At 44.6% G+C, this 60,948-nt stretch overlaps 1 protein-coding gene across 2 annotated transcripts; it reads right to left on the bottom strand.

Annotated features, from left to right (window-relative positions):
- Positions 1-44,517: 44,517 nt before the first annotated feature.
- On the bottom strand, positions 44,518-60,298 carry LOC115089761 (serine-aspartate repeat-containing protein F-like). 2 transcript variants are annotated; one of them, XM_029598039.1, is made up of 3 exons: positions 60,198-60,298; positions 54,261-54,326; positions 44,518-47,556 (listed from the first exon to the last, which is right to left on the bottom strand). In XM_029598039.1, exons 1-3 carry the CDS (start codon positions 60,210-60,212, stop codon positions 46,258-46,260), a joined length of 1,380 nt encoding a protein of 459 aa, XP_029453899.1. In that variant the 5' UTR covers positions 60,213-60,298; the 3' UTR covers positions 44,518-46,257. The 2 variants fall into 2 exon arrangements, with proteins under 2 accessions (XP_029453899.1, XP_029453908.1); XM_029598048.1 differs by lacking the exon at positions 60,198-60,298 and adding an exon at positions 59,777-59,923.
- Positions 60,299-60,948: the final 650 nt, after the last annotated feature.

Here is a 60,948-nt window from a genome sequence, read left to right on the forward strand (position 1 = left end):
ACAAATTAATACATCAAGACCAAACGGGGCTTATCCCCGGCTGAATGGTGGAGGATAATGTGCGCCATATTGTAGATTTCACTTGTTTGGTGAGGAACGATCACATTCCAGTGGTATTCCTGTCTGTCGATGGCAAAAAAGCATTTGACATGGTACACTTGCCATTTTTGTTTCACACACTAGAAAAATGAATTTTGGAATACCATTCCTCTCATGGCTACAGCAGCTCTATTCCAACCCAGCTGCGTGAGTAAAAGTAAATGGTATTTACTTGGACCCTTTGCAAATCCAGTGAGGAACACAGCAAGGGTGTTCACTGTTCCCCCTGCTATTTGCCTTATTTTTGGAGCCCCTAGCTATAAATATTAGGAACACTATGAAGATACAAGGTGTCCGAGTAGGAGCAAAGGAGCACAAGATATCTCTTTTTGCAGATGATATTTTGTTTACGTTAACAACCCCTGAGGTGTCCTTGAAGGCAGCTATAAGAGCATTGGAGAGATTTAGCCAGGTATCCGGCTTCAGATTGACTCTTGACAAGTCAAGTACAATTGCCATTACTGAAAAGAGCTTTTCCTTTCAGATGGACTAAGGGAAAAATAAAATATCTAGGAATATGGATTAGCCCTTGCTTAGAGGATTTACTTTCTCTTAATTATACACCGTTGTGGCAAGCTATAAGCAAGGATCTTGACGGTTGGGCTCCCTATACTTTATCATGGCTAGGGCATATAGACTCAATTAAAACGAATGTGCTCCCTAGACTGAATTATTTATTTCAATCCCTTCCTATATGGATACCAGATTCTATGCTTAAATGTTGGCAGCGTCGTATTTTTGAATTTCTATGGAAATGTAAATCTCTAAGGATACCACGGTCAGTGATATACCAACATAAACTCCAGGGGGGGTTTAGGTGTACCAAATATTAAATGGTATCTTGCTGCAGCACAGTTGAGAGCTATTATGGAGTGGCATAGGAGGCATGACACAAAATATTGGGTTAGAGTGGAGCAAACTTTAGTGGGTGATATGCCACTTTGGGCTATGGTTTGGCAACCACCTGATACCTGGAGAAGAATAACGACACTTCCCCCAACCACCCAGTATACATTAAAACTATGGAAGAAATGGAGAGTACATTTTGTCGGCAGCCGTAGATATTTTTTTAAAACAGCACTTCATCATAATATTAAATTCCCACCTGAGCTGCTTCAGCATCCTTCTGAAGGCTGGATTGTTGGGGGAATTGCAAGCTTTGAAAAGGTATGGGGGCAACAGAAACCTTTATCTTTTGGTGAATTACAAGAGAAAAACAAGCTTGTGAGACAAAGATCTATTTTTTTATTTGCAAATGCGCAATTTTATGATGGCAGAAAAAGTAGATGAGGATCTACGAAAGGGGAAAACACAATTCAAACATTGGTGCGAATCTGGAGGAAATCTTGGTGGTATGATCTCTAATCCTTATGGGTTCCTTTGCAACTCCCAGACATCCCCAGCAACTTATGTAAGAGATTGGGAAAAAGATTTAAGGAAATCTTTGACCAGTGAGGAGTGGGATTTGATTTACATAAGCACCAAACAGAGATCCATTTCTATGAGCTTGACTGAAAATACCTATAAGATATTAATGAGATGGTATCTTACCCCAGTTCGAATATATCGATTATATCCTAATATGTTGGAAGCAATGTGGTGAGAAGGGCCCTTACTGGCACCTATGGTGGGAGTGCACTAGGATAGCCCAATTTTGGTCAGTGATACATAAGATTACGGAGCAGGTGCTCGAGCAGAGCTTACTCCTTTACAGGCATTGTTGAATTTGCCTGTGATATGCCAGAATATAAATGGATGTTAGTACATCAAATCATCATTGCTGCCCGCTGTGAGCTGGCATGTTTTTGGAAATCTAATGAGATACCCACCATACAAAATGTGCTGACTAGGCTTGACAAAATGTGCTTGATGCATAAATTGACAGCAATCAGAAACGCTTGTTTACCTAAATTTCATAAGATATGAGACCCATTTTATAAATGGAAAAGAGTCTGTTCACTGTTTGTAAACTTTAGGGGTATGCATTTGTTTGCAGCGTATTGGCAATCTGCAACGATTATGCCATAGTCATTGTATTCGTGGGGGTCACAAAATGTATGGTGAACTCCCACGAATACAATGTATCACTAACGAATAAACCCCCACCCTCCTGACCCCCCCAAGATTTGCCAAAAGTCCCTGGTGGTCCAGTGGGGGTCCTGGAGCCATATCCTGCACTTGGGCTGTCGGCTGCTGGTATTCAAAATGGCGCCGATAGCCTTTGCCTTTACTATGTCACAGGGGCTACCAGTGCCATTGGTTGGCCCCTGTCACATGGTAGGAGTAATGGACGGCCGGCACCATCTGCTTTCTAGAAGGGACTCTTTGCCACTGCGACAAAGCTTGCTTAGTAGATAATCCGTTTGCTTTCGTAGCCTCCACATGCATCAACTGGATATATCTAGACCCGGCCTATTGCATTGCTTTTTGAACCTCCACCATTTTGACCCTGTGGCTAGTGCTACTCATGGCAAACAGCATACCAAAGGGAAAGAGCCATCGATAACACACTCATTCCAGAGTTGTATTGTAATTGCTCTCATCTCTGCTCTTCTTCACAAGGTAGCTGGTGCCAAATCACTAAACAGGGTCAATTTATGCCCCTCACAGACAATGCTACCATGCATTCTGGAGTGTGCCATAGCTTTCTCTTTAATGGTGAAATAATGCAAGCAGATGACTACAATGTCCCTAGGAAGGATACCTCTTTGTGGGCCAAGAGCTTGATGAGCCAGATCTATGAGAATATTGGTTCCGGCCACATCACAGCTCTAACATCATCATATTGCTCAATTTTCTGGCAGGCCCTGTATTTGGGCTTTACTACACTGGGACCTGTGAGATCTTCAAGTTTGTCAAGAATCTGTTTCCTAATTAGTGAGAAAGGAAGTGGAATTTTGCCCTTCAGAGAGGTTAGTCTCGTGCTCTTTAATCTGTTGTTCGATTTTGTCGACCTAGCTTCCTATTTCTGTTACTTCGGTGCTCAGTTCAGTTATGCGTTCCAAGATTCCTTTTTTGACCACCATGATGTCTCGGAGGTCCCAAAATCAAGTCTTCAATTCCATTCAGGTGATAATCTGTTCCTCAGACCCATCCTTGCTACCTGCCACACTGCCGACCTCCAACTCAGATGAGATTAGGTCCCTTATGGCCTGAACTTTACATGTGCATTTCCTCTGCAAGCCACTCTGGTCCAGGGCTTGCTTCGATTCTGAAGCTTTACAGCGTGTTCTCATGTTTAAACACCTTCCTGTTGCCATTTCTGCCCTCCGCCAAGATTCTAGAGACCTGGAATTGCTGGCAAATATTGCTTTTAAATTGCATCTATTGGGAGCTCAATTGCTATGTGGCCATCTGGAAAGATGACATCACTTCCTCCAGTTTAAAAATTTTAAATCATTGGGACATTATCAATTCCATACTGTGGCTAGATTCAGTGAACAAAGCTTCCAGTTCACCACAACTAGAGCCAGTAAGCAACCCTTTTCAAGAGTAAAGCAGCTACTTTGTCCTCCCTTCAGCTTCCCATGCTGCTGTTCAGGATGTGATTCCAGAGAATATATAAATCGAAGAGGAACACTTTCTAAACTTGTGGTGGATGGTCAACTGAAATATCCACATATGTGAACCTAAACTATGCACAAATGTTACTGTTGCAGGGGAGTAGTATGGTGCTTGGCTTGGATGAAGTGGCAAAAGAAGGGCACAATGGGGCATACAACATTTGGCAGACAGCTCAGAAGAGGAGGCAGAGAGACCCACAGGGAAGAAGCAGCAACCAATCTGCTTTCTGGTCCTGGTGAGATTGTGGACAGCATGAAAGTAGCTTGCCTGTAGAGGAACAAGTCACTCCTGAAGAGGAGCACAAGCCAGCCAGACAGAGTGCTTAACAGAGCTTAGAAGGAGCACTCCAGCTTGAGATCCATGGCCTCCAGGTTGCTGTCAGGGTGGAACATGAGGCTCTGAGGTTGGAGATGGAAGGAGTGCAACACGAAATACAGGGCCTTCACCAGGCTCCACCTGATCATCATGCAACCAGGTCTGATCAAACCACCACCACAACCACCCATACAACCTGCTATAATCACCTCCTATGGCCCAACATGATGTGCTACAACCCCTCTGAGGGCAGTATCAATAGCATAAGGACTACGCTGCAGAGAAGTTCATTCTTTGGCCAGGCTAAGACTTCAGCACTTCCTCCACCCCTGAAACTAAAGAGGCCCAAAGAACTTTTAACTTTTTCTTGCTAGCTATTCACATACTTTAAATAAATTCACCTTCACTATCTAAAATGTCTTTCTATCAGAGTATTCCTTTCCTGTATAGCCTGCCTTTGATTCAAGTAATGTATCTCTTGCAACTGCTTCTGACTCAGCTCATGTTCCTCCTCCTCTTCATCTGGATTCTCTTCCAGTCCCTGTGGAGGAGGCATGCTTCTGATTTTGGCCAGGTTATATAGAATACAGAAGGTTAGAAAGATCTCACAGACTTTAGTTGGGATGTAGAGGACGCATCACCCAAATCTATCCAGACAAGGGAAGTGTGTTTTGAGTAGGCCTGTGTTTATCCCATGCCCCTTTGAATTCCTTGACTGTTTTTGTCTTTACCACCTCTTCTGGAAGGGCATTTCAGGCATTCACCATCCTCTCTGGGAAGAAATATTTCCTGACATTGGTTCTGAGTTGTCTTCCCTGGAGTTTCATTTCATGACTCCCTTTCCAATGGAACAGGTTTGATGATTGTGCATCATTAAAACCTTTCAGATACCTGAAGGTCTGAATCATATTTCCCCTGCACCTCCTCTCTTCCAGGGTGTACATATTCAGATCATTTAGCCTCTCCTCTTAAGTCTTCCAATGCTGACTCCTCACCATTTTGGTCACTCTGGACCACCTCTATCCTGACTTTATCCTTTTTGAGATATGGGCACCAGTATTGAAATCAGTACTCCAGGTGAGGCCTCACCAAGACCCTGTATAAGGGCATTATCACCTCTTTTTTACTTACTGGTAATTTCTCTCTCTATGTAGCTTAGCATTCTTCTGACTTTAGCTATCACCTTGTCTCATTGCTTTGCCATCTTCAGATCAGACACCCTCTCCCAGTTCATCACATTAGTCTTTCACCACCCATCACATAAAGCTCTTTTGGATTGCCGCACCCCAGATGTATAACTGCACTTCTTAGTATTGAATCCCAGCTACCAAATCTTTGACCAAGTTTTGTTAAATCACTTTATTCTATGTACTCCTTCAGACATGTCCATACTGTGGCAGATCTTAGTATCATCCGCACATAGACAAACTTTACCTTCTATCCCTTCCGCCAGATGTGTGTGTGGAGGGGATATGTTGGGGAGAGGGAGAGATGGAGAATGAGGAGGGGTAGAGATGCAGATATATTGGGTAGATGGGGAGAGAGATGTGAGGGTGAGAGATGGGAGAGATGTTGTGAGGGGGAAGACGTGGGGGAAAGATTGAAATGATATTGGGGAGGGGAAGATATGTGGAGGAGAGATGGGGAGAGGAGGAGGAGGGGAGAGATAGGGAGATGAGAAAGAGGAGAGATTTTGGAGGATATGGGGAGAGCAGATAGGGGAGATGAGAGACACGAGGCAGGACATAGAGGTGATATGGAGCTATGGGGACATGAGGAGGGAGGACATAATGGAAATGAGAAGTGGAGGAGGGAGGACATTTGGGAGATATAGGGACATGAGAAGGGAGGACATAATGGAAATGGGAAGTGGAGGAGGGAGACGAGGTGGAGGAAGGAGGACATTTGGGAGATATGGGGACATGAGGAGGGAGGACATAATGGAAATGGTAAGTGGAGGAGGGAGAAGAGGTGGAGGAGGGAGGACATTTGGGAGATATGGGAGAGGGGTGAAGGGGAGATATGGGAACATGAGGAGGGAGGACAAAATGGAAATGGAAAGTGGAGGAGGGAGAAGAGGTGGAGGAGGGAGGACATTTGGGAGATATGGGGACATGAGAAGGGAGGATATAATGGAAATGGGAAGTGGAGGAGGGAGGACATTTGGGAGATATGGGGACATGAGAAGAGAGGACATAATGGAAATGGGAAGCGGAGAAGGGAGAAGAGGTGGAGAAGGGAGGACATAATGGAAATGGGAAGTGGAGAAGGGAGAAGAGGTGGAGGAGGGAGGACATTCGGGAGATATGGGGACATGAGGAGGGAGGACATAATGGAAATGGGAAGTGGAGGAGGGAGGACATTCGGGAGATATGGGGACATGAGGAGGGAGGACATAATGGAAAATGGGAAGTGGAGGAGGGAGGACATTTGGGAGATATGAGGAGGGAGGGCATAATGGAAGTGGGAAGTGGAGGAGGGAGAAGAGGTGGAGGAGGGAGGACATCTGGAAGATATGGGGAGAGGGTGTGATGGGGAGATATGGGGACATGAGGAGGGAGGACATAATGGAAATGGGAAGTGGAGGAGGGAGAAGAGGTGGAGGAGGGAGGACATTTGGGAGATATGAGGACATGAGGAGGGAGGGCATAATGGAAGTGGGAAGTGGAGGAGGGAGGACATAATGGAAATGGGAAGTGGACGGAGGACATTTGGGAGATATGGGGACATGAGGAGGGAGGATATAATGGAAATGGGAAGTGGAGGAGGGAAAAGAGGTGGAGGAGGGAGGACATAATGGAAATGTGAAGTGGAGGAGGGAGAAGATAATGGAAATGGGAAGTGGAGGAGGGAGAAGAGGTGGAGGAAGGGGGACATTTGGGAGATATGGGGACATGGGGACGGAGGGAGGACATGAGGATGGAGGGTATAATGGAAATGGGAAGTGGAGGAGGGAGAAGAGGTGGAGGAAGGAGGACATTTGGGAGATATGGGACATGGGGAGGGAGGGAAGACATAAGGAGGGAGGGTATAATGGAAGTGGAGGAGGGAGAAGAGGTGGAGGAAGGAGGACATTTGGGAGATATGGGACATGGGGAGGGAGGGAGGACATTTGGGAGATATGGGGACATGAGGAGGGAGGGTATAATGGAAATGGGAAGTGGAGGAGGGAGAACAGGTGGAGGAGCGAGGACATGAGGGAGGGTATAATGGAAATGGGAAGTGGAGGAGGGAGAAGAAATGGAGGAAGGAGGACATTCGGGAGATATGGGGACATGAGGAGGGAGGGTATAATGGAAATGGGAAGTGGAGGAGGGAGAACAGGTGGAGGAGCGAGGACATGAGGGAGGGTATAATGGAAATGGGAAGTGGAGGAGGGAGAAGAAATGGAGGAAGGAGGACATTTGGGAGATATGGGGACATGAGGGAGGGAGGGTATAATGGAAATGGGAAGTGGAGGAGGGAGAAGAGGTGGAGGAAGGAGGACATTTGGGAGATATGGGGACATGAGGAGGGAGGGAGGACATGAGGAGGGGAGGGTATAATGGAAATGGGATTGAGGAGGGAGAAGAGTGGAGGGTGGAGGAAGGAGGAAATTTGGGAGATATGGGGACATGGGGAGGGAGGACATAATGGAAATGGGAAGTGGAGGAGGGAGGACATTTGGGAGATATGGGGACATGAGGAGGGATGGTATAATGGAAATGGGAAGTGGAGGAGGGAGGTCATGAGGAGGGAGGACATAATGAAATGGGAAGCGGAGGAGGGGGAAGAGGTGGAGGAGGGGGGACATGAGGAGGGAGGACATAATGGAAATGGGAAGCGGAGGAGGAGGGAAAGAGGTGGAGGAGGGAGGACATTTGGGAGATATGGGGACACGAGGAGGGAGGACATAATAATGGAAGTGGGAAGTGGAGGAGGGAGAAGAGGTTGAGGAGGGAGGAAATTTGGGAGATTGGGGACATGAGGAGGGAGGACATAATGGAAATGGGAAGTGGAGGAGGGAGAAGAGGTGGAGGAGGGAGGACATAATGGAAATGGGAAGTGGAGGAGGGAGAAGAGGTGGAGGAGGGAGGATATGAGGAGGGAGGACATAAAGGAAATGGGAAGTGGAGGAGGGAGAAGAGGTGGAGGAGGGAGGATATGAGGAGGGAGGACATAATGGAAATGGGAAGTGGAGGAGGGAGAAGAGGTGGAAGAGGGAGGACGGACATTTGAGAGATATGGGGAGAGGGGTGATGGGGAGATATGGGAACATGAGGAGGGAGGACATAATGGAAATGGGAAGTTGAAGAGGGAGAAGAGGTGGAGGAGGGAGGACATTTGGGAGATATGGGGACATGAGGAGGGAGGACATAATGGAAATGGGAAGTGGAGGAGGGAGAAGAGGTGGAGGAGGGAGGACATAATGGAAATGGGAAGTGGAGGAGGGAGAAGAGGAAGGACATTTGGGAGATATGGGACCAGGAAAGTGGAGGAGGGAGAAGAGGTGGAGAAGGGAGGATATGAGGAGGGAGGACATAATGGAAATGGGAAGTGGAGGAGGGAGAAGAGGTGGAGGAGGGAGGATATGAGGAGGGAGGACATAATGGAAATGGGAAGCGGAGGAGGGGGAAGAGGTGGAGGAGGGGGGACATGAGGAGGGAGGACATAATATAAATGGGAAGCGGAGGAGGGAGAAGAGGTGGAGGAGGGAGGACATTTGGGAGATATGGGGACACGAGGAGGGAGGACATAATGGAAGTGGGAAGTGGAGGAGGGAGAAGAGGTGGAGGAGGGAGGAAATTTGGGAGATATGGGGACATGAGGAGGGAGGACATAATGGAAATGGAAGTGGAGGAGGGAGAAGAGGTGGAGGAGGGAGGACATAATGGAAATGGGAAGTGGAGGAGGGAGAAGAGGTGGAGAAGGGAGGATATGAGGAGGGAGGACATAATGGAAATGGGAAGTGGAGGAGGGAGAAGAGGTGGAGGAGGGAGGAGATGAGGAGGGAGGACATAAAGGAAATGGGAAGTGGAGGAGTGAGAAGAGGTGGAGGAGGAGGATATGAGGAGGGAGGACATAATGGAAATGGGAAGTGGAGGAGGGAGAAGAGGTGGAAGAGGGAGGACGGACATTTGAGAGATATGGGGAGAGGGGTGATGGGGAGATATGGGAACATGAGGAGGGAGGACATAATGGAAATGGGAAGTTGAAGAGGGAGAAGAGGTGGAGGAGGGAGGATATAATGGAAATGGGAAGTGGAGGAGGGAGGACATAATGGAAATGTGAAGAGGAGGAGGGAGAAGAGGTGGAGGAGGGAGGACATAATGGAAATGGGAAGTGAAGGGGAGAAGAGGAGGAGGGAGGACATTTGGGAGATATGGGGAACATGAGGAGGGAGGACATAATGGAAATGGGAAGTGGAGGAGGGAGAAGAGGTGGAGGAGGGAAGGAGGACATTTGAGAGATATGGGGAGAGGGGTGTTGGGGAGATTTGGGGACATGAGGAGGGAGGATATAATGGAAATGGGAATTGGAGGATGGAGAAGAGGTGTAGGAGGGATGACATTTTGGAGATATGGGGAGAGGGGAGATTTGGGAACATGAGGAGGGACATAATGGAAATGGGAAGTGGAGGATGGAGAAGAGGTGGAGGAGGGAGGACATGAGGAGGGAGGACACAATGGAAATGGGAAGTGAAGGAGGGAGAAGAGGTGGAAGACGACAATGAAAATGGGGAGGGAGAAGAGGTGGAGGAGGGAGGACATTTGGGGGATATGGGGACATGAGGAGGGAGGACACAATGGAAATGGGAAGTGAAGGAGGGAGAAGAGGTGGAAGACGACAATGAAAATGGGGAGGGAGAAGAGGTGGAGGAGGGAGGGCCTTTGGGAGATATGGGGACATGAGGAGGGAGGACACAATGGAAATGGGAAGTGAAGAAGGGAGAAGAGGTGGAGGGAGGATATTTGAAAGATATGGGGAGAGGGGTGACAGGGAGATATGGGAACATGAGGAGGGTGGACATAGTGGAAATGGGGACTGAAGGAGAGAGAAGAGGAAAGATATGGGGAGAGGTAGAGGAGGGAGGACATAATGGAAATGGGGAGCAGAGGATGGAAAAGATGGATGAGGGAGATGGGGCACGGTGGGGGGAGAGTGAGAGGAGAGATGGGGAGAGAGGGGAATGTGTGTAGGGGAAGAGGGGGTGAGGAGATGAGGGGAAGAGGGGATAGAAATGGGTAAGAGATGAAGAGGGGAGGGGTAATGGGGAGAGGATAAGAGTAGAGAGGTTGAAAGGAGGGGGTGATGAGGGGAGAGAGGGTTAGGGGGATGAGGGTGAGAGGGATGAGGAGAAAGTGAGAGAGGGGAGAGGGTTACGGGGTGAGGGTGAGAGTGAGAGGGGAGATTGCTAGTGAGGTCTGTGGAAGAGAGGAGGAGGAAGAAGGCAAGAGTGGCAGGGGTAGAGGAAAAAAGGGGAGAACAGAAGATAGAAGAGGAGGGGAAGAGGACAGGGGAGAGATGGGGAAGTGGAGGATAGGGGAGGAGTGGGAGAGAGGGGAGGGAGGTGGATAGGGAGGGGCAGGGGTGAGAGATGGATAGGGAGAAGGGAGAGGGCAAGGGAGAGAGGTGGATGGGATTAGAGGAGTGAGAGTGTAGAAGAGAAGGAGCAGAGATGGAAAGGAGGATAGAGGGTGAGAGGAGAGAGGGGGCCAAGAGGAGAGAGGAAAGTGGGGGGATAGGGAAGGGAGAGAGGGGAGGGAGTGGGGGGCCGAGTTGGAAAGAGAATAAGTGAAGAAAGAGGAGGGGATAGGGTTAGAGGGTAGGAGCGCGGAGTGAGAAGATGGATAGGAGAGAGAAGGGGAGGGAGAGGTGGCAGAGAGGGGGAAGAAGGGAGGGGAAATGGAGTGGGAGTTTCAGAGAGGAAGGGGAGGGAGAGGTGTGTGGAGAGGGAGTTGGAGGAGATGGGGAAGATAGGAAAAAGGGCAAGGTGGGAATTGAAGAGGGAGATGGAGGTGGAGGGAATGAACGAAGGAGTGCAAAGGAAAGGAGTAGGGGAGGGAGAGTGGAAAAGGGCAAAGGGGGAGGAGTGAAGGAAAGCTGTATTTAAAGAGGGAGGGAAGGGGAGTGGTGAACGAAGGTTTGTGAGGGAGAAGGAAGGGTGAGTGAGAGTGTAAAAGGACAGGGAAGAAGGAAGGGTGAGAGTGTAAAAGGACAGGGAAGAAGGAAGGTAGGCGGATAGAAGGAAGATGTGAGGAGAAAGGGTGGGGGGAGGAGGGATGAAGAAGGGGAGAAGGAAAGGCTGGGGGGGAGGGGGGATTGGGGAGGATAGTATGGTGGAAGATAAATGGGAGATAGCAGAAAAGGAAGGTGAGGCATGCAGGTAAGAGGTTTATGTTGCAATAATCTTACCGTGGTTCTGTTGCTTGAGTTCCATTCCTGAATCTTCAGGTCCTTCAGTCTCCTGAAGGACCTGGGGAAGGGGGCAGGGGGCCGAAGGCCGCCTCGCCCCCTTAACTAAAAAGGGAAAAGAAAGGGGGAACTTCTCTTCTCCGGCCCCTCTAGTGAGGGCACCGGAGACCAACAGTAAATAAAAGGAAGGGGAGGGAGGCCTCAAAACAAAAACCAGAGATCATTTTGTGGCCTAATACCCACTCACCTGCGGTCAACTTACCTGTGGAGGCACGGGTTGTGAACTACTGCACCCGGTTGCCCCCCTAATCTTGGTCTCTGTCTCTTCCACATGCCAGGGAAGGGGGGGTGTGCATTCCTGCCAAACCTGATGCCGCTCTCCAGTCTGGAGCCTCTGTCGTTCCCCACGATGGTGAGGGTGGGGGAAGAAAAAGGGGGAGGGGGGCTGACAAACCTCAAGGTAGGGGGCCCCTAATCCGCCTTCTGAGCGGGGAAGGGGCAGGGGGATTGGGGAGGATAGTATGGTGGAAGATAGCAGAAAAGGTAAGGTGAGGCATGCAGGTAGGAGTTCTATGTTGCAATAATCATCCCTTGGTTCTGTTGCTTGAGTTCAGTTCCAGAATTGTCAGGTCCTTCAGTCTTCTGAGAGCCAAAGCCAGGAGAGATGCTCACTGCTTGCTGCCCTCCTGTGAAATGCCACTGAGCCCAGGCAGCTCTGCCTTTTATAAGCCTCCTGCTGTCATCATGACCTCATTAGCAGGTGGGATTCCATTTGAGACTGATGGAGGGAGGAGGGGAGGAGCCTATTTTAAGGTTGGGGGAAGGTGGGGGGGGGGGGGGGGGGGCAGCCAAAGGCCACCCTGCCTCCTTAAAGAAAAAGGGGGAGAAATATAACAAAGAGGGGAATTCTGTCCTCTGGCACCCTCTAGTGAGGGCACCAAAGACCAAATAATAATAAAGGCAAGGGAAAAGGGGGGGGGGGGGGGCCTCTTAAAAAGAATGAGGCCACAGGTCTCCCCATCACCTAAATCCACTCACTTACCTCATAGCTCTCGCACTTCACCTTGGTTCTGTTGCTTGAGTTCCATTCCAGAATCTTCAGGTCCTTCAGTCTCCTGAGAGCCAGAGCCAACAGAGATGCTCACTGCTTGCTGCCCTCCTGTGAAATGCCACTGAGCCCAGGCAGCTCTGCCTTTTATAAGCCTCCTGCTGTCATTATGACCTCATTAGCAGGTGGGAGAGACCATTTGAGACTGATGGAGGGAGGAGGGGGAGGAGAGTTGGCAGAGGAGGAAGAACTGAGTTCATTTCAGTACCAATTACTTCAAATAATGAAATAAATAATCCCTGAAATATCCCATCTCTGGTTCCCTGATCCTCTCAGTACAGGGTTTTCTCTTTCTTTCTTTCTCTCTCTCTCTCTCTCTGACCTCAGCTTCTCCCTGACTTGTAACTCCAGGTTTGCACAGCCCAGGCTCACTGCCCCCATTCCAATGCAGTGATGGTGTTACTGATGACAAACCAGAAATCTGATCTTGTTAGCAGGACCTGAAGTTTCTGATTAATAGGACATTGATCTAAGGGGGAACTAGTTCACAGGTTTTTGAACCAATAACCACACAGCTGCTGCTGCTGCTGCTTGCTGCTACTGCTACTGCTACTGCTACTACTTTGTATATATCACTGCTTGATAGCCACAGCTTCCATCCCATCTGAGCTCCTGTAATTTGCTCTTAGACTAAAGAAAAAACACACCATTGGTCCTGCTCCTCAATCCAAACCTTGACTCCAGCAACAATCCTCACAGCGTGGGTGATCATGGTGACCAAGTCTGCGCTCATGGACTGTGATCCTGCAGGAGTTTGTGCAGGAGATGGGGACTATGAGTAAAACCTTGGTCCCTGCCCTCACTGCACTGTGGAGAATGGCTGCTGGAGCCATAGATTTGCCAGGGTGGAGGATTGGAAGGGCTCTGGCACTGAATCAGTTCCTTGGGTGGTGGTGGTGGACAAAATCCATCCTTGATTCTCTCTGACAGGAGCAAGGAGCAGGTGCCTTTACAGCAGGATTATCCAACATGTGGACTGGCCGGCGGTTTCCATCTAGCCCGTGGGTTGTCCTGTCTTGTGCAACACCACAATATTTTCAAAATTCATGGGACATTGCTTCCTGGCTGCCGCTGTCCTGGGCTGTGAAATCAGCAGGAAGAGGCCCACAAGTTTTATTTTGAACTGCTGGTGCTGCCTCCCCCTCCCTTAAAAATGAGAGGATGCTGGTGCAGGCTCAACAGCAGCTGATCCGGAGCCAGAAATGAAGAAGGTGGCAGACGCGTGCCAGAGCATCACTGCCAGAAATGGAGCCCAGAGTGCTATCACCATTGCTAGAAGAGGGAAGCCCAGCCTGCTGCTGTTAGCAGAAGAGGGAAGCCCAGCCTGATGCTGTTAGCAGAAGAGGGAAGCCCAGAGCATCTGGGTGAAGAGAAAGCAAGGAGCTGCTGGAGGTGAGAGAAAGTGAGGGGAGATCCTGCTGTTGGTGGGGGGAGATACTGAAGGTGCCGTAGAAGACAGTGAGAGGAGATGCAGGAGCGGGAAGGAGATAGAGAGAGGTTGAGGTGAGATAGTGAAGAGAAGAGCATGAACTGAGAAGTAAGTAACTTGTATTAATGTAGGGAAAGGTATCTAATATGGGACTCTATGGGGTGTCATATTAACTAAGTTACATCTGCCTGCATCTTGAAATTTGGGAGGGAGCTTCTAAACTACACTTACAATTGGCAAGGAGCAGGAATTGACTAAAAGATGCCTTGAGAGTTACAAAGTCACAGATTTATCTAAGAGCTAAACATGTAAATGGATCAGATTGCAAGAAGAGTTGTAAACAGTCATTTTCACAATTTCACCACCAATTGTCAGTAAAGTTAAGTTGGAAACCACAATCAGCTTCCAGTGGGGTTATTACTATGGTATTACTGAAGCACCACAACAACTATTGAGAGACCCTCAGCACTATGTAAATAATTGCTCATCCTACTGTTAAGTTACTCTAGCTTTGTCTTCTTCTTCTTCCTCCAGTTCTAGCAGCCTTGTTTTATTGTAACTTTTTTTTTTTGCTCCTCTTCACTTGTTATTTATTATTTATTTATTTATTTATTTATTTAGCATTTTTATATACCGACGTTCTCGATACAAATATCAAATCAGGTCGGTTTAACATAAAACAAAACAATCGCGGTGAGGCGTTACAATAAACGGAGTTTCAGAACATGAGAATAAATATTAAATAAACAACAGTGACTCATCAAATGACGAGAATCTATATAGTAAATAACATGTAATAAAATAGATAATGGTGTAAATAACTAACTTGAAATAAAATAAATAATAAATAGAATAGTATAAAATATATATGTAAAGACAACAGTAACTCGTTATGATATGTGAAACATGTAGAGAATACTAAGAATAAATGATGTGTTAATTTGGGATATACAGGTATCAGGGACCAAAGTTTATGTGCCTGGTTATGAGTAATGCATGGGCTAAAGAATTAATGCATCCACAAGTGGAACAATCAAACAGGTGGTTAAATGTTCAGGCCGTTTTACACCCCTTGTTAACTGTAAACCAGCATGATGGATTGTATCATGAATGCCGGTATAGAAGAAAGCTCTAGATAAATAAATAAATACATTGCTGCTGTTGCACGAATACAGTTTTCTGCTGCCTCGATTCTATTTACCTCCTTTACCAAGTACGGCCTAACTGCCACAAGATCAGATAGATTGTATTTTCTGTAATTAGCCATTTAGTACAGCATTTGATGCTCTAATTTCATCAAGAGTAATAGGAAAATCAAGTTCCTGCACAAATTCTGGTGAGGGAGACCTACTAGGAGATGAACCGAGTGAGAGGGGAGCCGAAGCGGAGCCGGGGCCCTCTTGCTGCACTTCAGAGCTTGCCATAAGACTGATGGCGGGTCAAGTAAGGGCCCCTTTGATCATTACTGGGCGTATTGCAGTTGGTGAGAGCAGTTAAGTAGCCTGAGCTAAGTATATCCCCTACGCTAAGCCTCACCCATGGGAGGTGCCACAGTGGCCCAGTCTGGGCTTTCCTACACTGACCCCCTGAGACGAGCGGCTAAAGGCTGTAACCGGAGGCAGAGGAGAAAGCACAGCACAGGCAGCAAGGGGGCTCTTGTGTTTTAGGGTAGAAAGGAAGTGACTCCGTAGGGCTTCTCCCTGTGCTTGGAGACCAAGGAGGAAGGGAGCACGTCTGAAGCTTTCCATTTGCTGATTCTCCCCTTTCTGCCTGCTGGTTTGGTCGGTGTTGGAAAGGGTTCAGTGACCTTTAGTGATATTTCAAGGGAGGAAGGAGTTCTAGGCTTATTGGACTTGGTGCCAACTATTGTGGAAAGAACAGTGGAGATTGAAAAGAGAGGGCAAAGCAGCTGCAAAGGGGTGGATTTGCAGGTAATGAGGATTGTCCCAGGAGTAGGGAAACCCTCAGGCTATCCATTAGGAGAACCAGCATTTATGCCAACTAGAGGGGGGCGTTTGTGGACTGAAACATTTGTAACCTTATCAATGAAGCTCCTGAGAAATGTTAAACTACTGTTAGATTATCAAATTGATTTAGTAAAGTGTCATTTTCGTTGGCACCACCATTCTCTGTGTCCAGGGTGCTTCTTGGGAGAGCCAGTTTAAAGCCTAAGGGACCAGACGTCCAGCTCCCTCCTTGTTTGGAATGGACCTGGGTTTGACACTGCAGTCCACAGGTAAAGTGAGTTTGTCTGGACTCAGCAGCCCCCCACAGGGTTACACCAGGTCACGGCAGCTCCTGTGGCGGCTTCCCTGTCATGTGCAAGGTGCAGGGAGGGGAGCCACAATCGGCTTTACCAGTCAAAAACAGGAAGGGGAGTGGTAGTGTGTGCCTTCTCTGTTCGGGGCACCATTCAGATTGCCACTGCAGGTGCGTCCTTACTAAAGTGATCGGATCCTGTTTGCTTTGAAACAAGATCTATTATTGCCAGAGTAGATGGCAGCTTGGGAAGGCATATCCAGTCCCTAAGCCAGCCTCACCCCATGCCCGTGCCGCCCCTCCACAGACACATTTCTAACAAAAATTGTTTTATTCCAGGGCATAGCCTAATCAGAGGCCCCAAACTTTTCAAGAGAAGGACCGCAAAGGACAATTCAAGTCAGCGAGAGGGGAGGGGAGGGAGTTTGCTGCTGGGTGGGGTGGGGGAGGGGGGCCATCTGGCCGGACCTTCAATGATTTGAATTCTGGGAAAGGGGGAAGGCAGAGGGCCAGGGTTCCCAGGGGTGGGACGAGCTTGTCAGCTTCTGAGAAATCTAAAACTATTCTTATGGACACTCTGACCATCTGGCCACACCCTGGGAACCCTTGTCCCCCTGCCTTCCCTTTTCCCTGCATCTTTCCTCTGGGGTTTGGTGCGCTCCCTGTTTCTCATTCCCTCCCTTCCCTTCACTTTTATTCACTTCCCTCCCCTCCTTTCCCTTCTCTTCACTCTCTCACCCTTCCCCGTCACATTGTATATCTTCTTGATTGGTCACTGTTGAGGCCTGGCTCTCCATTGGCGCAGGGTCCACTGACTCCTTTTTATTGCTGGCAGGACCTGCCCTCCTCATCGGTGGCTCTCCATTTGCATGGGTCTGCCAGCTCCTCTTCCACTGGCAGAGTCTGGGAAACCCCCGCCAGTCTTTCCGTCACTGTAGTCGCCACCACCACACACCTTCTTCCGTTTTTGCTGGCAGGGTCTTTCTGTCGCCACCGCTGCATCACATTACAAAACCCATCCTTACAAGGGGGCCAGATCCAGTCCCAGGCTGGGAAAAGAAGCTCCGCAGGCCAGATCCCAAGCCAAGGGCCATAGTGTGGGGACCCCTCTCCTAAATATTTGGTGGCCTGAAGGATCAAATTATTTTCCTCAGCATATGAACCGCCTGCCGTGGTTTCCTCACTGAGGTGGCAGTATCTCCAAATGGGTTTATTTTGGGCACATCAATACAGGAATGAGCCTCACTCGTAAGCCAGTGCACGCTGAGTATGATTTTCAATCTGTCAAATTTACTGCTAGTGCTGGTCTCAATGATTGCGTTGTGCTAAAAGGAGCTTCCTTCTGGAGTTCATAAGGTGTAATGTTCGGGCAACATATCAAGGTGTCCCTGAAAGTTCCTTTTAATCCGGCTGCTGGCGCCCACCAATGAGGACTTTTTCTGCATCTTTTCTGCCACATTTTCCTGGTCCCTGATGGCGTCTTTTGATACCTGAGGAACTTCTCTCTGTCAATACATTGTACAGAAAAGTCACTTGGTGCTGACATTAATGCTGTTCTTGCATTTCCCTCCAGTGTCTGGTTATCTTCCATCGAGCTTTTTTATTGCTTGGATAAGGAATGTCTCAGATGATCACAACTTCTATATATTATTCTCTATAGTTCTCTCAGGGCTGTGATCCCGGTGCTTTTCTGATACAGCGCTGAGATAGTGTTTGCATAATTTCTAGTGGCAGCCCTGGATTAACCATTAAGCAAAATAAGCATGTACATAGGTCACCAAACCGAGGGGAGACACCACAGAGGGTTGGAAATGTGCATTTGTTTTTCTGTTGCTTCCTAGTTATAGGTAAATAATTTGCTTATATTGCTTTCTGCAATTTAGTGTTAAATAACATTTTTTTAAAGTTTATATTTCATATAGTTGTGGGGTCTGGCCTGGAAGAAAATAGAAATTTAAATTGATTTCACCTTCAGCACTTAATGTGCCAGTTAAGCAATGGAAGGGCCGAAGAGGCACCTTTGTTGGGCTTGTTTAGGGCATCAGTTGGCCTTAGTCCGACCCCATCTAGTGGATGAGCCATGCTAGCTTGTTGTACCTTTGTGTATGTAGGTCTTCTGAAATCTTTACACCACTCCCAGCAATGAGATGTGAAACCATTTCCAGTTCTGATTTACAGAGTCTGCATTTATCTGTTTTGCCTTTTTTTTTTTTAATGCTGGCTGTGAACCATCTTGTCCATAGTCCACTCTCCTGTGCTGCAATTATCAATCTTTCATCTTTAGGTTTAACTTCACCTCTCCTTAACCATTCCTGTATCTGGTCCTGATCTATTTGTGCTTGCACGAGTAATTGTGTTTCCCCCGCTGTATTTGTGCTTTAGCCAATTGATTTTCCTTGTTTCCTGGTCTGACTCCAGACTCTCCAGCCCTTCATCCTGAACCCCCACTAGTTCACCCAGACCTCCTACCCAAAATCTGCAGCCAACAGAAAAGACCAATTTCAGTTGCGTGAGTCAATTAGCAGGTGTAAAAGGGTTCAGACAAGTCTGGGATTGCAAGTGTATATTACGCTAACAAACGAGCAACTTGCAAGCTTACTTCCAAATCCCACCCTTGAACACCCCTTTTTTCCCTGTTCACATTTACATACAACATTGCAAGTTTGTGTGCACTCTTGAGGTTTTCTAAAATAACATAAATTATTATGTGTGTTCCTATGCATGGGTATGCTAATTTTACACATACAACTCCTATGTAACTCTTTGAAAACTATCTCCTTATTTAATAGCATCCTAGAGGTTGTGTCAGCTTTTGTTCACTTAGAGATTTCTTGAAATATACAGTTTGACCAGGATGCCTAAACTTTTGCATAGAATTGTATGTATCTGTTGTGAATAGGTGTTTTAGTGGACCCTTGAGCCGGCCTGCGGGAGACTGGAGAAAGATGGACTCTAGTCTCTTCTAGGGACAGGCCGGGAAGCGGATACCAGGCAGGCGGTGGACGACGAGGTTCACCCTGGAAGCCGGTACTCCCCCGGGAGGGGCCCGTAGGAGCCCGGCCGCTGGGACTTAGGCGATCGGAGTCTGGATCCAAAGCAGGGCAGGTACTGGAACTGGACTGGAACGGAAGCGAGACACGTACTGGAACCTGACTGGAACTGAAGCAAGACAGGTTACTGGGACCGGACTGGAGCTGAAGCAAGACAGGTACTGGAACCGGACTGGAACGGAAGCAAGACAGGTTACTGGGACCGGACTGGAGCTGAAGCAAGACAGGTACTGGAACCGGACTGGAACTGAAGCAAGACAGGTTACTGGGACCGGACTGGAGCTGAAGCAAGACAGGTTACTGGAACCGGACTGGAACGGAAGCAAGACTCGTGTACAGGAGAGCAGCGAGTCTCAGGCAAGAACGGAGCTGCTTGGGCAAGCACACTCCGGGGCTCGGGGCAACTGGGAACCGCAAGGAACCCTGTTGCAAGGCAATGTTCTGGGATCTGCGGCAGCCTTACATAGGCCGCCGCGTCTGACGTCAGGCGTAAGGCGGAGTCTTCTGTGGTGGGAAAAGGCCTTCATAAGTGCGGCTCTTGCATGCGCCTAGGAAGGAGGCATCCCAGAAGGGCTTCTCGGTGGCGTCCCTTCCGCGGGAACGCCGCGAAACAGGCCATAGACTCCCCAAGACGGAATGAGACCATGGAGGTGAGGGCCGGGTTGTGACACCCGCGACCGGGACCGTAACAGTATGTGTGTAGATAGATAGATAGATAGATGAATGAAATTGAGCCTGCCTATTCCAGGAAGTAGAGGATGAATCCAGTCTGTGCTTATGTGGAAACAAACGTTTGCTGGCCAGAGGGTGCTCTTAACAAAATGGAAGATATTGCATTCTCCTTCTACGGAAGATAGGTTGAAAGTAGTTTAGTTGAATATGGAAATGGATATATTGGAGTCAATTTTATGATCCGCTTGCGTGCGTCCATGCTCGTGTCCATGTGCGCGAGGTTCCCGGCATGCGCACATGGATGTGCCAATTTTATAACATGAGCGCGCTAGCGCATGCATGTTATAAAATATGATGGCTGCACACACGTGCACGCCAGATTTTAAAATCCGCGGGCGCATCCGCGGGCGGCCCACAACTCGCGCGCGCGGGGGGGGGGGGGGGGAGATTTTAGCAAAATATGTGCAGCAATGCAATCGGGCCTTCCCTAGTTCCCTCCCAGTCCGCTCAATCAAAGAGCCGACTGGGAGGGAACTTTCCTATCCCTAACCCTACCCTTCCTACCTCTTCCCCTCTCCTCGCCGACCCCTAACCTAACCCTACCTATCCCTAATTTTTTCATTTTAATACTACTGCTTCCTGGGAGCAGAAGTAATCTAGCCGGCTGGTGCGCACTTCCCTGGGATACTGGCCCTCCCCTCGCCCCATCCAGACCACGCCCCTGGCCCGCCCCTTTTGCAGGGCCCGGCCCTCCGGTGCACGACCAGGCGCATTCTAAAATGCGCGCAGCACATGCAAGGCCCGGCCATGTGCGTAACTCCCGTTTTTTACACGCGAGGCCCTTTAAAAATTGGGCCGACATTCTGTGTGATACTATTAGAGCCAACTCAAGGGCTGTCCGGAAGGTTCATGTAGAGGATCCCTGGTTCAGTTTTCTGTGCAGGTCTTCCACACCCCTGGTTGACTGGGACTAGGCTGCTTAAAAATGCAGCATTCACTGCTCCTGGCTGGGGGAAGGGGGAGGGGGGGGTGGAGAATCTTGGTTATCACCAGGGCAACCCTGGAGGTTGCATTTAGAGCTCAGGTACATGGCTCCTACTCTCAGCAATGTTGCGGGAATGACCAGACTAGGAATGGGGGTCTGGTTCTGTTAAAATAGGGGAGGGGGGGGGGGAAATCCCTGGGTAGTTCATGGCACAGGATCCCAGCACTGGACCTGATTAAGGAGAAAAGAGGAACTATAAGATCAAAATATCTAAAAATTTGTAGCAGACATGGGCTTCCACTGTGTTGAGGACTGTAATTTATTTTTGCAACAGGGTAACACGATTGTGGTTGTCTAGCTCTCCATTATGGGTGGGTGAACAGAGAGGTATGGTTTGAGCAATTTTTTGATGTTGATGTGGTACTTGAGGCTGCGTGAATATCATGTTTTCTTTATTTTATTTGACTGAGTTTATTATCCTGTTTTAAATGCCTGTTCAGGATATATGAACAGCATCAGACTGTAGTTTGTTGTTAAGAACATAAGAACATAAGAAAATGCCATACTGGGTCAGACCAAGGGTCCATCAAGCCCAGCATCCTGTTTCCAACAGTGGCCAATCCAGGCCATAAGAACCTGGCAAGTACCCAAAAACTAAGTCTATTCCATGTAACCATTGCTAATGGCAGTGGCTATTCTCTAAGTGAACTTAATAGCAGGTAATGGACTTCTCCTCTAAGAACTTATCCAATCCTTTTTTAAACACAGCTATACTAACTGCACGAACCACATTCTCTGGCAACAAATTCCAGAGTTTAATTGTGCGTTGAGTAAAAAATAACTTTCTCCGATTAGTTTTAAATGTGCCCCATGCTAACTTCATGGAGTGTCCCCTAGTCTTTCTACCATCTGAAAGAGTAAATAACCGATTCACATCTACCCGTTCTAGACCTCTCATGATTTTAAACACCTCTATCATATCCCCCCTCAGTCGTCTCTTCTCCAAGCTGAAAAGTCCTAACCTCCTTAGTCTTTCCTCATAGGGGAGTTGTTCCATTCCCCTTATCATTTTGGTAGCCCTTCTCTGTACCTTCTCCATCGCAATTATATATTTTTTGAGATGCGGCGACCAGAATTGTACACAGTATTCGAGGTGCGGTCTCACATTGGAGCGATACAGACATTGTGCTTTATTAAAAACCATTAAGAATTCAAATTTAAAAATGTGGTCCCGTTTTTTTTTTGTTTTTTTTTTTTTTTAAGAGAAGTGAACTTTTGAAAGTCAGTTACATTCACTCTGTTAATGTTAAATATTCTTTTAAAGCAACCTCCCCCCATACCTGGGCTGAACCACCATTTTAAGGACGTATTGACCCTACAGTGTGACATACTGAAGGGGAACACAAATGCAAAATATATCAAGCAGTGCTAGCCAGGGATGGATTTATCTGGGTTCTATGGGATAAAAGCTGTACAAAATGTGTTCTGATGTGATTTTTACATAGAATTAAAAGTAATGGAGTCTCCTGCTGTACTAATGAAGGAAGCACAACTCTTGATAGCCAGTCATAAATAGATTAAGTTGGTCTGATAAAAAGGTATCATCTACAAGTTGTTTCTCAGTCCTAATTTCTATGAGATAAAATAGAAAAGTCGATGAAGTTCTCAGCTGCAGATCTGCCGTTTTACCACTAGAAGCTGCTGAAGTCCCTCATTTCACGCACAGGAGACGGCTGACAGAATGCTTTGCCTTTTATGCCAGGACTGTACTCCTATCCTCAGCCCTAAGGCCAGATTTAACCCTGCCACTTATAGGTGCATGTCGCTGTTGTCACAGCACAGATATTCAGATTGGATAATTTTAGAAGAAACACTGGGATTTAAGGGAGATCTTTCATGTTTTATTTCAGACTGCTTAACCCCTTCATGCAGTTGTAAAATCTTAGTTTACATTACTTTTAATAACAGTAAAACTGTAATGCCAAATTCTCATCCCTCCAAACTGGCATAAACTGTAGTGTTTACAGAACCATTCTAAACATGGCATGGACAGGAGAGCGTCACTAACAGTTTGTCCCATTATGTTCACTTGATTGTCAGGCTTTAAGGATCCTTCATTGTATGGAATTAGCAGTCACCCTGGCCCACATCGGCCAGCTTCATAATGAAAATAATATAGATTTATATAATAGCGTCATCTCTCTGATTGACTTTGAATGCTGATAGTCTAAACTTTTGCAACAGGCAAAAAGTAACATGTATTTGTTACACAAACATTTGGGCCGATACAGAAAACTTCGCGGGAGAGTGGGCGAGCGCCCGCTCTCCTGGGCGTGCGATCCAGTAAATAAATTTATGTAAATGAGGGCCCGCGGTAAAAGGAGGCGCTAAGGACACAAGCGCGTCACTAGCGCCTCCTTTTGGACTGGATCGGCGGCTGTCAGCGGGTTTGACAGCCGATGCTCAATTTTGCCGGCATCGGTTCTCGAGTCCACTGACAGCCACGGGCTCGGAAACCGGATGCCGGCAAAATTGAGCGTCTGGTTTTCGACCCAACAGCCGCTGGCCAACTTCCAATTTTTTTTTATTTTTTTTTTACTTTTGGAAAGTTTCGGGACCTCCGACTTAATATCGCCATGATATTAAGTCGGAGGGTGCACAGAAAAGCAGTTTTTACTGCTTTTCAGTGCACTTTCCCAGTGCCCAAAGAAATTAGCGCCGACCTTTGGGTAGGCGTTAATTTCTGAAAGTAAAATGTGCGACTTGGCTGTACATTTTACTTTCTGTATCGTGCAGGAATACCTAATAGGACCATCAATATGCATTTGCATGTTGCGGGCGCTATTAGGTTCAGCGGATTGGATGCGCATTTTAGACCCCTTACTGAATAAGGGGTAAGGGAAAACGTGCGTCCAGTGGTGGGTTAACAGTGCGCTCCATCGGAGTGCACTGTACTGTATCGGCCTGTAAGAGAGGGCAGAACTAGAAGGGACTTGTCCATGGACTGTAAATTGCAAGCTGGAACATATTTTGTTAAGGAGGTCCTTCTTCCTGAAGGGCTTTGAAGACCAACAACAACAATTTGAATTGCTCGAGCTGGACATGCTATGATCAACCGAGCAGCAGCATTTTGTAATAGCTGCAAGGCTTGCAACTTGAATTGTAGTATACCGATATATAAGGAACTGCAGTAATCAGTGGTGGATAGAATGAATGCTTGCACTACTGAGCTAAAATTCTCAGTCAGAGGTGTATGTTTTAATGACCGTACCATTCTAAGGGGGTCATTTATCAAAGTGCTATATGGCGTTTTCACATGCAAAAAATGCCTTTAACGCATGCGAAAGCACCATTAGTTTGGTGCAATGCAAATGAGAAAAAGGGGAGGATGTTGGGGCAGTCCTTAGAGAGAGAGAGAGAGGCAGCAAATTATGGTTTAAGTGAAAAAGAGGAATCAATGATAACACCTAAGACTCTTATAGTATCAACAAATGTGAGAGTGGCTCCGTTCATTGTAAGGTTAAGCAATTGAGATGGACAAAGGGAATTACTTATCCATAATGTTTCTGTCTTAGAAAAATTCAGCTTCAAGCAATTTTCTTTTTAGCCAACTTGAAACCAGTTAGGCTGAGAAAGAGAAGAGATAATTCATATAATTGAAACACTGGCTAACTAAAGTAGGAAATTCCAAGTTAGGGAGAACCCTCAACAGGGGGAATTTTAGTTCCGCAGAGTTCTTTGCCTTTAAGCAAGGTATGGACATGCATGAAAAGTGGTGAGCCTGGAGAAGGACTTTCCAAACCTGTCCTGGTGCCTCTACAGTCAGTTCGGTTTTCAGAATATCCACAATGAATATGCGTGAGAGAAAGCTGCACATGCTGGCTCTCCAATGTGTGCACATTTGTCTCATGCATATTCATTATGAAAATCCAAGTGGCTGTGGGGTCAGTAGGACAGGGTTTGGGATGCGTTTCCCTGGAGCAGTACATCAGAGAATGTATGCATGATCACATGATGCTTTTCAACCAATAAGAATACTCTGTTTCCCTGCATCACATGGATTCTTCACTAATTTAGATGTGAGGCTTTCAAAATGAAATTCCCAGCTGTGCTTGTCTTCCCCATCCTAAACCCATCCCTTCCTCTTATTCCAGTGCTGAGCAGTTCTCTTGCTGGGAAACAGCATGGATGCTTTCAGCCTCTGAGGGAGGGCAGTTTCTAGCCCAGCACTTGTACCTGGGTAACTGCTGAGCTACCTGCCTGGGCGAAGTCCCTTGAAATTTTTTCTATAAAGACAGAAGTGATTTTTTTTTCATATAATTTAAATATTGAATAAGTTTGTAAAAAAATCTAATAAACATTTTCATTTTTTCCTTGTTAATTTGCAACAATGTTCCAATTTTTTCTGTATTTACAGTATTTTTAGAAAGAACACAATTAGATTCACTGTCTTAGATATATATAGATATATATATATGTGTGTGTGTGTGTGTGTGTGTGTGTGTGCGCGCACAAGAGAACAATTGCATCACAAATACGTAATCCCTTTGTGCAATCCTATAATCTCTGTTGCAGTGTGGCAATATGCTGTAGTGTACTGGTAATTTTAGTATTGGGCAATGGTATGCAGTTTACGAGCCTATAATAACGGCTAATAGCAATTTTTGGGAGTCCTCTATGCTACATTAGTCAGAAGGGGGGTACAGCCTATGCAGAGAGGCTGAGATTACCAACATGCTGTGTACATTGTTGTACACTCACTGTACTTTAATTATGTTCAGTTTCATTACCACATAGTTTACTCATCTTGGCAGGTTTATATTTGACCTAGGGTGATAAAGAGATGTTTTTAATAGCTCTGGGCAAAGTGACAGGTCAGAGTGATAAGTGGCACGCTGGGAGCAACCGGGGTAAAATAGCGTACGCCTACTAATTGGACTACAGTAGCTGCTCCTGAACCTCGCTGGTTTAATGACTGGTTCTGGGCCAGAAGTTGTCAGTTTCTCAACCTGAGACCTCCAAGATTGTGAGCAGTGGGGTATGCATGCTGAGAGCAGCTCCTACAGGGCCCTCTCCATCCAATTCACTGCAATTGTTGCAGGAACAATTGTTAAGAAAGGAAAACTTATTTACCCAGAGATTTGTACTTGCTTTCCCTAGGGTGAGTACATTTTCTGTGGAAACAACACATGGAGTTTTGTATAAGCATGAGTTGTCCCAATTTCCTCCTCTCCAACCCCTGACCACCTTTGTAGTCCACAGGTAAAGTACATGCTTTGCTGAACAATATTCAGATTTTAACCTGCAGACCAGTAGGACAATAATCAGAGGCATTGGTAAACACTTAAACGACCCAGGGCTTGGGACCATAAACCCCCAACTACAAAATTTGGATAATTAGCTCAATCATGATCAGCTTCTCCTCCCCCCTTCAGCCTCCGACAATATTCTGAAATTAAAAGTGTTATGTCCATTTATGTGTATAACACATAAATGGACATAACACTTTTAATTATTAAACTTATTACTCACCATACAAAAAGAATATTCAAATTCTGATGTTACTTCAGTATCAGTAACACAGCCTTCCCCCTTTATAAAGCATATTGTGAGGCAAATCACAATCGTGAGAAAAACGCACTCAACTCAGAGCAAACCTACCATACCATAACAGTACTAATAGCCAGATTCGAACACCAACAATCCTAAGCATGAAAAGACAGCACTGGAAATACTACACCAGGTAGTATTTCCTGAATACAGCAATTTCTAGAATACAGTATTTCTAGAATACAGCAAAATTGCTTACCTTGTAATAGGTGTTATCCCAGGTAAGGGCAGGTAAAGGCAGGACTTGTCTGAAAACAGACAAGACCACCAGCAGGAACAGGAATCAGGATCAGGATCAGGAGCAAAGTTAACACCTAGACAGAGGTATCTAGAATTACTTGTTGCTGAGGTACAGGCTCACTGTACTAAATTCACTTATATTCAAGGGGAGTGGTGATGTCATCAACCGGCACCCACAGGAAGTCTTGAATACAGGGCCTCTAAAGGCTCAGGAGCTGCAATCTACTTCCTATTAATCTTATTTTTATATACTTACTTTACAAATTGGAGCAGATTTTAAAAGTGCACCTTGCGCGAGCCGAGCTCTCGGGGAGACCAGCTGGCTTTCCCCTTTCCCTCCCCCCACCATCCCATCCCTTCCCCTACCTGTCCCGCCCCCCCAGCACGAAACCCCCCCCCCCCCGGTACCTTTATCTCACAAGTTACGCCTGCCAGCCGACTGTCGGCACACAATCCCCCGGCATAGCGGCCTTGTGGAGGCCTCCGGCCATACCCCCCGGATCGTCCCACCCTGCCCATTTTTGCAAGCCCTGGGACTTACACGCGTCCCAGGGCTTTACGCACATCGCTGGGACTTTTGAAAATAGGCCTGGCATGCGTAACCTCCCCTAAGTGTGTAAATCTTTTAAAATCTGCCCCATTGTTATTGTTATTTTCACTTATTTTTAATCATTTTACTTTGGATTGTATTTATGTTTTTAATCGCTGTAATTCTGTGTTTACTGTTGTAAACCGTTATGATGGCTTTCACCGAACGACTGTATATAAAATCAGTAAGTAAATAAATAAATAAATAAAACATGCAGACCCTGAGAAGCCAGACTCATGCTATGCAACACCAGAGAAAGAAAACCAGAAATGAATTTCTTGCTATACTGATCAAAATGAATTTCTTGCTATACTGATCAAAATGCAGAAATATACATCCAATGAATACTACAATGAATACTACAATATATAAATCCTGCAGGCAATATATAAATCCTGCAGGCTGCCGATAGATGATCTATCGGCGCCCGATAGATCATCTATTGGCAGCCTGCCGATAGATGACTCACAGCCAAGCGATCAACATCACGACAAGGATCGCGGAAAGCTATTTCAAGACGCTATACGCGCAGCCTCAAAACAGTGACTCCTGTGCAACAGTGACAGAGTGATCTCCGTACAACGTCTGAGCCGGCAATATTGGTATCCGACCCCCTGAAGAAGGAGGTTTTCTCCGAAACACTCAGTGTCGGCATAACGTTGGATTCATCCATTCAGCCAGCATCTCCCCAATGCTCACCAACGGACGTCATCTGCAAGATAAGTACTCTTTGTGGGCATAGCTTCAGACATCGGAGCGCCCTCACTCCAAGTGCTTACAGACTTTAAGTGCATACAGACAGCTTCTGATAAGGAAGCGTCTCCTCAAAAAAATATAGCCCACCGAGACCAATGATTAAAAGAAGGCTTTGTGCCATTGAAAGCTTACATTAGCTTGGCCTCCGGACATTAATATATGAGGTCTCACAGGGTTTTTCACCCACTTATATGTCACAGGATTTATATATTGTAGTATTCACTGTTTACTTCCTGTGGTTTGTGGATCCTTCATTTTTTGTATTGATACGAAATATACATCCTGCACATTCCCAAGGCTGATGTATGCCAATCACTAAAAACTAGGGATGTGAATCGTTTTAGGACGATTAAAATTATCGTCCGATAATTTTAATATCGTCTTAAACCGTTATGGAACACAATACAATACAGATTCTAACGATTTATCGTTATAAATCGTTAGAATCGTGAGCCGGCACACTAAAACCCCCTAAAACCCACCCCCGACCCTTTAAATTAAATCCCCCACCCTCCCGAACCCCCCCCAAATAACTTAAATAACCTGCGGGTCCAGCGGCGGTCCGGAACGGCAGCGGTCCGGAACGGGCTCCTGCTCCTGCATCTTGTCGTCTTCGGCCGGCGCCATTTTCCAAAATGGCGCCGAAAAATGGCGGCGGCCATAGACGAAAAAGATTGGACGGCAGGAGGTCCTTCCGGACCCCCGCTGGACTTTTGGCAAGTCTCGTGGGGGTCAGGAGGCCCCCCACAAGCTGGCCAAAAGTTCCTGGAGGTCCAGCGGGGGTCAGGGAGCGATTTCCCGCCGCGAATCGTTTTCGTACGGAAAATGGCGCCGGCAGGAGATCGACTGCAGGAGGTCGTTCAGCGAGGCGCCGGAACCCTCGCTGAACGACCTCCTGCAGTCGATCTCCTGCCGGCGCCATTTTCCGTACGAAAACGATTCGCGGCGGGAAATCGCTCCCTGACCCCCGCTGGACCTCCAGGAACTTTTGGCCAGCTTGTGGGGGGCCTCCTGACCCCCACGAGACTTGCCAAAAGTCCAGCGGGGGTCCGGAAGGACCTCCTGCCGTCCAATCTTTTTCGTCTATGGCCGCCGCCATTTTTCGGCGCCATTTTGGAAAATGGCGCCGGCCGAAGACGACAAGATGCAGGAGCAGGAGCCCGTTCCGGACCGCTGCCGTTCCGGACCGCCGCTGGACCTGCAGGTTATTTAAGTTATTTGGGGGTGGGGGATTTAATTTAAAGGGTCGGGGGTGGGTTTTAGGGGGTTTTAATGTGCCGGTTTTTCGATTTTTCGATTTTTTAACGATTTTCACGATTTTTCACGATATTTTACCCCCCCAAACGGCAACAATACGATTCCCTCCCCCTCCCAGCCGAAATCGATCGTTAAGACGATCGAGGACACGATTCACATCCCTACTAAAAACTGAAAGTTAGAACATTTTTTTCAACCTTTTTTGAACTTTTTATTTTTGTAATCAGAATGATCCTGGTCTCTCTTTTTCACTTTCCTCTTGTTGATCTTCAAAGTCCTTTTTGTCTTTCATTTCTTCTCTTCTATCTTCTTCCCTTCTTTTTCTAAATCTGTCTGACATTGATTTTTCTTTTTCATCTATTTTCACCATTGCTTTCTTCCATGCTTCTCTATCCTTTCATAACTAGATTTCACTTCTCCTCCTCTAGTCCTCAATCTGCCTCTTTTTTACTTTTTACTTACCTATCATTCTTACCCCACTTCCTAGTCCTCCTAGTACGCCTTCTCTCCCTCCCCAGCCTTCTATTCCCTCTCTCGCTTATTCCCTAGTCCCCTATTTCCTCTGTCTGTACTCACCCCTTCCCAGTGCTACCTTTCTCTGACTCTCATTTTCTCACCAGTTCCAGCTTCTTCTGTCATTCATCCTCTTTCTTCTGCCTCTTAAGCTCTAGCAAGCCTCTTATTCCCCCTTTCACATCTTCCCTGGCAGCCCTGTTTCCACTATCTCTGACTCGCTTCACTGACCTGTCCCTCTCAACATGAGTGCTGTATTGGGTCAGACCAGTGATTCGTTTAGTCCAATATCCTGTCTCTGACAGTGGACAATCTGGATTATTTGAAAATATTAAAAAGATCACGTCCACTTCCTCATTCACAGATTCCTTATGTCTCTCATTCTGATCCATTGCTTTCTGATCCTTTCTATTGCTTTTCAAACCCTATCTTTCTAGCCCTTCCCACCTTTCTGCACCCTGTCTCATACCCCTACTCATACTGCCCACCAGATTGTCAAGTCTTGGCATCCCCAAACATCCCATCCAATTCCCAAATCTCTATATTTATTTCCATCCAGTCCCTGAATCCCCACTTTCCTCCTAATTAGGGTCCAATCCTCTCTCATCTCCCTCTTCCACCTTCCTGCCCTCCTCTCGCCTTCCCCCTTTCCATTTTTATCCTCCTCACATCTTGCCCTCTCATCTTTGGTCTCTCTCCTGCCTTCACCCTTCTCCCTTACTACAACCCCTCCTTTGCATCTCACTCTTACCCCTCCCATCTGTCTCTAGCACCTGCCTGTTGCTGTCATCCCTGTTTCTCCTCCCTCCTCTCCCTTATCTCATTCTTTCATATATTTCTCTTCCCCAACATTTCTTTCCAGAGCTGTAGAGTGCCTATAGCCCTGGTGCCACTACCAAAAGGTGCTATAGTGCTGCCGTGTGCTAACAAAAGCAGTGCGGCTGGCGGGTCCTCAGCAAGAGAAAAAGCACACAGCCCTGTCGAAACTGACAGCATGGTCGGCGTGGCCTTAATAGGTGGAAATGTAGCACAGCCCCGCTGGCAATGCTGCTGATTCTGTTATGTTCGTGGACCCTTGGGCTGGTTGGAACAGAAGATGGAGTGCTGTAGAGGTCCACAGCGAATGTCCCAACCAGGAGGCAGTTCGGAAGCTCAGTGCTGGCCGACACACTGGTCTACAGTGAAGTTCTTTGCGACCAAGGACTAGATCCTCACTGGACGGATGGACGGTGTTGGACCGGAGAGGTAGAAGACTCTTCGCCCTGGAGACTGGCACTCCTCCGGGAGGAGCCCTTAGGAGTCTAGCCGCTGGGACTTTAGGAGATTCACCCTGGAAGCCGAAGTCCCCCCAGGAGGAGCCGTAGGGACACGGCCGCTGGGACTTAGGCGACTTCCTGGCGATGTGGGTGGTCTGGATGCAGGCACCTCCTGCAGGTCATGGTTCCGGACGGCTGGCGCCTCCAGCAGGTCGTAGGAAATCCAGAAGTCGGTCCAGGAGTCAGAGTCCAAGGATGGTCCGCAGCCAGTCCAGGGGTCGGTATCCGGAGAGCGGTCCAAAGCCAGTCAAGGGTCGGGGCCAGAGAGCGATCCAAAGCCAATCCAGGGGTCAGAGCCAGAGAGAGATCCAAAAGCCAGTCCACGGGTCAAGTCCAGAAGAATCAACAGCGAAGGGAAGGCAGAAGCGGGATGAAGGCAACCAAGACCGCAGCAAGAACACACCAACTCCAGGAACCTTGTTGCAAGGCGCTGGAGGATCCTAGATGCAAGCTTCTTATACCTGAAGGCGTCTGACGTCATCCCCAGCTGTTCAGATGATTTTCCCGCGCTGGCCCCTTTAAGGGAAGCTCCTCCCCGCGTGCGCATCAGGGGGCGGGGCCAGCTGCGCCGAGCCATCGACGTCTCTCCCGAGGAGGGAGAGACGCGCTGGAGGGCCTGCAGGCCCGGGGAAGCACCGAAACGGCCCGGGCTGCCCCCGAGGTAGGTGGAGGGACCGGGGCACGGCCCGGGATCACAACAGATTCTGACAGGGCTGCGCTTACCGTGCCGTCAATTTCAGCAGGGCAGGGCTGCTTCAGAGGAGAAGGAGGAGCACACCCTACTCTGCTGGAAGTAGTCCAATGCTAGAGCTGGCTCAGCCCCATGGCTGTAGGTTGTTCCCTTGGCCACGGGGGCTGCAGAAGAAGACTACTGCTGTCTGCTACATCAAGGAGGAAGTAAGAAAGAGCATGTGTGGCTGTGCTTGTGTGTGGGAAAGTGAGAGAGAGCATGTGTGTGGGAGAGTGAGAGAGAGCATGTGTGTATGTATGTGGAGGAGTAAGAGGGAGCATGTGTATGCACAGCTACCATAGTTACTTACTATCTGCTAATCCATGACAATTTCAAGGCATCTGGAAATCAAATGTTCCAAGGTACAGATAACGGGGAATTTTTAAAAATCCTTAATATAATTGTTGGGTGCTATTCGATGTGTCTGTTTTGAAATATTTTATTGATGTTTGGAAGATTTTTATATGAGTTTTTAATTATTGAATGTTATTCTATTTAATAATTGTTTTGAATTATTCTTTTTATTGGTATGGTTTTACTAATTTTGTTTTATGAGGAATGATAATGTTTCTGTTTGTCACATTGTTGCAGTGCATACAGAATTTGGCTTGTTGTGGTTTCCATTTCAGTTTTTGTTTGTACATTTCTATTTATACCCTATGATCTCTTTATTCTGTATTTGAGGGTCTATTTGTGTTTTGCATGTGTGAGTGAAGTGAGTTAGACTTTAAAAGGGTGGTGTGTGGCAAAACCAGGACATTCACGCTGCACAGATTTTAAAAGGCTTGTGGCCAAGCACGTATCTCCTGGTATGTGAATAAAAAAGGTTTGCTGAACAAGGGGTGGGATGAGGACATGGTCTGGGTGAAGTATGGGTGGGGCATGGGCGAGCTGGGACTGCAGCATGCAATCAGTTATGCGCACTAGCGCACGATGGGATCTCACTACCACATAACTTACTTCTGCTATGGGCTGCGTGTAAGTAGAAAAAAAAAAAGGTAGGTAGTGGGGTTTTAAGGATTGGGGTTAGTAGGGTAAAAGGGAGGCTAGTTAGATAGGGGGCTTAGGAAGTCCTCTCTTTTACTGGGATGAACTGGGAGGGAACTTGGAAATAGGCCTAATGTGTCAACGCATGTTATCAACTAAAATCCCTCCCCCCCCCACTTTTGCGCTTGAGACGGCATTCACCCTCACACGCATGCGTTGATATAAAATCGTGCACGCATGTATATGTGGGAAGCCGATTTTATAACATGCTCGCATAAATGTGTATGTTATAAAATCCATGCATCCATGTGCACGTGCACGCATCTCAGAGACATAGTGGAAGGAGGACAACCAATGGGACAGTGCTATACCGGGGTACAAATTATATCACAATGACAGAGAGGAGCACCCGGGAGATGATGTGGTGCTTTATGTCTGGGATGGCATAGAGTCCAATAGGATAAAGATCCTGCGTGAGACTAAATGCACAATTGAATCTTTATGGGTAGAAATCCCTTGTGTGTCGCGGGAAGACTATAGTGATAGGGGTATACTACCGTCCACCCGGTCAAGATGGTGAGACGGACAGTGAAATGATAAGAGAAATTAGGGAAGCTAACCAAATTGGTAGTGTGGTAATAATGGGAGACTTCAATTACCCCAATATTGACTGGGTAAATGTATCATCGGGACACGCTAGAGAGATAAAGTTCCTGGATGGAATAAATGATAGCTTTATGGAGTAATTGGTTCAGGAACCGACGAGAGAGGGAACAATTTTAGATCTAATTCTCAGTGGAGCACAGGATTTGGTGAGAGCGGTAACGGTACTGGGGCCGCTTGGCAATAGTGATCATAATATGATCAAATTTGAATTAATGACTGGAAGGGGGACAGTAAGCAAATCCACGGCTCTCGTGCTAAACTTTCAAAAGGGAAACTTTGATAAAATGATAAAAATTGTTAGAAAAAAACTGAAAGGAGCAGCTACAAAAGTAAAAAGTGTGCAAGAGGCGTGGTCATTGTTAAAAAATACCATCCTAGAAGCACAGTCCAGATGTATTCCACACATTAAGAAAGGTGGAAAGAAGGTAAAATGATTACCGGCATGGTTAAGAGGTGAAAGAAGCTATTTTAGCCAAAAGATTTTCACTCAAAAATTGGAAGAAGGATCCAACAGAAGAAAATAGGATAATGCATAAACGTTGGCAAGTTAAATGTAAGACATTGATAAGACAGGCTAAGAGAGAATTTGAAAAGAAGTTGCCATAGAGGCAAAAACTCACAGTAAAAACTTTTTAAAATATGGAACAAATGGGTTATACACGTTCGCCTTCGACCACGGACAAGAACTATGCTGATTGTTGGACTGCATATTACTCTCTGCTCCCCCCTGACTATCAAGGACAATTGATAATAGCGGGTTACCGCGCTCATTGGTATTACATTGATTTAGTTGTGTCTAAGCCCTGAGTGGCATGTGATGTTTGTTTACTTGTCAGTTACCATCTGTGGAGGAGGGCTTGGGGGCTCCTGGGATGGTTGGGCAGGGGGAGAGGATGCGTCTGATGGTTGGAGTGGCTGATTGGTGGGGGGGAGGGGGGGGAAGCGTGGAGTATGTCTGGTATGAATGTTGCAAATGTGTGTTCTACAGTTTGGGGTGTTTCGTTTGTATGTATAGCGGGAACTGATGTTTAAAAGTAAATGTGGATTTGCATAACCACTGTCTTGATTGTTCCCCTGTTGGTTCTGTTGTTATACCATTTATGAGATTGTGGATTTGCAGGTCTTTACAATAAAAATGATTTTGTAAAAAAAATATATCCGAAGCAGAAAGCCTGTGAGGGAGTCAGTTGGACTGTTAGATGATCGAGGGGTTAAAGAGGCACTTAGAGAAGATAAGGCCATCGTGGAAAGATTAAATGATTTCTTTGCTTCGGTGTTTACTGAAGAGGATGTTGGGGAGGCACCCGTACTAGAGAAAGCTTTCATGGGTAATGATTCAGATGGACTGAACCAAATCTTGGTGAACCTAGAAGATGTGTTAGACCTGATGGACTGAAGAGTAGTAAATCACCTGGACCGGATGGTATATACCCCAGAGTTCTGAAGGAACTAAAAAATGAAATTTCAGACCTATTAGTAAAAATTTGTAACCTATTATTAAAATCATCCATTGTACCTGAAGACTGGAGGATAGCTAATGTAACCCCAATATTTAAAAAGGGCTCCAGGGGCGATTTGGGAAACTACAGACCGGTTAGCCTGACGTCAGTGCCAGGAAAAATAGTGGAAAGTGTTCTAAACATCAAAATCACAGAACATATAGAAAAACATGGTTTAATGGAACAAAGTCAGCATGGCTTTACCCAAGGCAAGACTGGGAGGCCATTCCAAGCATCCACCACCCTCTCTGTAAAGAAATATTTCCTAAGATTACTTCCGAGCCCTTTCACCTTCATCCCATGCTCCCTCATTCTAGACCATCTTTCCATTAAAAGAGGCTCACCGCCTGTGCATGGAAACCTTTGAGATATCTGTATGTTTCTATCATATCTCCCCTATCTCGCCTTTCCTCTAGGGCAGGGGTGGGCAATTCCAGTCCTCAAGAACCACAAACCAGTCAGGCTTTCAGGATATCCCTAATGAATATGCATGAGAGAGATTTGCATGCACTTTGCCTCCGTTGTATGCAAATCTATTTCATGCATTTTCTTTAGGGATATCCTGAAAACCTGACTGATTTGCGGCCCTTGAGGACTGGAATTATCCACCCCTGCTCTATGGTAGATCTTTAAATCTATCCCCATTTGCTTTAGAACAAAGACCATTGACCATTTTAGTAGCCACCCTCTGGACCAACTCCATCCTGTGTATATCCATTTGAAGGTGCGGTCTCCAGAATTGTACACACAGTATTCCAAATGAGGTCTCACCAAGGACCTATACAGGGGCAGTATCACCTCCCTTTTCTGCAGACCATTCCTTACTTCCTATCTTAAAGGCAGAGCCTTGCATGAAGTCCTTTAAGAAAAATCTTAAGGCACTTTTCTTTTTTCAAGCCTTTGAGAATAAGGAAGCTACTAGTTGATTAGGTCACATACGGGCCGATACAGTAAAATGCACGGGAGAGCCGGCGATCCGAGGCGAGCGCCTGCTCTCCCAATGCGCGCCCGGCCTGGGCGCGCAATTTAGTATTCAAATGAGGGCCCGCGGTAATAAGGAGGTGCTAGGGACACTAGCGTGTCCCTAGCGCCTCCTTATTGGCAGAAGCAGCGGCTGTCAGTGGGTTTGGCAGCCGACACTTAATTTTACTGGCATCGGTTGTCGAACCCACTGACAGCCACGGGTTCGGAAAACAGACGCTGGCAAAATTGAGCGTCCGTCTTCCAACCTGCGAGCCACGAGCCACAGGCTGATTTTTTTTTTTGATTTTTGATTTTTTTTAATTTTTGGGGCCTCCGACTTAATATCACTATGATATTAAGTCGGAGGGTGTACAGAAAAGCATTTTTTTCTGCTTTTCTGTACACTTTCCTGGTGTTGGCTGAAATTAACTCCTGCCAAAGGCAGGAGTTAATTTCTGAGAGTAAAATGTGCGTCTTGGCTGCACATTTTACTTTCTGGATCGCGCGGGACTAATAGGCTCATCAACATGCATTTGCATGTTGCGGGCGCTATTAGTTTCGGGGGGGTTGGCCATGTGTTTTCCACATGCTATTACCCCTTACTGTCAGGTCGATACAGTAAAGTGTGCTCCGTTGGAGCGCACTGTCAGCCTGCTCTGGACGCGTGTTTTCCCTTACCCCTTATTCAGTAAGGGGAGGAAAACACGCGGCCCACCCGCGGCACCTAATAGCGCCCTCAACATGCAAATGCATGTTGATGGCCCTATTAGGTATGCGCGCGGGATCCAGTAAGTAAAATGTGCAGCCAAGCCGCACATTTTACTCTAAGAAATTAGCGCCGACCCAAAGGTCGGCGCTAATTTCTTCCGGCGCCAGGAAAGTGCACAGAAAAGCAGTAAAAACTGCTTTTCTGTGCACCCTCCGACTTAATATCATAGCGATATTAAGTCGGAGGTCCCCAAAAGTAAAAAAAAGTAAAAAAAAAAAAAAATTTGAATTCGGCCCGCGGCTGTCGGGCCGAAAACCGGACGCTCAATTTTGCCGGCGTCCGGTTTCCGAGCCCGTGGCTGTCAGCGAGCTCGAGAACCGACGCCGGCAAAATTGAGCGTCGGCTGTCAAACCCGCTGACAGCCGCTGCTCCAGGCCAAAAGGAGGCGCTCGGGACGCGCTAGTGTCCCTAGCGCCTCCTTTTCCTCGTTTGCACCGCGTCACCTCATTTGCATACTGGATCACTCGCACCGGCGAAGGGCCGATGCGTGCGCCGGGAGAGCGGGCGTTCGTCCGCTCTCCCGCGGTTTTACAGTATCGATCCGTGTATAAGGGGTAAAAATAGCGCATCGAAAACCTGTGGCCAAACGGAGGCTAACGGTGCGCTCAGTTGAGCACACCATACTGCATCAGCCCAATATGTATTATCCTTAATTCCCTTGTTAGCTTAGGCTATCAGGCCGGGTTTTGTTTGCTAATCAAGCTAGATTGTTCTGTTGGTTATGGTTAAATGAACTGCTATGCAGTTCACTGATGAATTGTTATGCTTTTTTTGTCTTATTATGTTAATTTTATGAATGTAACTTTGTAACCTGTGCAGAATGGTCATGAAACAAATATTTTCAATAAATAAATATAGCATTGCGATCACCAGCATCTTTGGGAACTTTTCGGCTAAACAGATATAGAGGATCTTCCAATGGTTATGCTGTGCTGGCATCAAGGAGCAAACCCTAGACTGTTTTATGAATGGTCAGGTAACAAATATCCTCTTGAATTAACTGAATGGAAATAGAACATGGCTTAATACAAGTAAATATATTATTTCTAACTATCTGGAGACAGAGTTGATATTCAGGACTGAGATGAGAAATAGCGATAGTCTTTCTGTCATTGCTGAATAAGAGTAAAATAATGATTCAGAATGAAGATTCCCATTCAGCTTCCATTGGAAAGAATGGAAATAGACTGCCCATCCTGTTGGAAATATTTGCAAACTGTTTGGTCTGAAGTAAAGAGAAAGTCTTTTGGAACATCAGTCCATGGTATATTTGAGAAGAACATGAAATTACGTCATTGTGTTCCTCAACGGAGAGTCCTGAAGTGCATGCTTCCCTTCTATGGAAGAGAATCCCTGTGCAAGTCTCATGTGTAAGGGCGAGCCAGGGCTACAGCTATAGGGGTAGATTTTCAGACGAGCGCGAACAGCCTACTTTTGTTTGCGCTCCAGGCGCAAACAAAAGTACGCTGGATTTTAGTAGATACGCGCGTAGTCGCGCGTATCGGCTAAAATCCTGGATCGGCGCGCGCAAGGCTATCGATTTCGTATAGCCTGCGCGCGCCGAGCCGCGCAGCCTACCCCCGTTCCCTCCTAGGCCGCTCCGAAATCGGAGCGGCCTAGAAGGGAACTTTCCTTTGCCCTCCCCTCACCTTCCCCTCCCTTCCCCTACCTAACCCACCCGCCCGGCCCTGTCTAAACCCCCCCCTTACCTTTGTCGGGGGATTTACGCCTCCCGGAGGGAGGCGTAAATCCCCGCGCGCCAGCGGGCCTCCTGCGCGCCGGGCCGCGACCTGGGGGCGGGTACGGAGGGCGCGGCCACGCCCCCGGGCTGTAGCCACGCCCCCATACCCGCCCCCAAAACGCTGCCGACACGCCCCCGAAACGCCGTGACGACCGGGCCCACCCCCCGACACGCCCTCGACACGCCCCCCTCCGAGAACCCCGGGACTTACGCGAGTCCCGGGGCTCTGCGCGCGCCGGGAGGCCTATGTAAAATAGGCTTCCCGGCGCGCAGGGCCCTGCTCGCGTAAATCCGCCCGGTTTTGGGCGGATTTACGCGAGCAGGGCTCTGAAAATCCGCCCCATTATGTACAGGAGAGTGGAGGATGCATGGGACAAGCACAGGGGATCTCTGAGGGAGTGGTAGCGATCCCGGAGCGAAATAGTTGGTGTGGATGGACAGACTAGATAGGAATTATGCTCTTTTTCTGTCATTATGTTTATTTCTTGTGAGGGCAATTTTCCAACACCCTGAATTGTTGCAAGCTCTATGGATGATTTTAAGGCAATTATTTTCAAAAAGAAACTGCCTGTGTTGTTTCGCTTTTCTCTTTGAAAATCGACAAGTACAAAGTATGCAAGTGAAAAGCCTCTGTGAACATTTCACCTTCTATTGGTGTGGGTGGTGGAGGGGGACCAAATAGTGCATGTGTGGTTTTACACTGAATGCACGTACACTGTTTTCCTCCCTGACCTCAGCACGCCCACAGCAACAGTTTTTGTAATGCAGCTAATAGTGTGTATGTTCTGTAACCCTCTGAGAGTTGCCAACTGGTTCTAGATTTTCAGGACAGGTTAATCCAGTTCTGGTTTTACTCCACTGCATGCGCATGCAATAGGAAAATCAGAATAAATCCCAGCATGCAATAGGATAAAACCAGGACTGGATCGACCTGTCTTAAAAATCTGGAGCCAGTTGGCCACCCTAAACCCTTGTACTCTTTAGCTGCATTTAAGGAGGGCAATTTTCAGCCAGGCCATTGTGCTTAGGGAAATACTTTTTGAAAATTTCTCTCCCCCTTAATAACATCAGCTCTTCTCTCTTTTACTGACTTTGCATTTCCACGGTCTCTCGCCCCCTAGTCCTCTTTTCTTTGCTCCTTGAATTCATTCAGTACACTTCTTTTTCAAATGCCTTTGGTGAGGTGTAGAGTTCCTCCTGTCTCTGGCTGCTACAGCCTGATTAAAAATGATGATTCTCCTTTACCAGCTACTTCTATCTGGCTATGAGAGTGGAGTGCACGTATCAGGTAGCCTTTTTTATAACTGTTGTTTTCTGCCTTCTTTACGTTGATTGCACCTTCCAGCATTTCAGATCTGCTTCTTGCTGCTTTTCTTTTGTTTCCCACAAAGAGACGCACACCAGTACTCCCCATACCTTCCATTTACAGATATCAGATCTAGTTTCCCCCTCTCTTTTTTAAAACATATTAACCCCCCCTTGCCCACCCGGACCTCCTCCTCTTTCCAGATATGTGTCATCCAGCCACACAAAGTGGAGAAGATGTCACTTCAAATCATCTACTGTTGTTTTTATTTTATTCATATCTTCTGCACAGTCAAGGGTTCTAGTGCATGGGCTGTACAAATTTGCCTGTGCACACTGGAAAATGTTGTCTCAGATGCTCACTTAATGACACTGAAATAACAGTTGCTTTCTTGTTTTCATTCTGTTATTCTCTTTTGTTGAATTTATACCTGGAACTGCAAATATTAGTAGGCTCTAGGCTTGATGGCTTATATAGCCCATCTGAAAATTGGGGAAAAAAATATGTTTATACATTTTAGGTGCTCAATAAAATTACGTGTCATGTTTATCATGTTTCTTTGGAATGCAAGGCTCAAAGGAGTGCTGGTCTATAGGGATGTGAATCGTTTTCCATATCGTCTTAACGATAGAAATCGTGTGGCAGGGCAAGAAAATCGTCTTAGGCACGATTTTTTAGTTAAAAAATCGTTAAAAATCGTTTTTTCCGATTAGTGCGCACTAACTCGAGTTAGTGCGCACTAACTGGGAGTTAGTGTGCACTAACTGAAAATGATACAATTTGACACTTTTCAGGTCAGTTAAGGTCAGTTTAGGAATGAATATGTATTCCTATTGGCTGCCCTCTTATTTATTCATGTTACCAAGTTTCCTACTGACAGTATATGGGGGATGGGAAATGGAAACAGTTGGTAGCTTGACAAAACAAGTAATGTGATCAGTCAATGTGACTAGAACTTGTGCCCTAACCCTGATACCAGGGGTATTGTGATCTTCCTGCACACAGTGCCCTATCCCTATTAATACCAGGAGTGTTGTGATCTTCCTGCACACAGTGCCCTATCCCTAATACCAGGGGTGTTGTGATCTTCCTGCACACAGTGCCCTATTCCTGATACTGGGGGTGTTGTGATCTTCCTGCACACAGTGCCCTATTCCTGATACCGGGGGTGTTGTGATCTTCTTGCACACATCCCGATATCAGGGATAGGGCACTGCATGCAGGAAGATCACAACACTCCTGGTATTAATAGGGATAGGGCACTGCATGCAGGAAGATCACAACACTCCTGGTATTAATAGGGATAGGGCACTGCATGCAGGAAGATCACAACACCCCTGGTATCAGGGATAAGGCACTGTGTGCAGGAAGATCACAATACCCCGGAGGAGTGAGGGTCAGGCAGCTCCCCCCTGTCTGTGAAGCCAGCCTCTCACTAGTAATGCAGGGAGGGAGCTGTCTCAGACTTCACCATCCTCCCCCCCCCCTTACCCACACACCATTCACTAGCTGGGACATGGGGGAAGTCAGGAGTGAGGGTCAGGCAGCTCCCCCCTGTCTGTGAAGCCAGCCTCTCACTAGTAATGCAGGGAGGGAGCTGTCTCAGACTTCACCATCCACCCCCCCCCCTCACCCACACACCATTCACTAGCTGGGACATGGGGGAAGTCAGGAGTGAGGGACAGGCAGCTCCCCCCTGTCTGTGAAGCCAGCCTCTCACTAGTAATGCAGGGAGGGAGCTGTCTCAGACTTCACCATCCTCCCCCCCCCCTCACCCACACACCATTCACTAGCTGGGACATGGGGGAAGTCAGGAGTGAGGGTCAGGCAGCTCCCCCCTGTCTGTGAAGCCAGCCTCTCACTAGTAATACAGGGAGGGAGCTGTCTCAGACTTCACCATCCTCCCCCCCCCCTCACCCACACACCATTCACTAGCTGGGACATGGGGGAAGTCAGGAGTGAGGGTCAGGCAGCTCCCCCCTGTCTGTGAAGCCAGCCTCTCACTAGTAATGCAGGGAGGGAGCTGTCTCAGACTTCACCATCCTCCCCCCCCCCCTCACCCACACACCATTCACTAGCTGGGACATGGGGGAAGTCAGGAGTGAGGGTCAGGCAGCTCCCCCCTGTCTGTGAAGCCAGCCTCTCACTAGTAATGCAGGGAGGGAGCTGTCTCAGACTTCACCATCCTCCCCCCCCCCCCCTCACCCACACACCATTCACTAGCTGGGACATGGGGAAGTCAGGAGTGAGGGTCAGGCAGCTCCCCCTGTCTGTGAAGCCAGCCTCTCACTAGTAATGCAGGGAGGGAGCTGTCTCAGACTGGTATCAGGGTTAGGGCACTGTGTGCAGGAAGATCACAACACTCCTGGTATTAATAGGGATAGGGCACTGTAAGAGATGACTGTAGTAGATTGAATAAAGATCTGATGTTTCTGCTCTCCTCACACCAAACAAAAACAACACACAAGCAGAGAAGCCCTTCTTACAAAGCTGAGCTAGTGAGTTAAGTAGGAGGAAAAGTAAACATACTGGTGCCAGTGTGGCTACTTAAAAAATACACTTACCAACAATCAATTACATATATTTGAACTGTGTACAGTTCCAGCCAGGACCACCTTTCTAAAATGCACAGTGATTGGCAAATTCAACATGCACTAGCATTTCAGGTGCCTGCTAACAAAAATAATAAACAAACAAGTTCTAGTCACGTGAGTGCTGATCATTACATTACTTTTTTTGTCAAGCTTCCAACTGTTTCCATTTCACATCCCCCCAACCATATTGGTAACATCAATAGATAAGAGCACAGCCAGCCAATAGGAATACATATTCATTCCTAAGTGACCTTTACTGACCTGGGAAGTGTGAACACTTTGTTTCATTTTCTGTTGGTGTTCGTTAGTTTCCAGTTCCATTTCCCATCCCCCCAACCATCACCTCAGTGGTAACCTTGGTAACATCAATAGATAAGAGGGCAGCCAGCCAATAGGAACACATATTCATTCCTAACTGACCTTCAGTGACCTGGAAAGTGTTTATTTGTATCATTTTCAGTTAGTGCGCACTAACTCGAGTTAGTGCGCACTAACACGATTTAACGATTTTTAACGATAAATCGTTAGAATTTCTATTGTATCGTGTTCTATAACGATTTAAGACGATATAAACATTATCGGACGATAATTTTAATCGTTGAAAAACGATTCACATCCTGTGGTCTAACCTTTTTTTGAATAATATGAGTGTAAATGAAGCTTACATTTATGTGCCAATGTGGGATTTTCAGCAATTAATAAATACACATATATATATAAAGAGCAGAAATGTTTAAAACAAATACTTATTATAAAATCACATCCTCTTGTGGTGATACCATTCATTTATAGCCACACTGCTCAAGAAAACCTGTGGTAATGCTCCATTAAATGCCAGTAATTACTCACAGTATGATTAGGGACCTTCATTTGCATTTTCTATTTTATTTTGCCCTGGAATTTCAATGTTATAACAAAAAAGTCAGTGGGGAAAATGATTTTGATATAACTAGGCACCTTTATTTTCACTTTTTACATTATTTTCCCTGGAAATGACTTTTCCACTGACTTTTCTCCTGTTTGTTATAACGTGTCATTTTTCCCACTGATATTTTTTGTTATAACATTGAAATTCTCAGGGAAAATACAATAAAATCTTAAAGCAAAGGTCCCTCGATATAACACACAGGAGAACAATCAGTGGAAACATAATTTTTCCACTGATTTGTTTTTTGTTTTAACATTGTCATTTCTGGGCAAAATAAAATAAAAATTAAAAATGAAGCTCCCTAGACAAGACAAAAAAAACTTCATTTTCCGATCATGTACTTAAGCATTGTAATAATAAATCCATGTCAAGGTATCTTGGGCTCAATATTCAAAGAAATCTGTCTAAATAAATGGATAAAACTTATCCAGCTAACTCACACGGGTTATTCAGCGGCATGGATGTGCTCATGGATGTGCTGCTGAATATTCTCAAATAAGTTGTTAGTTAGCTCAATAAGTCTTATCTGGCTTACTTTAGACCTGTTGTTGACCAGGTCTACTATATCCGGTTAACTTAACCGAATAAGTCTGAATATCGACCCTTATCCAGCAAACGGCTCAATACTGTAAGGCCGCGGTAGAAACAGTGCGGCAGTGTCAGGCGCACCCTTCCTCCCCGCCCGCACAGTTCTCTTGACCTAGCGCCTGATACTCTCCTCTAATTGCATGCAAATGCATGCCGCGGCTGTGAAGCGTTAGGGAAGGGTTAGGCCCGCGCAACCCATTTTACTGTATAGGCGCTTTATACAGCGCCTATACAGTAACCTGGGTGCGCTGGTACCTGTCATTTCAAATGTCATTTCAAATGACAGGCACCAGGAAGTGTAAAAAACAAAATTTTTAAATACCTGTCGGAGGGCCGCGTGGGTCCAGGCGGCCGGGGGGCGGCAGGATCCGGGGGGCGGGTGGTCGCGTGTTAAATCTAGGCCGCGGGCGGGTGGGCGCCTGTTCCAGGCGGCGGCGGATAAGTAATATTTTGCTTGCATACAATGCTTGACAGAAAAATTGCACAAGCTAAGGGCCAGATTTATGAAGGCTTTTCTCCCATTTTGTGTCTATGGGGAAAAACCTTTAGTGGATCAGATTATAAAATTGAAATAGCGCACACGCTTCTGTGAAGTTCAGCACACTTTTGTACACTGGCCTCTTTACTAGTTACTCAACAAAGCAGAACAGTTACAGTCATGCTGGTTATGCTGGACCCTCTTGAAAAGCAGATGCACCACCGAAAACAGTTATAAAGTTGCAAATAGTAGTAAAATAAATACTTTGAACATTTTCCAGAAGAAGAATAAGCAAAAGCTACAGGACGTAAATCATTAACACTTTTCACATTTTCCATTTTAAAACTTACAATTTCACTTTTTAACAGCACTTTTGAAGTTGCTCATTTTAGGAAGTGTGGATAAGAGGAAACATTGTTTTCTAAGACAAACACTAACTAAAGGTATCCAAAGTTAAATTGTATGACAAAAGGTAGCAAAACAGACATTAGCTACTCACAGAAAAGTGATCAGTTGTTTTATTTAGATGCTAAGTAAAGTAAGCAATTAGAAGTATATAAGTGGGTAATTACTTCTCAGTAGTTCCTCAGAGCTTTTTCCCTGCTGATCTTCATTTGCTCTGAACATTGGGAGAAGAGAGTAGGAAGGTAAAGGGGGAAACATTTTCATAATGCTACAGTGTTGATAAGACATATAGTGGTCTATTTCTATTATGTGGAAATCTCTGTAGGGCATCAGATAAAACATCCCTCTTTTGAGTTCAGTTATATATACTAACCTCATAAAATGCCATTTTCCCCCATGTCTATTTCTCATTTTCCCACCAAAACCTTGATCCTTAGCCCCTAAAACATTTGTATCCTATCTGTGTATTTTAAGCTGCTGACTACATTCCCAAATCCAGAAGGGAAGTCTATGACCAAAAGGGTTTATTCCCCCCTTTTGTTGCCCCTGGATCAATATAAACGATGGTATAATGGATGATGTTATACCCAGAACTGTATTTGGATTCCCCAGACAGAGCACTTCCTGTTGGAGGTAAGGGCAGGGAACGTAATGATCGAACCTCACAAAAAAGAGGAGCATTGGCTTCCAGAAATCAGATCCAAGATAACTTCTCCAAAACACATCTACATTGGACTCTGGTTAGTTAATCCAGGCAGATTTCTTCCCTTTCTAGGCCCCTTTTCATAGGATCCACACTATTGTGTCATAAATTCTAGCACGGATTGGACATCTGCATGTAAAACCTGCTGTGCATGCATGAAATCAGTTTAGGAAATAGTACCAAGTGTATTTGACAGAGTCAAATTGTGTTCTATATTCTACAAAATAAACATGTAAGTAACTAAAATAATTATTATTATTTCCAATGAAAAATCTTATCTAATAGAAAAAAATAAAGCAGAAAGGGTGGAGACCATTTTTGGAACATAAAAGCAATAAGTACACAATACCTTTGGTATACTAGATGTATCAGTACATATTTGGTCACAAAGATCTTCTAATGCAGTACTTCTCAACCCAGTCCTCGGGGCACGCCTAGCTGCTAAGGTTTTCAGATCCACAATGAATATGCATAACATAGATTTGCATACAATGGAAGCAGTGCACGCTAATTTATTTCATGCATATTCGTTGTAGATCTGCTGAAAACCTGACCGGCTAGGTGTGCCCCAAGGACTGGATTGAGAAGCACTGCTCTAATGTGTCTTCAACACACACTCTCCTTGATACCTGCAGTCTTGTTTGTCATCAAGAAAATATTAACTAATATTCCATATATGTCGTTTGCTATGAGAAGTTTTATTTTGCCCTGCTGTGTACTTTTAATTCCTTGGCTCGGGAACTCTAGTTTGATTGGTCACTGTTACTACGACTATCACTGTCACTGTCACTTCCGGAGGATTGACTACTGTCATTGCCAGCTTGAAATCGTTCATCAGACCCTCCACTACTGTCCTCCTGGAAGGCTTTATTTCTCAGATATTTGTTATACTTTTGACGTACAGTAGCAATATATTGCCTATTAGCAACTTTCCTGCTGGTTTTAACTTTTCCATTAATGGTGCTAGTATGAGAATGACCTTTTTGGCTTTTCACATTCTTAGTAATGTCATTAATATGATCTACATTCTTTTGCAAATTGCTGCTTTTGTCACTGTTTTTATTTTTATTTGAAATGTTTTTGGAATCAGTTCTGTTGTCTAAGTTTTTCTTAGGATTAGCTGCATTAAATTTGTCTTTTCCAGGTTTTTCTTTATAATCAGTACTGCTATTGTTTTTTCTAACACTAGTGCTGTCAGCATCTTCCTCTCTCCCAGAGGTCTCAGTGTAGTTGATTTTCAAATTGTCCTGATTGGCTGTTCCATTGCCGGCACTGGTGTTATCTTCATCCTTTTCTAGACCTCCAGTGTAACCAATATCACTACTGGAATTCCAATGAACTTTACTAAATTTATCTGGCTCAGGAAAACCTGGATTATCAGTGGTCTCTTCGGCTTTATCCAAAATGGTAGAAGAACCAGTTTCTATGTCTCTGTTGCTATTTCCACTACCATCCTCTTCATCTTTATTTAGAAGCTTTGTATGAGGAGTACTTTCAACGTCATGGTGATCCTCATACATGATGCTCCTGGCATCCTCGCCTTTCTTTGAGTTGTTTGGGTTCTGGCTGGTTCTGGCATGTTCCCCCTTCTCTAAAGGTGCCATCTTATTTGTATCATCCAGGTCATTGCGCATATCTTTGGACACGCCATTGTCAACCTCCTTGCCGTTCTGAGAAAGCTGTGGATCAGTACAGTTCTTGTTCTTAAGGCTGAAATCCTTACAACTAGTAACATCAAATGTAATACCTTTGTGGCTGTTGTCTAGAAAATCACTGTTACCACTGCCTTCTGCGCCATACTCCATGACGATACCCGGGTCATTTCTGACTAGGTTCTCAGTACCAGTAGCAGTGTCACAATCTACTGGAGGTTTGTTTCTGCTATTAAGCTTGGATTCCTTTCCAGCAATCTCTTCAGTTACATTATTAACATTCCCAGCAGCTGATTCATAATGGTGTTTCTTTTTATGAAAATGATCTGGAACATCCACACTATCCAGCTGATGAGCAGAGGTATCACTGTGAACACTGTTGTTTTCTTTCTGCATTGTTTTAAAATGAAAAATATAACACTAACGTCAATATTAAAACAGCTTTGTTTCTGCTTTTACATATTAACTTCATCTATAAAAAAAGAAAACAAAATAAAATAAAAAACAAAAAACACTTTCTTACCCTTTGACCTAGATGGGAGCATGCATTAGGTATACAAGGCACCACGTCCATGGCAATATAGTATTGCCTTTCAAATGGAAAGGTTTATCCAGTGTAAGGAACGATTCCTGACACAATTTTAACATTTGGTCCTGGGACCCCTCGTGTGTAGAGTGCCAGTTTCCAAGAATGAGTTCAACCTAGGCAACCCTTAGCTGTCCAAGTGAAACTTACCTTGATTGAGAAATATTCTATATTTTTTTTATAGAGCTTAGGATTTTAGGAAAATTAATATGTTTTGAAAATGTAAATGTTGTATAAAAAGTTATCTATGATCATAAATGAAAGTATGGTCAATTTTTTCACTTCTGCAGACATGTAGTAGGGTTTCTGAATATAGACTTATACCAATGGCTTTAGGTGCTCACACAGTTCAGAGAGAAGGTGTTTGATCAGATAATATCTATTTAGGGCACTCTATTTCAGTGAGTTTTTTCAAACCCAGTCTGGATTTATAGACGTTTCTAGGTACTGCTTCATAATGCCCTAATTTTGTTCTCGAGAGTCAATCTCATGGCTATGGAGGAATACACCAGGGAAGAATCCATCTATAGAAAGGAAGCTAACATCTCAACATATGTCTCAAAATGTGTTTTTTATTTGCAGATCTTAATTAGTACCTAGAGCCCTGTAATCATAGTGAAATGTGAATAATTCACTTACATAGGCCCTTTAAGAATATCTAGTCCTCCATGAATTTGAAGCCCATGCTCCATCTTGCAGCACCTGCAAATCCTCATGGACTGAAGATAGAGGCAGCAGCAGCAGCCAGTTCAAATCATGAGTCACCCTACTAGCACTGAAGGTAGATACCCCATGACTATGGAGTATCTACCCCATGACTATGGAGATCCTTTCCCCCAACTCCCCACTATTGTAAGTATTATTGGGGTGAAAGGTTGAAAGTGGTCATTTTTGTGAGCATAAATGGAAACATTGGAAAAGGAAGGCAACAGAACTTTTAGGAACAGAGTCGTGGGCTGCCCAAGGAAGTATCGCATATTCTTACCTTAATACGTGCAGTTCTCATGGGTTTTGTCTTCACAAACTCAGAGGCTAGATAAGCACACTGTGCCTGTTGCATATGTAGGAGGACAGAAGTCTGATTCCCCTATAACTCAGATGTACACTGGGACCCTTGCATCTTATTGTGGCAGTAGAAGGTCCTTATACTGATGCTAAAAGTAGTGTGGTATGTGAATGGTTGAGGGTCTCAATAGAAGTGGGTTTTGGGTTTTTTTGGTAATCCATAGTAACCTTTTAAACTTATCTCTACTTAGCCTTGGCCTATATAGTAACCTATATAGGCCTATATAGTAACTTGTGTCTTAGTTGATCAATTTTCCCTTTTGCTTTACCAAGGTATGAATCAAAGAATCATAGAGCTGTTATTCAGTAAAGGTCCATCTTGGCAAGGGTAAGGCAGAATATAGATTGCTTGTACTCAGGCAATATTTATATTCTGCCCTAACTGAATCCAAAGACCAATAATTTCATTCAACTGTGTGATTTTGTATTAGCAAGACAAAACTCCTTTAAGGAAAAACAGAATTAAATAAATAAATGTTGTTTTGTTAAACTGCATGTTGTTGCATTTTCAGTGCCTGTTACAATTGGACAAGTGAGACAACGTCTCACCCTCCCCAACTCCTCACCTCAGAAAATCCAGTAAGAACCATAGATCCCAGAGTGACTGCAAGAGGGACTGGAGGACTACAAGGCCCATGGAGGAAGACTTGGATGGCTTTATATTCTGAAGCTGACAGTACTGCACTACATTGAAAGATCATATGCTGTGATTGTTGTGGGTTTACGTGCTTGCAAATGACTGAGAACCTCACTGCTTGTTGAATGTACATATTTACATGCAAGTATGTTGCTAAATCTCACCATCATTTGTCATCAGTTTTGATGTCTGTGTTCATGACTGAGAGGTATGTCATGCAAAAATGCTGCATATCTTTAATATTTAGCAAAAATGTGTTGTGTGCATCAGTTTATCATATGCATACTGACTGCAATCAATGATTGCACTTGCAGCCATGTTTGATCATGGCATGGTCTAGATGATAGTTGCACCTGTGCTTCTGTAGGGAGTCCATATTGATTTGCTACAATCCCCCAAATTTGTTTCCATTATTGTGCACCCGACATACTCCACCATAAGGAGTCAGGTGGAGATGCAATGGGAGAGGTGGAAGGAGGAGGATCAACAAGCAAAAGGGTGGAAGAAATGGGGAGAGGAGAAGGAAAATGAAGGCAAGAAGAAGGAAGGGATGATGGTGGAGAATGAACTAGGCTTCATGAGACCTGAGACAAAACTGCTGGAAGAGAAATCCAGTACCAGAACCTGAACAGGGAGTAGCAAGCAGATTCTCCTTTATTACGTAGAAATAAAGGTTAACAAATTCAAAAAGTGAAACCATTTTATTTCTCCTCTGTTAACAATCCTTTTGCAAACCACTCCCTCATTCCCTTACACACCAGGCTCCTTTCCCTCCCAAAAAAATATTTATTTAAAAATGTTTCTCGAGTCATTGATGTCAGTGTTTGATGTGTGCGATTCTGTCATGTGTGAAGTGAGTGGGTTATGAGTGAGTGAGAATGAAACAGAAATAGCAAAGTGAAAAAGAAAGTGTGGACAGATCATAAGTAGCAAATGGAAGAAGAAAAAGAGCACATCCAAGAGGGAAGGCGGTGACAGGAGGAGAAAGTGGAGACACAAAGATGTAGGAATAAGTAGTGAGAGGAGGGAAGTAATGTAGAGAGGGTGAAAAAGGAATCAGTGAAGGTGAATTAGGAGGCTGGCAGGCATTACCAGGGCATGAGAGGAGAGCAGAAAGTATGGGAAGGTAGAGAAGAAAGAAGATGTGAGGGAAGAAAGAAAGTATAAGGGAAGAGGAGAAGCTTCAGAACAGGAGGAAGAGTTTGAGTCAGAATAAGAAATAAATCAAAAGAGGGAATAGGGTAGGATTAAGAGCCGAAAGTGGGAGGAAAAAGGGACATCTGTAACCTAAAAAGAAGCTAAGAAAACAAAAAGAGGGAGATGTGGAGAAGGCACTCTTAATGGGGCAGCATCTGGGAAGGGGCTATCGTGAATGGATAACTGGGAAAGGGAAAATAGGAGAATGGAAGGATATAAGAGATGAAGAATAGACAGAAAGAGAACAAAGCCTGACAATGGAAAGCATAAATATCTTTTGGGTAATGGAAGGAAGTGGGAGTGATTGATGAAGTGGGAACAATCAAAAGAACAAACTAGCTCGGACCAAAAATCTCCCATAGCAATGACTGGAGCTATGCAGCTTCAAGCAACTAAACTGGACTTTCTCCTACATATATTTGGTTCAGAGGCTGGACTGAGGCACCAAAAAAGCCAGTCAGGAATTGGGAAATATTAGTCAAAAATTCCCAGGTAACAGCAGGTGGCTTGAAATACAATTGAAAGTATTTGTCTCTTGCTGTTTGTCTTTGACGGGAAGCCTTATCCACATTTCTAATGATTTTTTTAATTATAAAATCTAGGAGGTGGATATTCAAAAGCCATTTAGATGGACAACTGAAAAGTACCTGTCTAAGGGGGTCATTTTCAAAAGGGATCACTTGCAAAAAGGGACTTTTCGCACGTGATACCTAGGTCGGGGAGGGTTCGGGGTGGCGTCCGCATTGGAAGGGGAAGAGTCGGGGCGGCACCGGGGTGGACGCCGTGAAGACGTCGCTGACGGTGAAAAGGTAAGGGCCCTTTTCGCCGCCAGTTTCGCGCCCAATAGCACTATCTTTTACGATGGTGCTATTGGGTGCGAAAGCCGGCAGCAGTAGCATCGCGGAGGTGCGATCGCTGGCAGCTTTCGCAGGCCCGCCCCCCGATTCGCCACACCGCCCCCCGTTATCGCTGGATTTTCTAAGGTCTGCGACCATAGAAAATCCAGGCCTAAGTGGGTAACCGGTATGTGGCTAGAATTTAGCCACAGAAGTCGGGGGCATTCCAGGGGCAGGCAGGAGGTATTTCGCTAACTCTGTGCCATATGGCTGTCCTAAATCTAGCCGCAAAAACATGCGGCTAACATTATGATAGCCATGTATATTTAGTGGTGCAATCTCACTGCTGATTATACCCTTCATCAGGCCGATGCAATACGGTGTGTTCAGTCAAGCGCACTGTATAACCAGCAGTTGGACGCGGGTCATATAGACACTAATTAATTAGCACCTCTACAACGTGCGTGTGAATGAGGCTATTAGGCATTCACTCCCGATGCAAAACAAAAATGTGCTTCTAGGATGCACATTTAGCGATCAGAAATTAACGCCTTCCTGGAGCAGGCGTTAATAGCTGAGTGCTCTTAAAACTGGTACAGAAAAGCAGAAAAAACTGCTTTTCTTTATTGCCTCCTACTTAATATCATTACGATACTATGTAGGAGGCAAAACAAAACAAAATAAAGTTAAAAAAAAAGTTTTTAAAAAACCCCACCAGCAGTCGGGTGCAGGAAACGGATGCTCAACTGACAAGGGTCCATTTCCTGAACCCCCTGGCTGTGCGGTGTTTAGGAAACAAGACGCCGATAAACTTGGCATCGGTTTTCCTAACCGGCGGATGGCCAACGCCAATTGGATTCTCGTTAGCAAGGAGGCACTAGGGCTGCCCTAGCGCCTCCTTGCTAACGAGACCCCCCTAATTTAAATATTGCATGGTGACCCCAAGAGGGGCACCTGGGGCGCATTAAGAAAGCGGGTGCTGACTGTTCAGTGCCCTCTTTCTGCGCATATTTATTGCATCTGCCCCCTAGTTAGCTGGTTATTTTTAGCCAGCTAACAAGCCGAGCTGCTCAGCAGATGAATTTTGGCTTCCGTACATTTAATTCATATTTCTTTCCTCTCTGGGTTTTGGTGAGTGTAATATTATGATCTTAATTCATGTTGAAATATCAATCAAATATCTCTTTTTCATCTAAAGAGATCCTCAAAACTGAGCACATCATCTGATTTTCATCTCCTTCGATCCACAATAATTTGTAGACTTGAGCTCCACAAGTCTCAGATGAACCAGAAAACCCGTAACCCAGGCAATGCATTATTATAAATTAATTACTATTATTGGCAAAGTAATACATTCCCAGAGAAAGAAAAATGGAAAGGACTTTATCACTATTACTTTTTAAGCTTTATAAGAAGTGTGAAGTTGTTGGAGGAAAAGTCTGATAAATTAACACGCTGCACTCCCGCCAATCAAATTCCATTCCTGTTAACTCATGGCTAGAAACTCAAATTACCCACAGTCTGGCAAACCCCATAGATAATTTTGCTTTGATAATTGCCCACCCCCCAAATAAAATGTACCTGCATAAATTTGCACCTGTGTTTTTGTTCAGATTCTCCTTTATGGCAAAACAGCAGGTGGCGTTTTGGATATTTATTTATTTACATCCTTTTACTATACCGATGTTCAAGGCGAAGATTCTTATCACACCGGTTTACATCGAACCAAACCATGGGAAAGTTACATATAACAAGTTAGCATCGAACCAAATCTAGGAAAAATTGCATATACAAATTGTATAGAAATGTATAGAAACGATAGAAATAGAGTGACATAACAAGGGTAATCCCGGTAAATACATTAACCTGGTATGAGGATACAAGTATCTTCAAACTTAGAAACTTAGCTCCGCACTTAACTCAGATCTAATGGGGGAGAGGGCTGTCAGGGCGATGGGGCTAAGCAAGGAAGGGGGAGGGGAGAGGAAGCAACAAGGGAAATGGAACTGGAAATGGAAATATCCAAAACTATGCATGCAGTTGGCTTCCCTGACCAAACCCCGCACCCAAAAAACAAGTGAGTAAAAGCACATACATTACTGAAATTTGCTCACATGTTTACCCATGAAAAGGATGGGAAATAATCAAATAGTCCATTTCTATATTAAAAAATGGGATTTTTCCTATGGAAATGGTTTTCATTATTGTCCTCCCTGCATTCCAACTGTCCAGCCATATTTCCTGGAGGGAACATGCCTTTCCATAGCTCACTCACCCCCAAAACTGCTCACTCGGCAGAAAGATATTGCTCGCTGCTGCAAGATATTTAAAAATGATAGCCTTAAACAATTTAAAAAAAACACCGGCTGTGGAGGAGATCAATGTTTGTTTACCACATCAGTCATCTCCCAGGCCATTATTACTTACTCAGAGCTGCTGACAGTAGCAGAGCTCCGTTCTTGTTCTGTCAGGTCCACAACTTATGATAATGAATAGCTTCCATTTGCCTGCCCCATTAAAATGTACGGGAGCCTTCGCTTCCTTCTGGCACATTCTGCACCATAGGCTTGCCAGTTGACTAAGTGAGGTAAGGCAGGGGCATAAGAACATCTAGAGGGCATAGCTGAGTTTCAGATCTCTATCTTCAATCGGGGCTGATCTCACGGTGCAATTTCACACCCATCTCATTGCACCCAAGGGCGTATGCAGAAACTCCTGTGATGCTACAACACATAGGGGCAAAGCAAATGCAAAGGGCTGTTGAAATACTCACCGGCACCTCATAGGCTTGAGTAATGAGGCATAGGCACACAAGTATAACTTTCATTTTCAAGGATTCCTGTAAAACATAGCATATTAGTAACACCCTCATTTAGATTTTTTTTTTTTGTGGAACTTTCTTATTCTATATGACTAGAAAACATTTTTATTGAATCAAATAAAAAAAAAAAAAACGAGTTGGGATAATTTTCCAAAAACTTAGTTGGGGCTTGCATATGTAAAATAAGGAGTTATGTGAGGAGGCTCGCTATATTTGATTAAATTGATTTTAGTCATCTGAAAACATATACATATCTTTATAACACATAACTTTGGATGTGTAAAATAAGAGACTCTCTGGGAATGTGTTATGGATTTACTTGCATAATCTGAATTCTCAAAATCTTTGTAATGGGGAAAGTTAAATATGTATATATTTAGCTGCATGAAAACCTGATGCTTATATTCAATTTATGCACATATTTTGCATTTGGAAATCAATATGTTTTCTGTGTGTTTGGAGTCAGATGCATTATGAATACTCATTCTGCTAAGGTCCATATTCAAATAATTTATGTGAGGAAAATCAGGGCTTTTGTTCTTGAAGAAATCTTCTCTTTTAAAATTATTCCTCCTTTGAACAGGTAACTTTATCCACATAACAAATTTGTGTGGACAAATTTACCCAGAGAAAAGAGGGGCGGGGCTTGCTGAAGGTGGTGAGGATGAAAACAGGAAACAATTTCATAAGAGCATGGGATAAACACTGTGGATCCCGAAAGGCTAGAGGTTGGAAATAAAGGGGTGCATGGGGGTAACCTGAACAGAGCGGCAGTTACTACCCTTAACAGAAGAAATGGGATTACAAGCTGTAACCAATTAGCCTTGATGTGTTTGACTGCAACATAGCTCTCTGCTTCAATGGCAGGGGCAAAAGGGTAATTGGATTCAGACAACAGCTAACACTGGGTCATGACCTTTATGATCCAGGGGACTGATACACAGACATTAGGGAAAAAGCACAAGCCTGATTCTATGGCCAAGTCCAAAGGCAAACCACATTCAAGCAGCATTATCTAAATTCTCAAGAAGGCACTCACTGTTGATTGCAATAATTTTGTTATGGGTTTCACAGTTGCTTGGTTTTGATTATAAATATTATTATCCTTAACATAAGGCTTGGAGGTTTATACAAAGGAAGGAGCAGTAAGTATGAAAACAAAAAATTTTAAACTAGCTAGGTAGGGATTAGGAGTCGGGGAGGAGAGTGGAAAAGGTAGGAAGGGTAGTTAGAGGGATAGGGAACTGGGGAAGGCTCTGTTGTGTCGCTGTGCATTTCTTTAGAAAATTACCCCCCGTTGCGTGTGTTAGAGGACACCCATCCCCACAAATGCGCACCAATATTATAATTGGCCGTGCATGTGTGTGTGTGGGAATCATATTTTATAACATGTGCACGGTGATGCACACATGTTATAAAATCGGCGAGTCCGTGTGCATGCGCTGGGAACTGCGCACATGGGTTTTAAAATTGACCCATTAATTTTCAGTATTCTTTGTTAAACTTGGTGATTAACTGTTCCTAATATTTTTTCTGTTACCTAACATCTAAAAACTTGGCTACTCTGTAGAGATGTGTGACCAATTCAAAGTCAATCTGGTTCCAGTTTGATGGAAATTTTAGATTTCACCTCAGAACTGTTGGTGAATTCCATCAAATTTTTCTTAGCTAATCTGGAGAAAACCCACCTTATATCTCAAAACTAATCCAAAGTGTATCTGCTGGTTTAAAGAAATCTGGGGTATTTCTCATATATTCACAGAGGGAATTTTTCAGCAAAATGCAGATTTTCTTAAAAAAAAAAGTTTAAATTTAAACAAAAACATGGTTTACATTCTGTGCATTCTAGAAAAAATAATTCACTAGTAATTGCAGAAATTGGTGGACAGAAATTTGAGCAGGCTATACCAAAGAAAAATCTCAAAGATAATGTGTCTGATCCATATCTTTCTTAATTCCCCATATTATATTATTTTTTCTAGAATGCACAGAATGTAAACCATGTTTTTGTTTAAATTTAAATGTAAGTTTCTATACACAAGTTCAGTATACAAAACTGTGTATTTCTTTTGTAAAATGGAAAGATTAATAAAAATTATATATAAAAAAAAAAATAATAAGTTTATCAACTATAGGTAGGTTTGTCAAATCAAGGATGAGACTCTTAAAGAGATTGTTCGAAACTGATGTATGAGATGCCATTTTTTGATTTATGTCTGCTTGTATTTGATTTGTAGTGATACTATGTAATTTGCATATGTGGCAAGTTTATTTTCTAAGGGGTTCTAGGGGGTGATAAAGTGAGTAATCAAATGTGACCAAAATGACAAAATAAATATCACTATAGTTCTGCTGTTGCCAATTTCATGTAGAGGTACAAGGCCACTGGTAAGCCACTAGTGATCTCTTTTACAAAAAGGGGCAACTCAAGAGCTCAAATATCATTTTATTAATATTTGTGCCTATTTAAATTTTTGTTCTCTGCCATATTCTTTGTCATGCTATTTTGGTCTGGGATTTCTTTTTTTTTCATTCATTTGTGTGGGAATTTCCTGTGCTTTATTGTGCCTTCTTCTAACCTTTTGACAAGTTGAAACAATAGAAACTCAGCAGCGGCTCTTTCAAACCAGGAAAAAGAGGGCAAAATCCTGTCGCTTCAATTTGCATCTCTTTTCTGTTGCACTGCACCTTTAAGCAAAGGTCAGAAGTTGTCAAGTTTCCCTTTTGCTAGCCCTGGCAATGTCTCCATGTAGCAGCACTGTAACCAGAAAATACTTTTGGATCATTCAGATGCCAAATAAAACAGGCAAAATCATTAAGCTCCTTCTCTTCTTTTCTTTTTGTTCTGATTTTTTTTTTAATTCCTGGAGTTCCTTGTTTGAAGTTTGAAGTCTTTTCTTGCTTAGTAACTCCTCCCATTATCAAATGTAGGTGACAGTGGGTGCTCTGCTGGTCCTTATCGAAATGCTGTGCATGCAGCACACTGATACATGTAAAGTATGAGAACATAAAACAGGGACTCAGTGAAGGAGATGATTTATAAGTATTTTTTTTGCCCAGCAGTTTCCTCCTACTTTGGACCTCCAGCTCAATCAGATCCAGCCTTTCGTAGGCTACAGTGCCATGAATTTTCATTTTCATCCATGTTCCATCTCCCCCCCCCCCCCCCCCCCCCCCCCAATATTTGAAACACTTTTCTTCCCACTATCCCTACCATCAATAACAGTCTTCAGCTAGAGGCCCTAACTCAGACTGCTGCCTCCTTCCAGACCCTGCTACACACACGCATGCATACAGTCTGAGTCTGGCCACTCAGTGCTGCCATTGTGCAATGGCTAGGAAGGCCTCCCTGGGGGGCTATGAATGCTGCCTCCCCAGGCCCTAACCCTGCTCATGGGCATGCCTGGGCAGTGTGCTGGTAAAAGTACTCAAATTGTTGATTGACCCTGCAGGGTTGCTTAAGCAATTTTCAAAAACTCAGTTCCTGCAGGAATGGCTTTGAAAGTTGCTTTTTTAAAAGGAATATTTTTGATCCTTCAGTGCACAATATAGTCAAAAAGAATGTGCTTTAAGCTAACAGGATGTGATGTCTTTGGCATCATATGAAATTGAGGGTCAGCAAACAAACTGTACGTGATATCTTTTTATTAGACTGACTCAATACGCCTGGGACGAGCTTGCGAGAGTTATTGAAAGCTTGTTGACACTTAATTCCATGTATCCAAGTAGACTAACACGGGAACCACAATTCTTTGCATCATATGAAAAGAAGACTCAAGGGGCTTCATTCAGAAGACATTTTCTCGTTCTTTGGCTATGGAAATAATCTTTATTGAGTAAGGCCCATAGTGCTCTGCTATGGTAGACTGCCTTCTATCTGCATTTCTCTCCATCTGGCTCTTTTTCCCTCTTTCTCTCTATGGCCTTGTCTCTCCAATTTTCTCTCTCTCTCTATGTTTGTCTTTCTGTTTATTCCTATTTACAGCACCCTAATTGATGTCTACCTAGTTACATATAGTAAGTTTATATTTTACTTTCTTGCAATGGATTTGAAACTAGTACAAAACCAGCTTGAAATGCATGCTGAGATGGTTAAAAGTTTAAAGTGTTTGAAACCGATTCCAGCCCTTTGTTTGTTTAGTCTCTCATTTTTATTCCTTTCTTTCTTCTTTTGCTCTCTGCCAGGTTGATCACTCTCTCATTTATGGTTATATATCTTTCTTTTTTTCATCTATCTATTTCTCTGCTTCTTTTATCTCACAATATTTAATTTACCAGATTGTTTACCATTATCTTTGTTCTTGTCTCTGCTACATGCATTATCAGAGAAATATTAAAGGGCTGATTCGTTAAGGCTTTTCTCCCATTCTGTGATGGATTAGGCCCAAATTGTTCATTTGTATAAACATATTACTATTATTTCAGACCTGGCTAAACAAATGCTATTCAAAGAATGTTACAGTCTAGCAAACATGGCAGCCACTGAATGTTTTTATCTTCGAGAGTATGGCGATTTCTGTTCCCTAAGATCATGTAGGAAGTGCACTCTTCTTAATTTCCTCATACCTAGAAATACTGTACTGACCTGACGAGGGGAGCACAGCTCTCGAGAGTTAAGCACAATAAGTTAGTCCAATATACAGGCATCACCTAAAACTTGTTTGTTGGCCTTTATCTCCTTATGTTTGTAAATGCATTTATTATGGACAAATGTTTTCCACATTTACAGTTATACTAAGAACTCTTCTTCCCCTAGGAAGAAAAGTCATATGAGCTATCTATTAGAAAATGCAAATTTATGAAAACTAGCAACTGGCCACATAATTATTCTACGGTAATTGCTATTACCATGTATCCTTTGTAAAACATTTTTATTATTTGATGATGATTGTAGCAATATATAGTAATTAAATCATTTTTTTACTTGATGTAGTTACAGAACTGTACCTGGAGAAGTACAATGGACACATTTTAACAGACTAGTCTATTTATTTATTTATTTATTTATTTTTATATACTGGTGTTCGATTTGCATATCACATCGTTTACATATAACTTAATGGTGCAGGAAGTCAAGCATTTCCTTTTGTTTGGTACAGGGAACATCTAGAAACAGTAACGTGAAGGATAAGAGTAACATGAATAAAACAGTAATAATAATAGTAATAAACAATAAATAACATTTGATATAGGGTGTTAAGGTACTTTATGATTATATGAATTTCCGAGCAAGTTTTAAATCATTTTAACTGTGCTACAAACTGTTTATAGCTAATATTTCTAAACAGGTACTACTACTAGCTGCCTATAATGAATGTAAAAAGTATATATATATATATATCTATATATATCTATATGTATCTCTCTCTATAAAATATAACATTAAATAGACTTCTTAAGGAAGTTATAGACATACTAACCAGAAGAAACAATGGAACCTAATAATATAATAATTACAAAAATATTACCTTTTGTCTTTAGAATGTAAGATGTCTTCAGCAGAATTTGCAAACCTTGTGCATTTTTCTGAAATTTAAAGTTTTGGTACAGTTTCCACTCAGCCAATCAGCTCTGTCCAGTTCTGGTAAAGAGTGCCTCATAATATGCCCACAGAAAGCTGTGGGATAATTTTATTCTAAAAATTGTTTGTGGTGAAAAAAAAACCCCAAACAAATAAGAAATGCTCCACATAACAGAAAAACAAAACATACAAAATAGTTGGTATATAAATATCTTTGTTTTGAATTCAAATTGCAATCATAATGCATTTTGAAATTTGTCACTTTCCTGTAAATCTACAATGAACCAAATGTAAAAAAACAATTCTAGAAAATAAACTGTGCCAACCACATTTTAATTCTACTCCATGGTCTCCTTTGTTTTACCCACCATCCCAGATTGCATGCCAGGGTGTCCTAGATGCAGTTGCCAGCCGGTTGGAAGTCTCCTGCAGATCCTCAGCGTTGCTCCTTCAGCTGGTAGGAGACCCCACAGAGCTGCAGCCGGTCTTCCCCTCCCAGCCTTGCCATTACACAGGAGGAGGAGGGGGACATCATGGCCAGAGCCAGAGAGCTGGCCTGGATTTTTAATCTTTTAATGAATCTCAATATGCATTCAAGGCACTAGAAGTTGAAGTACTCTATGTGTTCGCTGAGTAGGCAACACAAGAATCAGCAACGCACACATCTCTTGCTTATCCACTCGACCCTTTTTCTGGGGCTCAGGGTAATAGGTTATTTCAGTCTTCAAGCACATTTTATTCTAACTTCATATTCAGTAGAGGCGTTCCTGGGAAACAAAACACTCTTGTTTCCTTTTGCTTTTTGTTTTGTGCACTATTTTTTTTGTTTGTTTGTTTAGTTTCTGCATTTTGTTGCGAGTGCTAAGATGCAGAAATGAAATGACATTTTATTGATTTTTGATGGGATGGGGGAGTGCATGAAAGGAAACAAAGATCATTATGATTTCCCTGCCATTTAAAAGGTAAAAGAAGGAAAATTTTGTCTTGTTTAAACTTGACATTTTGTACTGAGCAGAAGAGTAAATTATTTCTTCTCGATTGTTAGTGACTGGGCGGGCAGGATTTTTGAATATTTTAAAATAATTATTAGCATAATAATATTTAGCTACTAGCTAATAT

Source organism: Rhinatrema bivittatum, chromosome 1, assembly GCF_901001135.1.
Source record: "Rhinatrema bivittatum chromosome 1, aRhiBiv1.1, whole genome shotgun sequence".
NCBI classification, from domain to species: Eukaryota; Metazoa; Chordata; class Amphibia; order Gymnophiona; family Rhinatrematidae; genus Rhinatrema; species Rhinatrema bivittatum.

Excerpts from the sequence above, each read along its gene's own strand:
- LOC115089761 (XM_029598039.1), bottom strand. Across the intron at positions 47,557-54,260 it reads CTCAAGCCTATGAGGTGCCG|AAAGAAAACAACAGTGTTCA; the intron begins GTGAGTATTTCA and ends AAAACAATGCAG.